Here is a 72,089-nt window from a genome sequence, read left to right as displayed (position 1 = left end):
TGTGTTCTTGGGTAGAATGCAGGTCTTCACGCTCCTCTTTTTAAACATAACTCCTGCAAAACACGTATAGTATCAACTCGACCAAGGCATTAACAGAATACCTAACGCATGACCTTATAGAGCTTGTCTATCTTAAGGTAAGTTTGATCATAGTCCGTAATACCCTTGAGGTAACTTGACTTAGGCACACTTCTCGCTAGCATAAACTATTCTATCAATAAGTAGATGTTCTATCAATGAGTAAATATTCTATCAAAGAGTAAACGTTTTATCAACGCGTAAGCTTTTCTACCAAAGAATGAACCTACTATCAATAAATAACTCTCGATCAAAGAATAAATTTTCTATCACTGAATAGTTTTCTATCAGTGGATCTTTTCTCTACTTCCTGGCATAGTGACACGGCCAAGGCGTTATCGGCCATCCGGCGCCCATTGGCAAAGTATGAGCTCATGCCCCCTCCAGCTAACCCTCTCGGGTCCTACCTTCGGGAAAAACCTAACACACTGGGGTACTAAACCAGTGAAGAGGCCACCATATTGGGGTTTGCAAGGCCCGCATGGTATCACCTCGGTCAAGGGGTGGTATCGGCCATCCGGCGCCCAGTGACCCAAGCATGCTCATACCCCCCTTACGGTGGTCCCGTCGAACCTCACCTAGGGGACTAATAAAACAACCGGACATAATCCAGTTAAGTCACGCCAGCTAATCATAATATAGTACCTTATCAGATGGGAATAACTTCCACTCTTAACTATTAATGAGCGCCCTGGGATAGCAGCGCGCCAAAACCCACTGAGCCACTCAATAGAATATGAAATTCACCTATAAAGGAGTCACTCTAACTCCAATTAGGCATAATCTAATTCTTAAATAAATAAGGGGGGTGGTCCCCGCCTCCTACTAACACTTTCGTTCTCTATAACTATTCTAAGCGCAAGAATTGCATAGTCGATGGCGTTTCGTATAAAGCGTACTCGCTAGTATCTCAGTTTTGATGCAGTGCATATTATTACAATGAACAATAATGTCTTAAATAAGAATTGCATGTAAGAGTTCGTTACTGCGTGTACGTACCTGTAAGCGTTACTGCACGATCAAAAGTCAAAAAATCACCCAACTAAGGCTCTACTTTCCTCTTACGAAATGGGCACCTATATAAGTTATGAGTAGAACTAATAAGTTCCCTTAACTACTTTGTCATACCAGCTAAAAGCCAAAGTAACCACAATCATCCATTCACGACAAGATTTCAATTACTTCTAACACGTACGCATCTCATTCAACACCAAGCATAATCGTCAATTCGACAATAACACAAGTTTTTCCATCGACAAAGAATAAAAGGATTATGTCAAGTGTTTCATTACACCAGCTAACTTTGAGTTATAACGATTCACATTATCTTGAAATAAAACGACGATTCAGACTTAAGTCTCACAATGTTAGTGTAGTGCTAATATGACGACAAGAACGAATCTTAAGGTTATCGCACAACAATATCATTTATTATATTCTCTAAGGTTGAGCTAAAATCATGACATCGTACAAGTAACTTCAATAATTCTTAACAGTTGATGCTATGTTCATGGCTCATTACAATTATGTGTTTATGATTTCAATAACAACCCAATGGGGTATTAGTAATTCTAACAATTAAGTCACTAACAATTAGCAACTACTACTCTCAATTAACAACCAAAACCATTTTTTATTGTCAACTATAATCAAAATCATTACTAATTACCACAACGATAATCAACCAAGTCTTAAAATAATTTATAAGGCTATTCGATTAATCACCACACCACCAAAGTAGCATACACCACACACACTACTAGAAATCTCATTTCTAAATCAACTCTAATTATTTCATGTCCAAAGATAACACTATGTCCATTACCTATGATAGGATTAAACCAAACTAATATACAATCAACACAAATCCCATAATTTCTAATCACACTTCAAACCTTAAATCATGAATATGTTCAATTCATCAATTAAACTCTTAACCACAAAAGAATTCAATGAAAAATAACACAAAATTCAACACTTTCCATCCACATTTCAAAAACCCAATTCGTAAGTACATTCAAATCATCAATCCAATTCTCACTCATAACAAGATTCAATAACAATCATACAAATTTCAATACTTTCCTCATAAACTTTATAAATTTTAATTGGAACAAAGATGAAATCAAATAAGAGCAAGGAGATGGCTCACAAAATAAAACTAGCAAGAGGATGAAGAGGTGAGAGGAGGTCGCGGAGGCGGTGGCGCAGGGCCAAAACCGGCTGCCTAGCAGCCAGTTGCTGGCGGCACAAGAAAAAAAAAAGCTACACGATTGTTTGTGCAGCCCAGCTGCTGTTGGTGGGGAAGAACACAACCATGACTGCTTCTGTGAGGAGGCAAACGCCACCTATTGGCGGCTGCTGGCAGCTACGGCAAAGGAAATGTGGCCGGTGGTGGTGTGCCGCCACTGCTGGTGTGGGAAAGGGAAAGGGTGCGGGAGTGAGGGAGGAAGGAAGAAGAAGAGAAAGAAGGAGGAGAAGGGGGAGGGAGTGACGGCTCTCCCATGAGCATTAGGGTTTCACGGTTTTTATACTCATTATTATTATTATTATTATTTTTTTTTTATTTTCTTGCGAGACCAACTAAGAAACTCACCTTCGTGGGCTCACACATTTTAATAAATAATCATTTTGATTCGAACCTCTTTATTTAAGATATCGTAACTATATTTTTAATATATGTATAAGTTAACATTTACATTCATGTATGCAAGAAATTTATTAAACTAATTCAGAAATAATTTAATATAATTGTAAAATCTTTAAAAGTTATTAGAATATTAAATAATTTCATTATTAAAATCTCGGGGTGTTACAGACTAACTCCCTTGCATCTAAACACACATTCATTCTAGCTCCATATTGGGAAGAGTAAGTTTTATTATTGAAATTGAACTTATCTTTTGATTTTTAAAGTCACCTAATCTCTAATTTGTTGATTTTAAATTTGTGTTTGTAGTTTGCATTGGATACTTTTGATCATTTGTCCTTTAACGAACACTGTGCACGTCTTCGACTCATTACAAAAACCTCAAAGCCCACCTCGCAACACAAGATTCAAATCGTTGTTGAATACGTACGTAATATTAATTATTTTACCAATTTGATTTAATTAAGTGTTATATATATATATAAATAGTATTACTTTTCCCATGCGTTTCAGCGCAATGAAAAGAGTGCGTGGACAAATGAGATCTACATCTAGAGCCACATTTCCGAAATGGATAGCAAGAAAGGTACACAAATTCGATTTTAAGTTGCGATTTTAAGGGTTTTTAAGCGTTTTTGTCAATTTCGCGCGTAACGTAGGTCAAACATGGTTTGTTATGCACGAAACTTGGCACACAACACTATTTGGCATATATTATTGTGTTGAAATGGTTAGAATTGAAAATAATATTCATATGCTAGAAATTAGGTGTTAAGTTGCGATTTTAAGTGTTTTTAAGCGTTTTTGTCAATTTTGCGCGTAAAGTAGGTCAAACATGGTTTGTTATGCACGAAACTTGGCACACAACACTATTTGGCATATATTATTGTGTTGAAATGGTTAGAATTGAAAATAATAGTCATATGATAGAAATTAGAAGTTAAGTTGCGATTTTAAGGGTTTTTAAACGTTTTTGTCAATTTCGCGCGTAAAGTACTCAAACTTGGTTTTGATGCGAAACCGGGGCTGATTAAGGCCTTGGTTATGCAAGGATTAATGTTGTGCATAAGCTTTGATTAATGACACAGTCAAAAACTGCAAATGATCATGAAAAGAACACGAAACAACCAAAAACACTTAAACAAAATTCTGATCTAGCAAACTGTCGAGCAGACCTCCTTCAGCTCAGCTTCTAGGAGTCCACGGGGATTGTTAGAATGGTTTTAGGACCTTGATAGCTAGATCCAAGTACCAAGATTCCATTTCCACTTTAGCCTAGGTCCTGGATGCATAGGTTTGGTCTCCACGTGTCGTGCAAGGTGGTCTGGTCACTAGTTTGCTTCTGTGTCAATTTCGCGCGTAAAGTAGGTCAAACATGGTTTGTTATGCACGAAACTTGGCACACAACACTATTTGGCATATATTATTGTGTTGAAATGGTTAGAATTGAAAATAATTGTCATATGCTAGAAATTAGAAGTTAAGTTGCGATTTTAAGGGTTTTTAAGCGTTTTTGTCAATTTCGCGCGTAAAGTAGGTCAAACATGGTTTGTTATGCACGAAACTTGGCACACAACACTATTTGGCATATATTATTGTTTTGAAATGTTTAGAATTGAAAATAATAGTCATATGCTAGAAATTAGAAGTTAAGTTGCGATTTTAAGGGTTTTTAAGCGTTTTTGTCAATTTCGCGCGTAAAGTAGGTCAAACATGGTTTGTTATGCACGAAACTTGGCACACAACACTATTTGGCATATATTATTGTGTTGAAATGGTTAGAATTGAAAATAATAGTCATATGCTAAAAATTAGAAGTTAAGTTGCGATTTTAAGGGTTTTTAAGCGTTTTTGTCAATTTCGCGCGTAAAGTAGGTCAAACATGGTTTGTTATGCACAAAACTTGGCACACAACACTATTTGGCATATATTATTGTTTTGAAATGGTTATAATTGAAAATAATAGTCATATGATAGAAATTAGGTGTTAAGTTGCGATTTTAAGGGTTTTTAAGCGTTTTTGTCAATTTCGCGCGTAAAGTAGCTCAAACTTTGTTTGTTTTGCACGAAACTTGGCACACAACACTATTTGGTATATATTATTGTGTAGAAGTTGTTAGAATTTAAAATCATAGTCATATTCTAGAATTTACGTGTTAAGTTGCGATTTTATGTGTTTTTAACCGTTTTTGACACTAACATCTATTTTCTCTTAGTGCTTTCAACAACCTTCTTCTTCCGTTGACTGCGGCTACTACGCGCTGAAGTTTATGGACGATATTATAAATTCCGTGAAGGACTTTGGAGTCGAAAATATAGATGCCGTAAGTATTTGTTACGTTCTTAATTAAATATATTATTGGTAAAATCTAATGTTAATATTAATCTTTTATTTTAATATTATATATAGGTTTTAAACGACATTCCGAGGGAAACACGCCCTTTGAGAAGTGAAGAGATGCGCGAATTAAAAGACAAGATTGCCGTGCATCTTGCTAATATTTGTCCTTGATAAATTGTAATTATAGTAGATTATTTTTTATACTTTAATGTATATATATATATATATATATATATATATATATATATATATATATATATATATATATATATATATATATATATATATATATATATATATATATATATATATATATATATATATATATATATATATATATATATATATATATATATATATATATATATATATATATATATATATATATGTACGTAATATTATATTATATATACGAGCGAGAGTTTAGTATTACTATTGCATTATTATAATGTTGATTAATGTGATTATCATTGGATTTATCACTGTTATTACATTGTATTATTATTGCATTATTATAAAGATAAAACAGAAAAAGAAAAAAAAAAGAGGTAGTTGCTGCGGTTTTTGCCCATGACCGCAGCAAATAAAGAGTGTTATTTGCTGCGATTTTAGCCCATGACCGCAGCAAATAACACTCTTTATTTGCTGCGGTTTTTGCCAATGACCGCAGCAAATAAGTCCCATATTTGCTGCGGATTTGAACCGCAGCAATTAAAGTACGACATTTGCTGCTATCACAATTGCTGGGCCCAAAACCGCAGCAAATAATGGCAAAAAACCGCAGCAAATGATGTTTTTTCCACTAGTGTTTGATCAGAGGCTGCTGTACTGTTGCTTTGAGCTTCTGTTCTTCCTCTTTTGTTGCTGAATCTGTATCATTACTTAAATATGACTCATTGCCTTGCTTTGCATCCTTGCTTCTTATAATAGTCATCCTTGAACCATCCCAATATGGTTCACATGCTATGAACAAACTGTAGTCATAGTTGAGATTATTAAAAAATAAGTGATAGTTGAAATTATTTTCGGCCAATGACTGATATTTGGAATTATTTTGAGCAAATTTTCTAAAAAAATTATAAAAAGTTAATATTAATAATTATTTCACTAAGTCAAATCAAAAAGATACCACATAACTATATTTTAATTTATAAATCAAAAACAAAATATAAATTAAAACCGAATAATAAACATTGTAAAAAACAATTATTGCAAAATGACAAGAAAATAGGAAAGTAGGAAAGTATTAGCTTCGTAGTGACTAGGGCTGAACAAAGTCTGTAAATCAAAATGGACCAAACTATTATTTTAATATTTGGTCTGGTCTACAGTCTGCCTGTTTTTTTAACAAAATAATTATGCTTTCCAGTCTGATCGCGATTTTTGATTTTTTAGACTAGACCAAACCGCAAATCGTACTATGAACGAAAACCATAATTTAAAACAAAGGTTTCCAACTAGATATTTTGAGATGTGTTTATTTTTAGGGATATTCTATATGGTAAGCACCAACTATGGCAAAAGGCAAGTGGTAGTAATTCTTAAAAAATTTTTCATAAAAAAGCACTCAACTCTTTGAAAATTAAATACAGTAACATTATGGAGGTAAAAACGTTTAGTTTCTGTTAAGATTTGGTAAAAGTCATAAATGCCCCTAATAAATCCCAAATTTTTTTCCCACAAAATAGCACTTAACTTTTGGAAAATTAACTACAGTAACATTTGCGTTAAGTTTTAATTTCCGTTAAGTTGGGCTTTACAATTGGGATTTATTAGGGGCATTTATGACTTTTACCAAAACTTAACGAAAATTAAACTTTTTACCTCCATAATGTTACTGCAGTTAATTTTCCAAGAGTTGAGTGCTATTTTGTGGAAAAAAAATTTAAAAATTGCTATCACTCGCCTTTTGCAATAATTGGTGCTTAACATATAGAATATCCCTTATTTTTATATTGTAATATATACTTAAATGATGTGGATGCAATCAACTAATTAAAATCTATTATATTTGGTGATTGTAAGTGTCAAATATTTGCATAAACACATATATTAATTTGAATAAAATATAAAAATAAAAATCATTGTAAAGTGATTTGATTCGGTCCGATCTAAAAAACTTCCAATCAATGTTTTTAGTTTGGTTTGATTTTAGCATCAAAACATATCAAATCGGATTGTATATACCTCTTGTATACGAGAAAAAGTCATATCATAACAAAAAATCTAGCGAGTCCAACGTGGTAACTGTAGAGTAATAAGATAGGAAGTAGGAAGCTACGACGCGGATAAATAGTGGGCAGAGCAACCGAGCAGGATGAGTTTGACACAGAATGTAGTCTTAATTTCAGCCGTCCCACCTTCTTACATCATATACTGATCATCTGATCTCATTTACGCTATTCTTGACAATATCTTGTTCTGCTCTTCTTTTCTGACATATTACTCTAACCGGTATTTTTTATTTTGTTACGACAACGTGTATCACGTATTCCATGTTAAACTTGGCACGACCTGATTTGCTAAGACAATCTTATATTTCCTCTGTTTCAAAAAAGTTAACACTAAACACATTTTTGAGTAATTTAATGCGTTTGTTAGATCGTTTATGTCAGGAGTTATGCATAACTAAAAATTACAAAAAAATTGATCTATAAAAATATGCAACGAGACGAATAAAACAAGATCCCACATGACTATATTTTTTTTCTCGTACATATAATAATGAATAGTGCAATAGTTGATTTGCGGCAAATAATATGAAGCGAAGGTAGTATATGGGTTTGAGTTGAGTTTATAAATTCAATTTAAGAAATAACTTAATTAATTTGATCTATTAATTAAATGAATTAGACATAAATATGGTCAAAATTTATAAACCTGAAAATTATGTAATAATTTTTAATTGAAAAGGTTAATTTCGAATAAAGTTTTTGGTTAACACACTTAACTCTTTCCTAATAATTAGTATTCTATGTACATAACTCAAACTTAAAGTATGAAACATAGTCAAAAAACACATGTTGTCCATGTTAAAGGTTGATCCGGAAAAAAACCTAAAATGAGAAACCAAAAAATCTTATTAATGTAAAAAATTAGACTATGTACTGTAAATTGATCGACTTTTCATTTTCATTTTCATTTTAGGAGTCCTCTATCAGTCTTATCATTCTTTCCTAATGCACGTGAGAGATATACACCTTGCTGCTCCCCCGAGAAGAAGGAAGAATTGATGAAGATTTCCTCAAAGGTCTCAACTCTCCTTAAGAAAGACACTATAATCTTACTGAAGGTTGGACCAATAAGACCAAAGTCCTCAGGGTCATTAAACCTCCAATAGTGGCAGGCTACAATTGGCAGGAAGACAGATAAAAGCAAAGGTATTTACATCCTGCGAAGGTTACAACGGTCATGATGACATGTCCAATGACAATTGTAATCATGTGATAAGAGCTGCTATACTTGTATAAGCCAAGACACACTACCTACCTCATACTATACTACTACTTTCAACACTCAATGACAAAAAGACAGCTGTAAAGTTAGAATCAGCCAATCAATGAGCTCCATGCAAAATCTCTTGAACATTCTATTGATCTCCTACACCTTTTCAAGATCCCATGAAAGATTCTCTCAGAGTAAAATCATTTGATATTTAATTAGGCTAGAATTGATTTATGGGACGCCCGTGATCTCATGCATACTGTCATTTCACCGGGTGATACAACTCAAACAACGTGGGTAAAGATTCTTTATATTTTTCAAGATAACAAGGTAACCTGGGCAATTTATCTTGAAGATCAATTTTCCCATGCTGATATGCAAACTTTACCGATGTGAATTCATATTGTCTTCATCTTAAGAATTCAGCGGATCAACTTGCTAATGTTGAGTCCAAAGTATCGGATAATCGGTTAGTTTTACAACTCATTAAAGGTCTTACACATGAATTTAATGAAGTCACCACTTATCTTGAACAATTGGATCCCCTTCCATCTTTTTATCAAGCCCAGTCTCGATTGATTATCCATGAAACAAGGCGCAATCACCAAGATTCTCGTGAGGCATACGTTGAAGCTACGACATTGGTTTCGTCTCAAAATTTTGTTGAAGATGGTGTTTTTGGTTCTAATCGTGGATCTCAACAGTCTTCTCAACGTGGTTGTGGTCGTCGGGGTGGTCTTCGTGGCAAGAGTAATGGCAAACACAGAGGGTCTTTTAATACCCGCAACCCCACACGACAAATTACTGGACCTGCTTCATGGGATACCTGCAGTCATGTTCGTAATACTACCGGACCGGTTTCTTGGTCTCCCACAGAGCAGCAATGGTCTCAATGGTCTCAATGGTACTATCCCCCTCCGTGTCCATATCCCACCGGACCTTCTCAGTGGCCTAGATCATCTCAACCGCCTCCTGCTGGCATTCTTGGGCCACAACCACAGTCGTTTGTCACTCAAGTCACTCGGGTGTTGCTCCATCTCATGGTATATGGATACTGGTGCTACTATAACATGACTCATTTGTTAGGTACTCTTTATCTGTATTTTAATATGAGTAATCATAATTCTATAATTGTTGGGAGTGGTGATCAAATTTCCGTTCTTGGTTATGGTGATTCTATTCTTTCTCCTCTCCATCCTCCTCATGTTAAAAAATGTTATACATGCCCCACGTCGTATTAAAAATCTTGTCTCAGTGTCCAATCACCTCCCACTTCGATTGAGGGGGTGTATTAGGTGTGTTATATGGTCCAAAGGTTTAGAAATGTGATGTGAGCGTATTCAGGTCATTGTATTGTACTTTAGAGTTTGATACATTTGTATATATATTCATCTTACATTGAATGAATGAATCAAGAATCAAATTATCCTACACTTTCAATGCAAAGCAAGCTTCAGTGGATATATATTTTCATTGAACAATTATGATTATGTATTTTGATCAACAATTATGCTTGGTGTCTTTGTGAGCGATTATGTTTTCAAATTAGAATGATATGTACTATGATATGATAATACATACCCATGATGTTTCATCTCTTCTATTCTTTTTAGTTGAATATCATCATCATCATACCCAGTGTATCCTGATCATAGAAAATTATGGTCAGGATCTGGAGAGGGAAGGACGGCGGCAACTCATACCTATAAAGGAGAGCGCAGTCAAGAGAACCCGACTTGAGAAAGAATAAGAGGGGTTTTTGCAACGTCTAAGGCCGAGTGAGGCTAAAGGTAACTCCCATGCATGCATCGTATCATTCAAGCGTGACCCTTAAACATAAAATGAAGGTAATACAATGCAAATACAAATAAAATAAAGTAAAAATAACAATTAAAAAAGAAAATAACAATAATAATAATAGAACGAGCAAAAGCCATAGAGCAAGAACACCAAATTATAAGTGAAGAGGAAATCAGTAGTCTAAAGCATAAAATTACTCAAAATATTTAGTTGAATATATTAATGAGAAATGTCTAGCTTCTAACATTGAATTAGTCAAAATATTTAGTTTGATGGCAACCAAATGAAGAAAAAAAAAGGAATGAAGTTTATGGAGGAATTAAAAAAGATGTTGGATGGCAACAACAATAGAGATAATTGGATTGATTTGGGTACAAAATATTTGGTTGGAAAGTTATATTCATTTGGTCAAAATAGATAAAAAGCTATAAAAGCTAAGTTTTTAAGTGTAATTAACCTAACAATTAAAAAGTAGTAATTAACAGAGAATTCGAGGAAAAATGTAAGGTTGACTTGACAGTAAAAATGTTGGCTTTTAAAATTTATTGCTGTACGTTGTAAGTTGCAAAATAAAAAGTTTGCACGCGAGTAAATAATTAAAAACCACTATAATTTGATGGCAATTAACTACTACTCTATCGGTTTTTTATTATTTCCGTTTAAAATATTTTATTTTAGAGAGGGAAATTTATTTAAGATTTTTAACACATATATAGATTATAAAATATATTCATGTAAGATTTTCGTTAGATTCTTCTTAATGTATACTTTTTTATTATATATTTTTTGTAATTTTATGATGCGTATTTAAAGATATTAAGGCTCAAAATTTACTTTGAAAATTGTGCAAAAAGTAAATGAGAAGAACAAAAATGAACGGAAGGAGTAATTCTTAAATTAAAAAAACATTAAAATTTTTTTTTTTGTTAATGTCTTAGCTGTCTCACTCCGGATCCACTAAAAATAAATAATTTTTTTATAAATTATGTTTTAGTATTTAAATAAATTATACTCCATTTTATCAATTGTTTAATTTTCTTTTTGTTAAGATTTTGATTATAAAAATAATATATTTGTACTAATAAATAGAGATGTGCTTAAAGTTAAAATTCGATCTAGAAATCTACTTTCTATTCAAAAAAAATCTTAATCCATTTTTTATATCCAAATATTTCAAATTCATGATAAAAAATTTAATCCTATAAATTATGCTTGCATTTTATGTGGCCAATAAATCCACTTGGTTTTTATATTGATCACCCATTTTCAAAATATATATGTTATATTATAATGCAATATATAATCAAAAAACGCTTAGATTATAGTGCATTATAGGACCTATCATCTATTTTATGTTTTATATACTAGATGGAATGTAGGATTTTATTAAATTTTTTGACATATTTATATAAATAAGAAATTAAAATTTTAAGAAATAAATTTTATATTATAATTATATTTAATTTCACTCTAAATAATTGTAAACATTACATACATTATATGATTTGTATCATATTTTGTATGATGCCCCATATGATTGTGAAACTTTAGTTAATGGCAATGACATAGTTAAAAAGTAATAAAGTCAAAGAGATATAAATACTAATCATTATAACAATGACATCATTATTGAGTTTTGGAGGAAAATTTTTTGTTGAGGCTGTGATATGAAAGTAATTTTAAAAAGTGATTATGTCAATAGTGTTTTGTTTTAATAATAATTATAGATAAATCTAATATATTATGGTATTACTAAACAATTATGCATTATACTACTGAAAATTAAAATATATTATCTTTTGCAGTGTATTACTATACGTTACGAATATAGAAAAAAAAAATAATTCAATGTCTCTTATTTTGATAATAAAAACGACTAGCATATTTATTCAAATTATAATTATGTTGATTTTTTCCTAATTTGTTTTTGCTCATGTATTTTTTATTTGGTTTTATATTAAATTTATTCATTCTTATCATTATATATACTATTTAGTTTAAGATTTAAATTACTTTACGTTTCTATTGTAGTTTACTAGTTAATTTATTGTAAATCACTTTTTATAAAAAATAAATCATAGATAAAACTCAAATATAAATAAGATTGTGGCTTCTGTCTCAAGAATTTATCACGTATAAACTATAGATGAAATTCTTAAATAAAACGATTTTATAATAAGACCATCTCTATTGAAATAATTTTAACTTTAAAACAAATTATTATACAGGAAGTGAAATTTATCTAAAATAAAGTAAAATAGGTAAAATTTAAATTCTCAAGCAAGAATAAAAGATTTTTAATATTGCCATATTGGACCATGCGAAGATAGTATTATTTATTTTTAATATTTTCCAATAAAATGTACGATCACAAATCTCGAAAGGAAAAAAGTAGCGTTCATTTTCTAGCAACCCACTACTCACAAAATTACAATTTAATACAGTCGGATTTGAGACAGACTAATGCAAACATATCTTAGTGCACAAGATCGATCAATAAATTATGGACAATAGCAAGGCTCAACCCTGAACCATATGGTGGATTTCATATCTACATGATTGAGGCTATTCCTACATTATAATGCGAGTATTAAGTTTTTATAATATGGTATAATTAATAATAAACATATTAAAATGTAAATATCAATCCATGAAAAAAAACAAGTGATGTCGATAATAAAAAAATTACATTTGACGTTTGATTAAGACATACAACAATGGTTCTTGCGTGTCGAGATTTTATGAGGTAAAATCCGCGCATTTATGTCATCATTTGACAAATTTTAAAAATACAAAAATACCGTTAAAACACCTCTAATTCACCACCATCTAATTATGTCATCATTTAGTTTGAATAATATCAATAACAAAAATAATAATAATTTAAATGGTTAGTATTACTAGAAAGACTAGTAAAAACTAAAGTTAGAGGTAAAGGTCCGATTTATAAGGCCTGTATATAATGACCCAAAAAGAAGACCATTTTTTTTAAAAGCCCTATAAAGTTTAAGGTATATGAAATATCTCTTTCCTTTTTTCTTTCCCCACACCGCACACCTTCTTCTTTAAATCTATAGTTTACACACATTATCTGATGCGAAGAGCACGAATTCGCCATTAAATTCACCGATTCAACTCAAAATTATGGCAATATGATAGGAAAATAGGTATTTGAAATGTGATTTGCTTTTTACCTAAATCTTTAAAAATTTAAATTATAGCAAAAGGATTAGGGCTAAAACCACTATATCTAGTGTAGAATACTTACCTTCAACCAACTCATCTAGTAGCACTCTATTATTACTAGTTTTTTTTTCCAAAATTTAAGTGATGTCAATTGACATCAATGACCTACAACTGGATTTGCCCCTGTGTTTATTTTAAAGATATATATGTGATAGAGATCAACTCTACTCATATGCCAATTGTATACCACTTGTAGGGACAAAATATGTTGAAAACTATTGCTGACAAACAGGATCGATTATGTTGAATTAGAAGAACAAAATAAAAGGACAAAGCTGAAGAATACCTGATTCCATGGCGCAAGAGATAATCTTGGAAACAGAAGTGATTAGATCTTCTAGATTAACACGTATTTTCTAAAGTGACGACCCTTAATGTTATCACTCTTAATTCTCTCTGATAATGGGATGGTAGGAGAAAAGAAAATATGTATATCCTAGAGACCATAACTGCTCTCTATATATAATAACTTGTGACTAATATTTGACCCATCATAGAACCCAGTCATAAAACGAGTATGTACACATTTAAGGCCCACAATCTATTGATACATTTAAGCCCAAATCCTTTACCTTTAGTTAGATCACTTCAAAAGGGCATAAAGATAGTTTTAATTAATTATAATGACATATAAATATTTACATATAAGCCCAACATTGGACTTTGGTCCAACAGATCATACTCTCTTCCTTATCAATTCTAACAAATACTAAAAGTTCATTATTTGAAGATTGTAACTCTTTCCACATCTTAGAGAATTCTAACAGGGCTTATGATTTTTCATGCAAGAAAGCAATCCAAGTATATTATGAGAAATCATCAACAACTACTAGAATATTGTTCGCACAAATTTATTTCAACATGTGAGTTACCGCGTGCATGGTTTTTAGCACATACGGGTCGAACACAAGGAGCAAAGGTATGCAAATTTCTTTGCGTATTAGTCGGATAAAAAGGGATTGTTGAAAATAATAACAAAAAGATATGCAAAATAAAAAAGGGGTTAACAATCCATGATAAACAGGAGGTAGAGTTAATTCATTCATGACGACTTTTATGGCGATACACTAACTTCTTAACGGTCATTAAAGGGTAGCAAATCGCACTAAGAAAAACAATGCGATCCTTGATTGGGCTTGGGATTACCTTCAAGATATTCATCATGTTTGTGTTCAATCAAGAAACAAAACGTAAAAAGGAGAACTACAATCACGTCACCATGTTTGAATATATAATTGGTGACCAAAAATATGAACAATGATAACATCAAGAGAATATATGCCAAGTGTGTTAAGCTTATTTAACCAATGCAAATCATCAACCAAACCAACTTACATAACCAAAAAAGGGATATAGATGTAGTAGGAAGATGAAAAATGATGAGCGAATGAAAGGAATGGGGGAAAAGAGTGGGCTATGAAGGCAAGGTGGGGTAGGTGTCCATCACAATCCAAAGAATCCATACATTAGCCCAAGTCCCGAGAATCATGCCTAGTGCCTTACCTTTCCTTCTTCCCATCAAAACAATATAGCACAGTCGAGCAAAATTATACAACGTTCACTTTGCTCGCTAGGTTAGGGTGTCTGTTTGGCCACCAAGGCGGCGCCACTATCCCAAGCAAAGGATGGTCCCACAAGTTGTTACCTAGGAGTCCATTTGCTCCAAGTTAAGAGAATGGAGCCGCAAGTCATAGAGTGATACCATAGAGCCTCAAGAAATGAATGAACGTGGTGGGGGATAAGACACTTATACAAGTGACCATCGCAAAGTCATAGAGTGATACAATAGAGCCGCAAGTCATACAGTCTAGTCACTCATCGCAAAGAGCATATATAAGTGACCATCATCAACTGAGTCTAGACATGAGTATGCAAGGGGGTGGGGGATAAGACACTTATAGAAGTAAACCAGCTACAAGACTAGCAGGCTAAACCAACAAAATAAATCAACTACATGTAAAATCAACATACAAGAAAACAATTGACAAATATGCACAAAAGAGGAAGTGCACCCTCCCCCAAGCAAGATTAAGCATCATCCCAAATGCTTGAAGACTCGAAAGAAGGTGCGAAAGGAAAAGGTGGCACACCCAAGCCAACAAGGGTATAAAGGACCCTTGAAGGGTGAGTGGGTGGGTGGGATAAAAAAAATCTAACCATGTCATAACATATTGAGCCAACCATGCCTTCTAAACTTCCCAAACACACAACATATGCACAAAGATAAAAACAAACCCCACAAAAAATATAAAAACGAAAATCAAAAGCAATTAAAATGTACCTTGTTGGGTTGCCTCCCAACTAGCGATTCTTTAGGGTCACAAGCTTGACCATAGTTACTATAGGACTTCAAGGTGGTTTAAGCACGTCAGTGGCACCACCAACCTCAACAAGAGTGGATTGGAAAAGCGTCATGTCACCTTGCAAGCTATTCTCTTTGCATGAAGAAAGACAATATGGTATCACATCTCCAAAGATGGACAATGCTAAGGCACTTTTACCAACATTAAAGACCGCATTGGTAAGGAAGTTACAGTCAAAGGTCATAGGGTAAAAGTGATGCTTCTTTGGATTATAGATCACTCTTTTATATTCGCTTCCTCTCTTTTTTCTCTCTTCTTTCTCCTTTTCTAGATTAACATTCTTTTTCATCTTATTCTCATTCGCATCTTTCTTTTTCTCATCACTATCAATTTTCCATCTCTTCATATTTCAAATACTTCTTCTCACTCTTCCCTTCTTCACTTTCAATGTTTTCTTTACTCTCAAGTTCCACGATGTTTTTAAATTGGGATTTTTGTGGTGTGTGAGTAGTTTGTGGTAAAGGAAGTGGATTAAAGTGAGCTCTTTGGGGTTCAAAAAATGGGTTGTAATGAGAGTCTTAGAGTTCAAATAATGGATTATCAAGGAGGTAGGGATGTTGGGCATTGTAAGTGGCGTTGGCATATTCCAATGGCTTCTCAAGTAGTTTTGGCACACTTAAAGGTTAAGTGGCCTTGTTCTTCATAGACTTCGCATGCCTTAAGGGGTGCAACAACACTAAGTTTTTCAACCTTTTTGGCAAGAGATAGGATAGTTGATTGAAGTGTAGAAAAACTGTCCATACTATCATGTTCTTCTCTAAAACGGCTACCTCCTTTTCTCCTTAGGGAACTTGAGGCCATTTCTTTGATTACATGATTGGCTGTTTCAAGAGTCATACTCATAAAAAACCACCGGAGCCGACATTTAAAGCAATTTGGTTATCCTCTTGCAACCCATTCTAGAATATATAACACATAAGCCATTCGGGTAATCCATGGTGTGGACACCTCCTTTGTAACTCTTTATATCGAACCCAAGCCTCATATAAGGTGTTTCTCTCTTCTTGATGAAATTGAAGGATTGCATTTTGGAGTTTTGCAACCTTGGCCGGTGGGAGGAAGTGAAATGTAAAGTCTTGAACCAAGGCTTCCCATGTAGCATACTTTCCTTTGTCCTCGACCCTTAACCAATCCCTTGCTTCACCTTGAAGTGAGTAAGGGAAGCAAATCATCCTTAGTTGTTCATCTGTTATGCCAATATCCATTGTGGTAGCACATTTCCCCATGAACTCTTCAAGATGAGTGAGAGGGCATTCCAAGTCAGTGCTTGAGAATTGATCTTGAGAAATGAAGTTGAGAAATAAGGGTTTGATCTTATAATGTGTGGCGGTGATAGTTGGCCATACAATGCTAGAACCAAGTGAAGTAATGTCCGGAAGAGCATATTCCCGCATAGATTTTTGACTTGTCACAGCTCCCAAATCACTTTGTTTTCTCCTCCTTTGCACTAGGTTAACTAGAAAAATCAAAGAAACACAACGTAAAATCCAAGGGAGGGGGAATAACAATGAAGAAACTAACAACAAGTCTAAAGTAATTGCAAAAGAAAAATGAAAAGTATCCTTGCTCCTCGACAATGGCGCCAAAAACATGTTCACACAAATTTATCTCAACATGTGAGTTATTGCAAGTGCACGGGTCGTTGCACCAACCAAGTGATCATGTTCACAGAGAAACAAGGTTATGCATATATATACTTACGTATTCGTCGGATAAAAAGGAGTTGTTGAAAATAATAACAAATAGATATGCAAAATAAAAAATGGGTTAACAATCCATGATAAAGAGAGGGTAGGGTTAACTCATTCATGATGACTTTTCGATGGCAAAACACTAGCTAGCTTCTTAAGTTTCATTAAAGGGTAGCGAATCGCACTACGAAGAGCAATCTGATCCTTGATCGAGCTTGGGATTGCCTCTAAGCTCTTCACCATCCTCACTCTCGTGAGTGAAGATGAAGGGCTTAGGCTATAAATCGTTCGCTACTTTCTTATCCTTCCCAACTCTCGTAGATGAAGGATAAAGCCCTTAGTTGAGAGGGTGGATGCAAGGTTCAATCCTCATTGATCCCTCACACCCGATTCCATCCATTGATCAAAGATTAGATTACTCAAAATCCAACCCTCGTTGGTATATTGGAAGCAATTATAACAATATTTAGCCAATGGGTGGAATAACCTCATATCTAAGCCTTTAATAAACCCAAAATCAACTACAATTTCATCATCATCAAATCAGCACAAGGGTTAAGTTAACCCCAACCCTAAAAACTACTCGCTACTCATTCTATTACTTAAAGACATCATAATGAATAATATAATAAGATATTGAATGATCAACAAACACAAGAATTCAAATAATAAAGCTATTGGGCAACAATGGTGAAAACCACAAACAAGCATAAAAACAAAAATAAACTATCAATAATAACTAAGAAGTATTATAAGATACCTACAAAAGATGAGAACAATTGGAGAACAAAGATAAAAAAAACCCACAAAAATATTGAAGCTTAAACATTTAATAGTGGAGGTTGATGAAGAACAGAAGCCCTAACTTGGAATAAACCAGTAGGTCGAACAACTATATAACTAAAATAAACTTTGATTGCAGTATTTTTGTGATTTTTAATGTTGATTGTAGAAGAGAAAAACCTAGGGTTTAAGAACAAAGATAAAGAAAGAAGCTAAAAAGCATAAGATGATTCTTCCAAATAAGCTAGAACAAGTAGTGAAAGGTAATGTAAAAGGTAAGGTGTTCTCATATTACAAATTCTTCCCTTTATAATGTAACTCAAGGATGAGGTAACCTAGGTCTTCCTAACAGAGGAATAATCCTTCAAAAATGACGTAAAAGGGCCGTCAAGAGAGCAGTTAAGCCAAAAATCCAATCTTCGAAGAGGGAACGAACGGGTTGTTCCCATGAGAACGATCGTTTATTCCACTTTCTGGTCTATGTTGGCTTCATGGCGCTGATGAAGTTAAGGGAACGAGTGGTCATTCAACATTCTAATCTCCATCCTTCGAATTGTTGTTCAAGGTTGAGGGAACGAGTGGTCATTCCACTTTCTGATCTTCATTCTACAACTTGTGGCTCAGATTGAGGGAATGTGTCCCTTGGGAACAGGTGGTCGTTCCACAATCTAATCTTCATTTTACAACTTGTGGCTCAGGATTGAGGGAACGAGTGAGATCGTTCCCTTGGGAACGGGTGATCGTTCCACTTTCTGATCTTGCACAATAGAGAACAAGTGGTTGCTCTATTAGGAATGGGTGGTCGTTCTCTTCCTGAAACCCTTCTGTCTTCCTAGTTTAGGAACCACCGGCAGCATGCTTTGGCTCGAAAATATGTGGAAACCTGGAAAGACATGAGCAAACACATGCTACCCTCGAAGAGGGTGTGAATCCAACAAAAAGACATACATATGAATGAAATTCGAGTGTAAACAAGCCATAGTAAGCTACAAGGCAAGGGAAAATTAAGGATTTATCAAATATATTGCTTACCATTAGACGTCCTGACACGCATAGGACCAAAAAGATCGATGTGTAAGAGTTTAATATTTATAATAGAACTTACAACCTTTTGGGTTTGAATGAATTTCTTGTTTGCTTACCAATTTTGTATGCTTTACTTACTTCATCCTGTTGATATATTAATGCTAGGAAGTTCTCAAACTAGTTCTTTTGAGGACAAATTTCTTTAAAGTGTGCATGTTTACATGTTTAAGCCTCCTGTGTCACAACTGAGATTCTACTTTCAACCCCTGGAGACTCTTAAGACTTGTTTTTTGCACTTGGTTAGAATACAAGGAATAAACATTATTTTTTGTAGAGCTTTAATGATGATGTTACCATATTTAAAGTTTTTAACATGACATTCATCTTTGTTGAAAATGACTTCATTACCTTTGTCATAGAATTGTATTGGTTGTGAATGCTCATCAATGGGTGTTGAAATACTTAACAAATGACTTCATTACCTCAGACCATAGGAAATTTAAGGAAACTTCAATTCCAGCTTGTACACCAAAAACAATATGGTTATTAGCTGAATCTAGAAATATCCATTTTAACTGCCATATAATATGACTTAGGGAAATTCTATACAGTAGCAACGAGGTTTGGCGAAACGCGAGTGGTAGCACTTTTTTCATGATTTTTCCACATGGTAGAAACAAGGTTTTAAGTTTATAATTATTAAAGCTATAGCAAATTCTGTCTATAACTTGAATAATCAGAATTATTCGTTTCTTTTTTGATTTTTGTGATTAATTTTTTATAAAAATAAAAACTCTCTTAAACTCATACCCTTTACTCAAGCCAAAACCCAATTAATCCTAATCCTAAGTGTTTATTTCTCTCCATTCGATTCGCGATGGTGGTGGGTTTACTTGACAAACATGAACATCTTTACCAAGAGTAGTCATGTTTTCCACTCGAGCCCACTATCCAATAGCCGAGTGCCATCCGATGATGTTGCTAGAGATGCAAGCGTATTTCTTGATCCTAACTCCACGCATAATTGTGCATCGAGAAAGTCTTAACGCCAGACTCAATCACACAGCCTAGCACTATGGCCACATCTGGTCCAATTAGACAACCTTCTTCGAATTTTGTACTATCATCGACTAGCACGTTTCCAATGATATGAGAGCCAATAGCAAGTTTTTGTGAGGAATTCTTCCTTAATGAATCTAGGTCTCAAGCCTGTGATGTAATCTCTTGGTTGTCTAATCGAAGGGAGAGAAATAAACATTGGGGATTGGGATTGAGATTAGGTTTTGGCCTGAATAAGGTGTATGAGTTCAAGATTCTATCCAAGTGGGTCGACCCATTTTCTAGGGTGGTGGTTGGTTAACCATCAACATTAACGCATTTTTGATGGTAGTGGTTGTTGGGTTAAGGTCAGGGTCGACACTAAGATTTCAGGGGCCCGGGGCAAAAATAAATTATGATCCCTAGTAGGGATGGTCATGGGTCCAGGACCCTGTAGGACTCGCCCCGGACCCGCCCCTTTTATAAGGGTCTGGGTCTTAATTTTTGAGACCCGTCGGATCTGGGTCCGGATCTGGATCCAAATTTTTTTTGACGGGTCCGGGTCCGGGTCCTAAGGTGAAGACCCGGACCCTAAACTTTTAAGTTTTAAATTTTATATTTTTGAATTATGATATTATGAATGGATGGGCGTGGGAGTGGGCCATTCTCATTCTCAATTATTTACTTTTATAAGCTTTGCGTTGCCTCCTCTTACTGAGATTACAGTGTTGGTCTTCCACTGACTGCTTTGCTCTATTTTCATATCCTTCTTGTTTAGAAATGTTCAAGATATGGTAAACTTTTCAAACAATTTTGTTGACGGGATATAATCTAATTATTTTGTAATACGATATATTTTGTATTTGAATTTCATGGACTCGAACAAGTATTAGTAATACGATAATAAGTTGCTTACAAAAATACAAAAAAACTCGAAAAAGGTTCAATTTTGACAAATCAAAGAGGCTTTGTATAAGACCCATTAAGGACCCTAGACCCTGTCAGACCCGTAGGGTCCGGGTCCGGGTCTGAAAATTTTGGACCCTTAGGGTTCGGATCCGGGTCTGGATCCAAAAAAAAAAAGGGTCCGGGTCCGGGTCCGGGTCTGGCCAGACCCGCCCCATGACCATCCCTAATCCCTAGTTATAAAATGTAGATTAATAAATAGAAAATTTATAATATCAAAAAATGTTACACACCAATAGCTCAATGTTATTCGCTTTTTGTTTGATAATTGTGCATTTATAATTCAATAACTAGTAAACCAAGTAAAAATTATCGTTTATAACACTTTAGCTTGGTGGTTAAAAATCCACAATTTAATTATACAAAGTCTTAAATTCGGTACATATGAAGGCAAAATCTATCGACTTTTTTTGTGAGGTTAAGATGATAGTGATGGTGGTAGATGTGTGAATTTTGAGTGGTATTTTGAGTGAGGTTTGTGGTTTGGGAGGTTTTTATTTTCATAGAAAAAAATTTAAATGACAAAAACCAAAAAAGAAAGAAATAATCTGAAAAATAATAAAAGTTAACGGATTATTCAAGCTCTAAATGGAATTTGCTAAGGTTATAATAAACTTGAAACCTTATTGCTACCATATTGAAAAATCACATATTGAAAAATCATAAAAAAAAAAAAAGAATACTACCACTCGCATTTCGCCAAACGTCATTGCTGCCATATAGAATTTTCCTAAACTTTAAACAAAGTTTAGACATTCTACTTCACATAAAATTACAAAACTCAACAAGCAATTAACTTATGAACTAACCAAAACTAATTAAAAGAAACAAAATGAAGAATTGACGAAGAACGCGCACAACTGACAATTGAAGAAGACCTAAATGATTGTAATTAACAATTCAAAAATCAAAGTTATGCCCGAATTTGTGTGAAACCAATGGAATGATTTTCACACAATTTCCCCTAAATTTGTTCAACTAATGACCCTAAAAAAATCTGATCAACTACACCTCATTTGAAAATTGAAATTTTCTAAATTTAATTGGAATTGAGCTGCATTTGAATAAAGCCCTAAGCTCTAATTTTTGAGAAGAAAACCCAATTGATTTGGGGAAAAAATTACTTAGATGATGAATAAACAAAAATACTACAAAAGATTATTTGAGTAGGCACGACTAACAATCAATTAAGCGTTTTTATTACAAAAACTTACGAAATACTATTTATGTAAAGCTTAGGGTCACCATTTTAATAAAAAAATCTAAAATAATTACCACATAAAATAGCCTAAAATATAGGGTTAACATCTAAAATTTCTCACACATATATTTTCAAAACAAATATTCATCATTACTCACTTAGTCACTTCGCATAGTTTCCCTCATCCTTATTCCCCATCCTCCTCTAATTAATCTCATCTCATTTGATCTAGGTTTTCATTCTTCATCTTATATTCCTTCCACTATGTACCACATGTTTGGCTTCCACTATTAAATAGTGTGAATGATCATAAAAAATTAGTTGTAATTTTAGTCAAAAATTTAATTGACAAATTCAACTATCACACTTGTTTTATTTCATTTATTTAAACATTCATTCAAACTTATTATCACATGTTCCATGTGATATTATGTAATGATGCAAAATTATGAACACAAAATTTATATGATTAAAATGTAATTAGTAACATTATACATTCATAAAAACATACACTAAAAAGCATTTTTATTATCACCATTTTAATACCAATATAATCAAATGGTGGATAGAGTTTGGTATTGCAATTTGCATATATTTATTAAGTACACTCTCTGTTTTATTTCAAATATCTCATTTGCTTTTTGCACATTTACCAATATACTAATTTAATATTTATTAGTGATAATTCTGCATAATAAAAATTATAAAAACTAGAATTTAATAAACCTTATGTTGAGATAAATGAAAATTTTTTTTATTAAACTATATTTTAATACATAAATTAAAAATAAAATATAAATTAAAAGTGATCAATTAATATTAAATCAAAAGCAAATGAAACATTTGAATTGAAATGGGAAGAGTAGATGTGTACAATGAATTATGACTCCATCTTTGAGGGCACAACACTTTGCAGAAACATAATGGCTGAGATACATAAACATACTCCACAGATAACACTCTGAAGATACCAATACAATTACACAATGGCTTTTCAAATCACACCTTCCAAAATATCTCCAATCATCCATAACCCCATCATCAACATCACTCTAATTGTTCTTCTCCTCCCTCTTTTCTACCTTTTTGGCTCCTTCTCCACCATTGCCATCACCTCCACCACCGTCTCCACCTCAACAACAACCAATACCACACCCAATTGTACTTCAACTCAACGTATTTCAAAGGACGCAAAAACAGAACCCATTGATTCTCAAAACCTCGACTTTTCAACCCATCATCATTCTTCTAAATCCATAATCGTGCACAGAACCCATCACGAATCCATCGAATTTTGCCCCAAGAACTTCACTAACTATTGCCCATGTCAAGATATTAACAGGGTCAAGTACATTTCAAAGGAGAGATTCTTCCATAGAGAAAGACATTGTCCTCTAAGTGATAATGAGAAACTTCGGTGTTTGGTTCCTCAACCAAAGCGATACCGAAACCCGTTTCCATGGCCCAAGAGTAGGGATATGGCTTGGTATCATAATGTACCGTCGAAAAAGCTTACTGTTGTTAAGAAATCTCAGAATTGGGTTCGGTTGGAAGGTGATTACTTGATATTTCCCGGAGGTGGGACTTCTTTTCCTAAGGGAGTTCAGGCTTATTTAAAGTTCATTAATAAAGTTTTGCCTCTGAAATCTGGGCGTATTCGAACTGCTCTCGACATTGGGTGTGGGGTAAGTTTAAATTTTGTTTGTTATGTTTGAGTTTTAGATTCATGGAATTCATTGAGGGGTTTAATTTGTACTTCCATCAACATCACAATTTTTGTTTTTTTTTGTAATTCTATTTGAATTTTGTTCAAACAAAACAAAATGGAGGAAGTTTTAGATGTAATTCAGTGTTGTTTGGTTTTATTTACTTGTTTGAGTGATGGGGTTATTTGTTTTTGGTTAATATGGTTGCTTACATTAGTTCAAATAAGTATTTCTTGGGGATTCAGTCATGAGAAATTCATTGTTTATTTTTTGGAATGAAGTAAAATAAATAAGGGATTTGAATTTCATTTAAGATTCTAGTTTAAGCATTGGTGGTTGAGGAAAATTCTAAGTACAATAACAACATTTTAGTATTCCAATGCATTGAATAACTTGTTAGGCTCCTTAAGCAAGGTTTGGGAGTCATATATACACAGAAAATATCATCAACAACTTCACTTAATAAAAGAGCTAAAAATTCCAACTTAATTATTCATGATAAATCTTAGCAAATGACTAGCTGAAGAGTGGTGGTATCGACTATAGCAGTGGAGAAAATGATCAATGTGCTAACAAGCTTTTTCTGATTCAAAGCATGTAGGAACTATTAAAGACTTTAGACTTATATTAATAGTGGCTGTTTTCAGGTTGCTAGTTTTGGGGCGGCTTTGTTGGATTACAAAATCATAACAATGTCGGTAGCACCAATGGATATACATGAAGCTCAAGTGCAGTTTGCATTAGAAAGAGGACTTCCCGCTATGCTTGGTATTCTTAGTACCTACAGATTGCCTTATCCATCAAGGTCTTTTGACCTAGCTCATTGTTCTAGATGTCTTGTGAAATGGGCTCATCATGGTACTCAATTGTCAAGTGTTTTGTTTGGTTGATTAATCATTCTACATCTAAGCACTCTTGTGGAAGAACTTGTACTTTCTGATTAAAATTGAATTTCATGGAATCAAAATGAATTTAACTAATCCCTTGTTAATTTTCTTCTTTGGATTTAACTGCATTGATAATGGTGAATTTAGTATAGAATAATTTCAGCAAATGCTAAGCATGTAAGCTTGACCTAGTTTCTTTATCTCCATTTGCAGTTCTCATATTCTCATCCTACTATCTGACTTTTGATAACATCTCCTGCTAGATGGATTATATTTGTTGGAAATTGATCGTGTTCTGCGGCCTGGTGGTTATTGGGTATTATCGGGCCCACCCATTGGTTGGCGGATTAGCTACAAAAGCTGGGAGAGAACACCTGAGGACTTGGAAAATGAGCAAATGACTTTGGAAGACCTTGCAAGGAGAATGTGCTGGAAAAAGATTGCAGAGAAGGGACCAATTGCAGTGTGGCAGAAGCCAACTAATCATATTCATTGTAGACAAAATTTAAAGACTTGGAAATCTCTATATTTTTGCAAGGACAATGAACCCGACTATGCTTGGTAAGTTCGTCTCGCCAGCTTTAGTAGCTTGTTCTTTTTACTTGGTTTTTGACTGGATATTAGAATGCATTAGAAGATGTAGACAGAGCTCTCTTATTAGGAAGCAATTGTTCAGTTATAATCTCCTCTCCTACTCCCAAAATTCTATATATTGGGATGAAACTACTTGACAAAATGCAAGCAACATGCGAGAAATGAGAGATATACTAAGATTTGGGCATGTTACCAGAAAGTAAATATGCTTCAGGAGTACAAAATCTGCTCTAATTTACCAGTTCTACACATTATTCCATGTTGTGTTTGTTGTAAGTTTTAATTCGTTGAAGGAAAGGAGAGAAAGATCTAGTGGTGTAATCAACTTTCACTTGGCTTGTCTTGCTGGTCTATATTATCTATGCAGAAAACCTAGAACCTAGACAAATTGATGCTTTAGACTACACTGTTGGTAAAGATTCAGGTGTGGTATTTGGTATACATGATTTATGTGCCCTTGTCAAAACGTGCACAAGGGTATGTTAAGGTTATCCCAGACTCCTGTCTTGTCCCAAAGTGCTCGGTTTGGCTGATACTTGGCAGGGGTTGGTGATACACATTGAACGACCATCAATGTTATTAATAGCTCGCTGCAAAAATATTGCTAGGTTTAGTATATCTTTAATCTGTAAGCTGGAACTTCAGTTGCTGTTTTATGAAAGTGTTATGGTGGAACTGCAATAGTTTAGCAAAAGGATAATCATTACGGAAAAGAATGAGTAAATGAGAAATGCAGAAGAACTAAGGAATCAGAAAAGAACGTAGGAATTGGAATACTTGTATTAGGTAAGCAAGAGCAGATTCCCCCCCTGAGTTCTTAGATTGACTCAGTAACTCCAAGTGTACACCACACTTTATATTGTACTACAAGCATAGTAAACCATTACACTCCTAGCTGCTTATATAGCAAGAGTTTCATCTACTCTTGTAACAAACTTCCTACAACTAAGCAACTGATAGCATAACTAAATGAAATATTCTTTTCCTGACAGCTACTTACAAATTACATAACTAAATTTAGAGTCTAGATTTCCCTCTTTTTCCTTCTAGAATAAACGTTCTTGAGTGTGAGTACCTCTCCTTTCATGACAGAAAGTTCAGGATTATGCCAGAATTTTCTATGTATAGTTTGGACTTGTATATTATTCATAGAGTAGTGTTGAATTCTGGAACAATTTTGAGAACCTGCCTTTGGGGTTCGTCATAATGCAACTACGTAAAAACTTTTTCATGCTCTAAGACAAGAATTATGTATATCCGAATGCTGCAGATGTGGATAATGATGTAGCTCCTGAAAGTGTTTCTATAATTTTGTTGTCCATATAAGTGTATACACTTGCCCCTTATCGTTATCATGGATGCTTCGATGATATATGGCCCTCACTCCTTTATACGTCTCAAAGTAATCTATCATGTAAAATTTATTTGAAAATTAGGAAGATGTCCAAGATTGCTCCAAATATAAAGAAACAAAATTCACGAGCCCTAATATGAAGTTATGGGACAGATTAATAGATATGCATATGAGGAAATATACTAGCATATCAAAGAACCAATTTTGATTTATGAATATGCCACGAATATCTACAATGGGAGCAATTCATGTTATGAGATAAACGATGGAGTATTATAGGGATAGAAAAAGAGACTTGCATATGGTTTTTATTGACTTGGAAAAAGCATACATCAAGGTACCAAAAAATATTACTTTGGTAAACAATGACAAAGAAGGGTACTTCCAAGAAATATATTGATATAGTGCAAGATATGTATCGAGAACTGAAGATGAATGTTAGGACATTGGGAGCATAGAGTAAAAACAAGGTCGCATCATATTGCATCGGCCACGTAGTAAAAATAAACAAACCGATATTTCCTGCATTGTAAAGGTGTAAAAAATTGCATTTTAGGTCGTATCAACGGATATCTTATGGTTTTGACCGAAATTTAGATGCTACGATAACCGCATTATTCCCGTTATCGCATCACTACTCCGTTACCGCGAGTGCGAGCGTTACCGCATTCATATACTATGATTGGGAGGGACAACAAATTTTTTTCCGATCGCAATTGACCTTCATCAAGGCTCGACCCTAAGCCCTTTGTTTTTGCAGTGGTCTTAAGATGATATCACTTGACTATCTAAGGAGACGTTCCTTGGTACATGTTTGCGGATGATATTGTTTTGATAGATGAGACCAAGGAAGATGGTAAATGCTAAGTTAGAACGATAGTGACAAGTCTAGGAGTCTAGAGGGTTCAAATTAAGGCGGAGTGAGACTGTATGCATGAAGTGTAACTTTTGTATAAATGAGATAACGAGAAACACTATAAAGCTAAAAGAGAATGAAATTTCTCTAAGTGGATGTTTTAAACACCTTGAGTCCATCTTTGAGTGTTGTGGGGATATTTATAAGATGTAACCTACAGAATTAAGTGTGGGTGTCTATGATGGAGAGTGGCTACTAGAATATTTTGTGATCGAGGTGTACCCTTAAAACTAAAGGGGAAGTTCTATCAAACGACCATTACACCAGTTTAAATATATGGATCAGAACGTTAGACTTTTTAGAAAGGATCATAATAGGAAGATGACAGTAGCGGAAATGCAAATTCTTTGACGGATGAATTGGTATATCTTGGATAAAATTCGAAATGAAGAAATAAGCAGTGGTTTAGGAGTTGAAAATAACTAGAAAAAAATGAAAAAAGATATTTTAGTCATGTGCAATCATGGGTTATTAGCGAATCCGTAAGAAGATAGGAAGTTCGAGCTCGGGAGACTTGAAAAGAGGGCAGGGAGTCAGGGACGACCAAATATGACTTCTAGGATAGGGGTGAAAAGTAATATAAAGGATCAAAACTTATAGATTGAGGTTGTAGAAAATCAAATAAATGGAGAAAAAGTTTCCATGTGAACGACTATTGAAACTGATATATTGATTTATGTAGCCGACACCAATCTTTTGAGATTAAGGCTCTGACGTTGTTTTTGTATTAGAAAATTAGTCTCATTGTAGTGCATTATGCTTTGGGCGTTCCCTATATGGCTTCTTTCCCTTAGTCTTTGTAATTATATCATGTGTAAAAATCTGACTTGCTTTTTAAATGGTGGTGGAGATATTCAAATGATGATGGATCACTTTGGAAGAAAATCATAATGCCGGGTGTACAGAATCAAAGGAACTTAAGCATCCTCAAAGGCTTTTTCAATGTAAAAGAGGGCATGTACAAATGTTGAGGAAAGACAATAGGTCAGAATAATTAGAGACCTGGTGGAAAGTGGTATGCAGAATAGTGTGGAATTGGTGACTCCATCCTATTCTAGGACGATCCTTGGTGTTACCCTAGTCCACTGAAAAGCGTATTCCCTAGACTGTTCTCCATTTCATTACAGAGGGAACTATGTATTAACTAGATGTGTGAATGGCGTCATGGGTCATGGAATTGGAAGCTTTTGTGGAGAAGAAGATTATATGAATGGGAGGAAGGTTACTTACAAGATCTAATAGCATGTATTGAAAATGACATACCAGACAGAGGAAAAAGGGATAGAGATCATAGAGTTATATGGAAATGGTCAGGAGATGGTAATTTTTCATCCATGAGCCTAAAGTGTTATGAATCAGTTGAACTAATCCTTCCAAAATCTGTGACCGATATTATATGGAAGAATATTGCCCCGAGAGCCCAATTGACTCTATGGCTAGCATGTTTAGAGAAACTGAAAACAGGTGACTTTATATGGGAAAGGAATCATCGATCAAACACAAGCACTTTTCCTGTTCTGCGGTTCGGAAATGGAAACAAATGAACATCTTTTATTTACATGTAATTTCACATGGTCCATTTGGATGGGAATCCTAGATTGGTGGGGAATAAATGGTGTACTACAAAATCATTGTAGGAGTTTTATCTGAGATTGGAAAATTCTTTTGAAAAGGAAAAGAAAGTGAAACTGTGGAACATGATTCTATTTTGTGTAATCTGGAGTTTGTTGGTATGAAAGAAATAAGATTAAATTCGAAAATTGTACATCAAACCTTCATAAAATACTAAACCTCATCAAACTCAGGGTGGGACATGGGCAGAGGAGGTGTTAGGGCAAAAAGAATTAACTTACCATATCTTTTGCATAATTCAGTTGCAATCATACACTGATCTATGCTTTGCTTCTGTGGATCAACCTATGCTTTACACAGGAGATTTGAAGTTTTGGGTACTGGGGTGAAAGTGTTTGATTGGCAAACTACTGTTTGAAGCTGCGCAATGGAAGAATTATGGTGTTACTTGTGGTAAAAGATAACTTCCTCTGTACTGCAGAATGTTTTCACATCAATATAACTGATATGTATGAAAATTGTGCTGGTCTGAAAGTTTGGGGCAATTTTGCACGTTTGATGTTTAGAACTGATCAGCCTTTATCCGAACAAAAGTGGCATTATTCTACTACATTTTTTTCTGTTTCTGATATCCTTAAACCTTCTTTCAGAGGCCTTAAAGCAAATTGAATGTGGTGCCATGTGTTTACACCCAAAAGAGTAGGTGATATTTTTTTTGTTGTAGTTAAAGCTACTGGGACATGAAGCAAAAGTATGCCCTGATTGTTTTTCAGGAAGGACACTGCTGTTTTCTTGAGAGTCGAAGCTGGTGCATTGCTATTGTAGCTGCAACAGTTTAATCCAAAGAGTACAAATTGAAAACCTAGCCACTGTGTCAGCATCTTCAATATCTGTCTGGGCCTCCGGGGTACACTATCAAGCATAATAGTGGTTGAGGATGAAATCAACCTATAACAACCAGATATTGGAGGTTCCTGCCCATTCTACTTGCTGTGTGATGATGATTTTTTGTGGTGGTTAAGGAAGATACCTGTAGCAGATTGAAGTCGTGTGATGTGCAATTCACTGACACAGTAGCTGTGTGTATTCCTGAATTTTTTTCAGAACACATCTGAATTGATTGATTCATGAGGAATAAAACAGTAAGGAGTGTGCACACTCTGAAGTGTGGGTATGGACTGATGTACAGATGGTCTGAATGCGATTATAATCTGCTGTTTGGAGGTACAGTTTGTTTGAAAATCCAGGGCTTCTGTTTGAAGTTACGGTACTGATCTGACTGGAGACTGACAGAAGGGCCTTCACACTGCTGCTGATGATGCTGGAAACTTCAGATTATGTATTGACATGCTGCTGCTACACTCTGACTGAAGTGAATGCTAATGCCCAACGGTTTTTGTCATTATACAGCTGGTTGTGCGCTGTTGATCAATGGTGATATGTGAATGTATGGATGCAAATTTGGGGTTTCTCACATTAAGTTATTGCTGAATGCATCTTGAACCAACATGTTATGCTATATGTGTATGCAGTCGCTGGTGTGTGTAATCTTGCAGTGGTGGTAAGGTGATTTAGAAATATGTGGTGTGTAAGGTGTCTTTTAATTTCATTTTTCCTAGATTACTTGGTGCTGTATTGCATAATCCACTCCTATGCTTTCTTTGAGTGGTCTGTCACTTGGTCCCCTCTCCTAATGGCATTTTCCCTTCCCGGGGTTTTTGTGTTGGCGGTTTTGGGTCCCCCAAGTTTCAGTGTTTTATCAATAATATTTCCAATTTTCAAAATAAAAAATGAAAAAAACATAAATCTGGTTTAGGGTGTCTGTGGTATGACATAGGCATTTATGTACCTTGTTGTAGGTGCTTAGCGGTTTTGGGGCTATGTAATATACAAGGGGGAAATATGGATTAGAACTTATAAAGGCAGTGTAGTCTTTGTCTTATCTCTCACACTTTTTATCTTCTTTCCTTCTTTTCTTGTTCTTTTTTCTTCCTGTTGCCTATAATTTTCCATTCATGATGCATTTTAATAATTTGATTTCCAAATTTTAGTAGTTACATTGTGCTGTCTAGAAAGGCGACTTGTTCATGGCTCTCTTAAGACACACAAGTAGTTGACACTTGCTCTTTCTTTTTCCTATTTTTTTTGCCCCTTTTGGTACTGAATTTTTGTCTTCTTACTACGGTGTTTCTAGAAGTCATTGAGGCCTTTGGTATAAAGAGTATCTTACAGAGGCATTTACCTTATGGTACTTGTCTTTATGATCTATCTGTTGCTGTCATCACTGATTCAGTTACACATCCTTTTGAGAGCTGCTATATTTGCAAAATTTTCCTTTATTTTGTTAACCTCACACTTGAGACTTGATTGAAGCCGAACAGAAATATGTACCTTGATGATATAGATAGGCTATTTATAATTTTGTGTAGAAAATTCCTTTAACTCTTTTTGACTCTCTAACCTGAAAGGCAAGAGAAGGGCTTTTAATTCATATCAACCTCTAAGCTGACCTTGCGCTTTAGGACTCCACGATAACAGTATAATGTTATATATATGTAATTCCACGATTGTGAGTAATTGGCGAACGATGCACATTATTTACAATTGCCCCTTCTACATCTTCTTCTGTTCTTATTTTATGCTTCACTTTTCTGTGAGAAACAGAATTATTAAATTTGCAATAACCTCTATTTCTCCATTCTGCCTTCCCCGGACCTCAAGTGTCCATGTTGAAGAGTACAAATCTTAACATTTTGCAATTTTTGTATCAGGTATAGAAAGATGGAGCCATGCATAACTCCACTTCCTGATGTTACAAACATCAAACACACTGCTGGAGGAACCCTTGAAAAATGGCCTAAAAGGTTAAATGTCGTACCACCTAGAGTAACTAGTTCAAGCATTAAGGGAGTTACTTCAAGGACCTTCAATGAAGACAATCGCTTATGGAAAAGAAGAGTTCAGCATTATGGAAAAGTTCTTGTTTCTCTCTTCCATGGTGGATATCGGAATATCATGGATATGAATGCTTATTTTGGAGGGTTTGCTGCTGCACTATCTCCGTACCCTGTGTGGGTCATGAATGTGGTCCCTTATGATTCCATGAATAGCACCCTTGGGATCATCTATGAGCGCGGAATGATAGGCACGTACATGAACTGGTAAGATGAATAGTCTTTATGCTAACAATTTGAAATTTAGACGGTTAACTTTATGGTAAATTTGCACCATTCACTTTTCTTTGTTTGTGTTTGAAACAGAGAATGGAAATTGGAATTCATCATCTTTTCCCTTATGTAAATATACATAGTTTAGATACATCATCTCAGTTATAGTTGAAAATCGAGATTACATTCATTTCTTGAGTGTGTAGTACTTTTCTACTGTGAATCTCATGTAAAGCTTATATTATACATAATTTTCACAGGTGTGAGGCTTTCTCAACATATCCCCGGACATACGATCTGATACATGCACATGGGATTTTCAGTATGTACATGAACAAGTGAGTGTCTAAACTCTTCTGTTTGTTGGCTGCAAAATTTGATTGATGTTGATAGCGTATAACTGTTGCATGACTTGTTGATTCAATCTATTTCAATGATTCTATTGCGCGGCTTTTTATTTTCTTTTGTGAATTCGATGTAAAATATAAAGTAATGGTCTGTCTGCGTGGAATTGATCAGGTGTGAAATTGTTGATATACTGATCGAGATGTATAGAATTGTTCGACCAGATGGTGCTGTTATTGTGAGGGACAATGTAGATATCCTTGTTAAACTTAAAGATTTGATGGGAAATTTGGGATGGCAACCCAAACTATCCCATACTGAGCGTGGACCTCTGGACACTGAGAAAGTGCTCTTTGTTGACAACTCTCACACTACATCATGATATAATATTATATGCTTTTTAGTTATTGTAATATATTTGTAACATTAAATTATTTTCTTTTTAATAACATTATGGCCAAACTGTATTTAACCATACAAACTAGTGATCTAGAATTTGTGCTGTATTATATTCACTGGCAAAATAAACAAATGATTTAGATTTGTTATAGCAAATTTGGGACCCAAACGGGATGAAAGTGAATTTACGTAAATCCGAAGCATTCAACAGCTTTGTGACGGTAAATGAACTTTTATCCTTACATAAGGGGATTGATTTTTATTTTTTTTTTTTAATTTTTTTTTTTATTATTTTACAATTATTTCTTTTATCAAAAGATAAAATATTGGGAAACTCTATCTGAAAATACTGGTATTAAGAGTGAATATATATTGAAGAAATAAAAGTCATACTACGCAAATGAAGGTAAGTAAAAGTAAATTTAAAACGGGAGATAAAGGATTAAAATATAATGGTGTTAGCAAGATAATTAAAAAGAAATATTATCAATCTTATTTTGGAGAAACTAATTCTTGTGAGAGATTATCTTTTTAGAGACCATTTCTAATTGTGTGGACTAATCATTTTTTTTTAAAAAAAAGGTAAATGTAGAGTAAGTACTACACGCTTAATCGATGGGATTTTAGGATAATTTAAGTAGACATTTAAGATACGTCAGGCAGGGGTTCGCATTATGTCAAGTAGGCATTTAGTGTACCTTAAGTAGACATTTAGGATACCTCAAGTAGGCATTTAATATACCTTAAGTAGACATTTAGGATAGGGGTTTAAGATTTTTCAGGTGGACATTTTAGTATACCTCAATTAGTGTATTTTCAACATCATTTCTTGTGAATATAGTAAATAATTTTTTTAAAAAAATTGGGAAATGTTATAAATAGTAGAAGTCCCTAAGAAGAGACTAACAGCATTTAAAGGGACATCTAATGCACCTTTCCGGCATAAAAACGATGTAGGAAAAATGCCATTGAGGAAACAAAAGATGTAAGGTGCCCTTTAAAGAATAGTGGGCAAGCCATTATACACATCAAGACCATCAACCCAGGAATGGTGCAAAAACACCAAGACCAAAGAAGTCATACACTTAATCTGAAATACTTATTTTAGTGGCTAATTCTTAAATATAAAGTTATAATCTAAAATACGTTTTTTGAAAATGATCTTTTTTGTACTCAATCTGCTTCAGATGTTGGTTACATTTGACTTTGTAGCACAAATTTCATGTATAATTCAAACTTTGATGTCTATAAATATACATTATGAAAAATTTTTAAAATTTAAATTAAAACTATACATTAAGAGGTATCTATTAAAATTTCACATTGATATATTTTCACTTATGTATTTTCATGAAAAATTATAAAAACATAATAAATAAAATATTCCAAACGTAATCAATAATATGATATCTAACATACTTTATCTTTTGATATGGTCGAAGTAAATTGTCGAGCCCTTGTGATGCTGATGCATGCAGACTTGCATAGATTTGAAATAAGGCTTTTAATGAACAAGTCTGTGCCTTAAATATTGTTTGCAGGGTCCCAATAGCCAATAGGCATCCTGATCTTCGTAGTGTGCACGGTGGACTCTTGATTTCATGTTGTGCCCTAAATAGTTATCGTTCATGGTTGCAAAGATTAGTGGTTGAAGCATTTGAATTAGTGTGGATAATATGCATGATATTTAATTATATTGTTTCCAAATGTATAAATAATGGAATCCAAAAAAATAAAATGTCTGATATGGAGTTGTTGTGAAATTATTTAATAATTAAGTTAGAAATTTTTTACAAAAATTATGAACAAAAAAATAAAGAAATAGAAAAGTAAAAGATAAGATTTAATGGATATCAAATGATACCACCTTAGTCAGAAATGTTTGTATTTTTTATATGTAATCATACACAAACACATTTACGACTAAATACACTTTCAATTCAACCAAGCACAAATTTTTGCATAATGTTAAACCTTGCTCGTGTGGTAAAATTGCTACACTTCAAAGACTCATCATGCTTGGGTTGATTGCTAGACTGAGCAATTCAACACCCTAACTTTTGTCTATCTATGTTGCACCCGCAAGCCCACGTGGGCATCTTGTTGTCCAAGCACACCAAGAAGCTTCCTCGCACAATGCTTGTTGCACGTTCGAGCAAGAACCATATCCGAGCCTTGTTCTTCTCATTCGAGCACTCTTTGTAATGATTTTAGTACTTGGCAATTTATGGCATTGAGCTCAATTCATTCGTAATTTATATTGCAAAGATTAGTAATTAAAGCATTTGAAGTAGGATCATTAATTTTCTTCATAGATAGGAAAAAAAAAGTAAATGTCTCATATCAAGTAAGCATATTACGTGATTTCTCTTATAATAGTATAAAGAAATGGAGGGAAAAGACGGAGAGAAATTTGGAAGGATGGAAGATTCTTTTTTTGGATAACAAAAAGTCTGAGGAGAGAATTGGAGTGAAAACATGAATAAATTATGTTAAGAATATAATATTTCCCAAAGTTTAAAGATTTGGAGGGAAAATGTCAATTTCCTTTCTTTTTCCTTTCTTTTCCTTCTAAACAAATAAGGTGCACTCTCTCTCTACCCCTCTTCTTTCTATCCTTTCTTTCTTTTCTCTTTTAATTTGCTATTTAAACATAGTGTTAATGTGATAAACTATGTATATTGATCGTTGATGGTGCAGAGATTAGTGGTTGAAGCATTGAATCACTAAGGGGGTTAGCGGCTGTTGTTATGGAATAATGATGGCATAACTTATTTGGACATAGTTGACATAATAAGAGGTACCCACAATTACAAAGTATATCACTTTGGATAATCTATTATATCACTATCATTTCTTGCTATTATTAGACTTCAAAAGCTTTGTGGGTCATCCTTAATGGTTTATCCACAATATTTGTTTGACTTGCACTTTCATATACAAATGCATTTTCCCCTGTAAGAGGAAATGTTTCATTGAGCCAGGTCAAAGTTTTAATGGTGTTCATGATTGTGAAGAATTAAAGATGAAACATGGGGTAAAGGTGTGTTTGGATCAACTTGGTTAATAAATTATAGGGTGCAAAGATGTATACTTTAAATTTGTGTTGAAAAGTAGGCAGAGTTAAAAGTTTGAATTCTTAAGCTTTCAGTTAAAACGTTTAATTTGTCACTAAATTAATTATTAACAAAAAAAATTTTCGAAAATGTTATCATGTATATATTATATTTTGGAAAAAAGTTGAATTATGAGACATCCCCTTCCACTTTAACTATGTTCCTCCTCAACTTTGGTTAGCGTTTTTAGGAATAAAAGGAAAGGAAAAAGGGGAATAGAAGGAAGAAGATGGGAGGTAAATAAGTTTTCCTTACAAATCTTTTTAATGACGGAAGAATTTGTATACTATACACTTTAACCATCAAGATTTTTTATTGCCTGTTCTTTTATTGCCCATTCAAGCTGATTTTATTTAACTTTTAATATGTGTCAAGTTCAATTGAGTTCAAATCAGATTTAATGAATGTATTGATAAAGTTATGCTCTTTAATGTCAAAAATTTTTGTTTGCATAATTCTTTCGTCTTTCTCATAATTTAAAAAAAAAAGTAGAAGTAAGATTACAAACAAAGGCCAATTTTATGTTAAACAAATCAAAAAGTTTGTTCAAACTTGCTTGTTTATTATTGTTAACAAAAACATTACTTCCTCTATTCCTTTGAATTTGCATCTTAAAACTTTACAATCGTTCAAATAACATTTGATTTCCAATAACTTAGTTTTTTCCTCTTGTACTTTTGTTAGTTCAAATTAAGCGACATTTGATTTATATCTCCTTTCATATATTTATTTTTTACTTGCTAACAAATAATATATTGGTAAACTTTATTTTATATCAGAATCAATATTTAAATATCTTTTAGATTATTTGTTCTTGAGCATGAATTTCAAGCTTGTTTATTACTCAACCACGCTTGTACTATATTGCTAGTTGCTATATCATGTAGTATATATAACTTTGTTCTGTAAAATCATATTCAAACTTAAATAGCACCCATTTTATGATACAAAAATAGATGTATGAGATGGTTTTACTTATAAACATGTCTCATACATAGGTTAAATGACTTATCATCTCATACATATTATGAGAATATAAACTCTTTATTTAAGATCATCGTCTTTTAAGAGATAATTCCTCACAAGAATAGCTATTTGATAACCTTGAAGCAAAACTAGAAAAATATAATGAAATATGTTTTCTTCATTTCTTTATTCAATTTAATATTGCTTAGTAAATAAAAGAAATATAAAAAAATCTATGATTGAACGATATCAATAAAAGAAATAAAAAAAGAAAAAAAATATAGCAAACTCCTAGGCCTTATTAATCGGTAGGAACAGGGGAAAAACAGAAAATATAAATTTTTAATATAAAGATTATTGCTGGGATCTCCAATAATTAGCCATCTCAAAACCATTCTTGCCAAACTGATAATCCTCAAAAGTCTGCTCAATCTCTGCTTGTGTATTCATCACAAAAGGACCATACTGAACTACTGGCTCATTCAAAGGTTGTCCTCCAATCAGCACAAATCTTAGCTGCTTCGACGATACATTCCATACATATAAGCCATCTCCTGGTCCCAAAACCAGGCATTGATGTGCAGACATTGGTTTTGAATTCGATGACCCGAATACGCCTTCACCTTCGATGATGTAGATGAATGCGTTGTATGACTCTGGGATTGGTTGGGCAAAACTGGCTCCTGGTTGTAAGGTGAAATCCAAATACATGGTTGGTGTTCTTGTATAAACTGGTGAATAAATTCCCATTGATTCCCCGGCTATTACTCGTACTTCTACACCGTCTTTTTCTGCTCTTGGTATGTCATCACTTGGCAGTTCCTGATAGTTGGGTTCAATCCTGCATAAGATTATGATTTCAGGCATCAAACTTTCAGCTCGTCTTATATAAGACCGTCTAATCATAAAATGAGTCAATATAATTAGCTCATTCCTCTATTTAATCCCTTTAAAATTATTTTAGATCATTTAACAACTAAATGTACTTATGTTAGTCCAATATTAATGTTCTCGTTATAAGACTGTCTCATTTAAATATTTGTGTTAAATTTTAAGATATAATCTTAAAGGGATCGAAAAATACATAATAATACTTAAGCTATCATTTATTTTAAGTCTATTAGTAGTTTCGAACATGTTGTACATACCCAGAGTCACCATTTTCTTATACAAGGCTTATTATATGTACCAAAGTAAGGAAATATTTTCTTACATTTTGTCTTTGGATGACAAATTGATCCAAAGTTGCAAACCCTTGTTAACTCCATCCCCAACTGGCATCTCTGAATGGACTATACCTCTTCCAGCAGTCATCCACTGTATAGCAATCATAAATCTTTTTATTAATGGAAATTAATGATTTTGATACTAGGACTATGTATGAAAGCAATCAAGATAATGAGCATTGATAACATTAATTAACGTGTAATCGTGTCATAAATTTTAATATAATTCAATACCGTTTGTGTAAAATTAAATAACACAATAAATGTTACGTAAAGTATTAATAACATTGTGTACCATAATGCGGTATTCATGCTATATAATTACCCACTCTGTTTCATTTCAAATGTCTCATTTGCTTTTCACACGTTTGTCAATGTATTAATTTAATATTTTATGGCGATAATTGTGTATAATTAGAAATTATAAAAATTAGACATTAATAAACTTTATATTGAAACGATCTCATTTGACTATGTATTAATGTATGGATTAACAATAAAATACAAATTAAGAGTAATTAATGAATTATAGCCCAAAAGAAAATGAGACATTTGAAAAGAAACGGAAGAAGTTCTTTTTAATGGACATGGTAGGTTGAGAAAATAAAAAGATATATTAAGAATTTAATCTATTAAAAATTAATTGAGTGGTAGATGTTTCAACTGAAAGAGAATTATGTGTAAGCCCTATAAATTGAACAGAGTAGCATTCTTTTATACACTATATAAAAGGCATCATATAAAATGTTGTATTTAGAACTTTTCTAAAAGAAAAATTATGATGCATATCAATTTTGAGGAAGCTGGTCAACATTAATTGTGAACGTGGTTTTACCTGCACATCGCCAGTTCTAATTACCCCTTTGTGCCCAGCAAAATCCTGATGAGCAAAAGCACCCTGTTCAAACACACATCAACAATCAACAATTAATAATCAAGTATTGTATTATTAACTCACTCAAAAGAGTAAGTAACTAAAATAATATAAATAAATCTTAGAAAAGTCAACTTAAAAGATATAGAAATAGAAGTACCTCCAACATGTATGTAACTGTCTCAAATCCTAAAAAAAGATATAAAGAGCAAAAAGTCAATGAGTTGCATAAAGCATAATATAGTTGAATTCACCAAAGTAATTTTTTTTATCATTATTTATGTATAAATTATAAAAAAACGTATTATTGTTATCATAACCATTAAATCTCGCTAAATAGAAAGATGTGAATGTAGGTGACAATCAAATCCCTCTAAAGAGAAGGAGGAGAATTGCGGTTAAAAAGACAAAAAAAAAAAAAAACAAAAGAAAAGATGGGTGTGAACTGAAATTAAGAAAATATTGAAAAAATGAAAAAAATAATGAATAAAAAATGACTTTGATTGAATAATTAACAACCTCTATGTGGATGATCAGGAAATCCAGCTGGTGCAGAAACTGCGCAACACATACGTGATGTTCAAACACTATAATTAGAACCTCACAAATATAAAATAAGTAACAAAAACTAATAATCACCCGTTTGGTATATGGTATTAGAGGGCGGTAATGGTAATAAAATTAAGTAATAAAAAATTTGTTTATTTGAATGTCTTTAATGGTAATGGATGGTAATAAAATAAGGTAATGAAATTACCAAAAAGAGCTATTTTTATTACAATCAAACAACATGGTATTAGGCTGCAATGGTAATGAAGTATTACTGTGGTAATAAAATAAGGTAATATTGTCCAAAAAAAATAATGAAGAAAAAAAAGGTAATATATGTAATTATCCACAAAAATATTATTATTAAAAAAAGAATCATTAGATAGAATAATTTAGATACAATAATGCTTTTAGATACAAATATACAATAATGAAACTAAAAGTCGTTACCATTTTTTATTACTAACAACCAAATGCAATGAATTGAATATTATCTTCCATTACCATTCTTTAGTCATACGCACCAAACAAAAGAATCTTCATTACCAATTCTCATATCTATTCTTTCATTACTATTGCCATTACAACATTTCATTCCCATTACTTCATTACCATCGACCAAACGGGCCATAATAGTAATTAGAAATAATGAAAAATAAATAAGACAACAAAATACTAAACTAAACAGTTATTTAAAAAATTACTGAATGTGAAAATACCTGAAAATTCGTCCAACATCAAGAAAGGATCCAAAAACTTCAATCCCGGTCTGCAGGTTCAATACAAGATGAAAAAAATAAACCATTGAACATCACCATAAATACAAAACGTTGACTTTCAATAGCAATGCGATGCCATAACTAAATCTGGAATCAATTATGATTTTTCCCACAAATATTAAGATTAATTGATAAAATTTCTCCAATTTTATGTAATAATTTGTTTTTTTTTTTTTTTTATATAATTTTACTTTGCTTTTCTTTTTATTCATGATTCCCAAGAAAATCGATAACAGTCTACTTCAAAATGATAATGTACCAATGCAGAAGGTAAAGAAACATCTTTTTGAAATAATTAACTAAAAATTGATTTAATGATGGAAATAAACTATACTCCCTCCTATTTCGATCAAATATTTTTTTGCTTTTAGCAACTAATTTCAATCTATATATTATAATTAAGTGAAATCTTCTTTAATTCGTTTGAATTTAAATTTTATTAATACCAAAGTCTATACAATTTTTAATTTATAACGATTACAAAACTTAAAATTAAAATAGTACATAAATAAAGAAATGTGTGAAATCAAACCTGCCAATGCTGCGACGAACAGTAGCACCATCTCCTTCACGCCGAGATTCAGCCAAGACTTTCTTAATCACTAATCTTGGGTTGTTGATATCAGAATTTGTGTTTGATGATCCTGACATATTTTTAGCAATGACAATATTACAATTCTTTCTGGGTTTAGATGGCTTTACAAAATTAAAGACTTTGGAGTAATTTAATTTCAAGTTGTTTAAGGTATTAACTCTCATTAATAAGAGGTAGTTGGGCTTGTGTTATTTTACAAGTCATGTCTCAGCTTTATGTATTTATAGGGGAGAAGATTGTTGAAGAAACAAGAATGTGTCAATAAAAGAGGGGATTCTTTTTGGATTGTTTTTGGGGTTTCTAGAAGTTTTTTTATTGTGATTGCTTTGTTCATGCCTTGATGCTGATGTTTTGATATCGTCCTCTATTTCTAGTGTCTAATTTTTTTTGTTGGTGATGGTGAACTTAATCTATTCACCGTTAATGATTAAGGTTTTAATAAATTGGAAAAATTATATTGAATAATTTAATATTTTTTTGATTTTTTTTAATAATTTTATTTATTGATTTATCATGAACAATCCCAATTTTAAGGGTGTTTTTCTAAAATAAATTTGATAACAGGATAATTTGTTATATTAAAATTTTGAAATATAATATATATAGTCTTAATGATTATGAAAATACTAAGAGTATAAAAATTGAATCAAACAAATGTTAATCATATCAGTTTGTCTTGATTGAGATGTTCTTATTATTAGACAAAGTCATATAATTATCTTATTTCCCTAATTGATCACTTTATAATAAAAATTATAAATAATTATTTTAGTAAACTAAATTTATATGGGTTAGTCTAATAGAAATAATATTAGTATAAGACAATTTCATTAAAGAATTTGTGTTATTATATTAATTGATTTTGATTTTATTATGAATTCACAGCTTAATATCACTTTTATAAAATTAATAAAGATTTTTATTTAAATCCTAGCTACATATAATATCATAACCCCAAAATTTAATGGTAATAAATTTAAATTTGACTAATTATCTTATTTGACGATGAATTAAAAAATGCACTTCAACACAAAAAAGTTAAATAAACTACTTATAAGAAGATTTTGAGTAGACTTGCTAATTAAAAGTTTTTTAATCCTTATAATATTAGTTTAATTTATATTGATAATATAATTAATAAGTAATATTTAAAAAATCACATTTATATGAAACGATCTTTCATCTTATCATAAAACATGGTGTATACTTCTATTAAATAATGTATCAACCAATATCAAAATCGGGAAAGCAAAGAAGATGAAAAAAAAGGTCGTAAATATGAGGTGGAATAGAATGCTAAAAATAACATGGTGTAGTTGGGAATGAGCGTATATTTAGTGTGCGTGTTGTGGGCGAAATATTGGGTGGGATCATGAATTACGACGTTGCCTTTCTCCACTTTATCTCCAACTCACCAATTTAGATGATGATTCTATACATACATCAGCGTGACCAAAGCCTTTTTTTTATCTTTTTGTTTTTCAATTCGTGTGTAATAGTTGCGTCAACGTATTAATTCTTAATTCACCTCAATTCTCTCATTTAGTTTTGACACATATTTAATTTTAAATATTTATATCTACACATTTAAAAATTATAAAAATTTAATATTAATAAAATTACATAGACACGAATCAAATAAGATTTTATTAATTTATTAGTTAGTTGGCTCTTATTTGTCTTGGCCTTAGTTCTGTTTCTTGATTCTAGTTTTCTTATTTTTTGTCCTCTTGTTCTCTTTAGCCTCTCTATATAAGAGGTATTCCCTTGTTATTCATTTATTCATTCAATAACAATGCATACACAGTCTGCATCCCATTATTGCTGTGTGTTCCAATTCAAGGCTCATTTTACCTTCACTTAAAACTTCATATTGTATCACACTTGACTATAGTTTAACGTTTATATTAAAAGTAAAGTACAAATTAAAATAATCAATGAATAATGTCAAAAAACTAAATGGGATAATTAATGTAAATTAGAGGGAGTATTCTAAATAAATCAGATAATAATAATAATAATAATAATAATAATAATAATAATAATAATAACTTTATGAAACCAAATAAGATTAAATCAGATTAAATCAGATCAAATCAGACTAGACTAGATCAAACCAGATTAGATCAAATCTAATCTGACTAGATCAGACCAAATTAGATCAAACCTTAGTAAATTGAGATCACATTCAATTAGATCTAACGAAGAGAACAAAGCCTTACTAGCACAACATACTATCTAAACCGGACTCAAGATCTTGCAAAAATTAATATAGAAATACTAAAGCAATCGAAGGTAAACCTCAAAATATAATATTGAAAAGTGATTGATCGTGGTAACTTTAAAAATAAAATTCCATCATCTATGCCTTGAATTATATTATATCTCTACAAATGAATAACAAAATTAGAGGTATAGAGTTATAGACTCGATATAACATGATTTTAAATAATTAAACCCTCTTGTAGTTTCCTCACTAAGTGAATATCAAGCTTGAAGGTGAAAATAGTTGTTGTATGTCTCTGATCTGTTGCATTGTTGCTGAAACAAATAAAAGACTTCTGGGTGAACACATTGATAATCCACTTTCTCACAAAAATACATGTAGGTAGGAAATATAAAAATCTGATTTTTTTAGGTCATGTCTTTTATGTAGTATGATTCTTTGTGATGTTTATTGAAGAAATTGGTTGATTATTACTATGACTATGACTATGACTATTATAAAAGAGAAGCAAATATGTGTAAAATAAAAGGTTATGTATTAGTAGGATTGAAGTTATTAATATCATCAGTTGGTTTTGTATGACACTGTTTCACTTAAAAACTTGTACATGGATCAGTCTAATAGAGATAGTATCACATTAAAACCGTCTCATTTAAAAATTCGTGAAATACAATACACTTAACATTTAGTTTGTTATAAAATGGAAGTACTAGTTTTAAATTGAAAATTTGAAAAAAATAAGATTATTTAACAACTTAATTCCAAAAATAAGCTCCGTGAAAACTTATTTCCCAAAATAAGCGTCCGTACATCCAAATTTAGCCTCGAGAAGAGTCGCTGTTAGTAACAGCGAAAGTGAAAAAAAAAAAATTTAAAGCCCAAAGTCGCTGTTACTAACAGCGACTTAACAAAAAAAAATAAATTTTTTTTTTTAAAAGTCGCTGTTAGTAACAGCGACTTAATGCGTTTTATGTTTTTTTGTACAATTGATTTAATCTTAGTAAACAGTATTTGTGAATCGAAATCCCAAGATCATGATCGGTACAAATGCAATTTATTGCCATAATTGTCATCCTTTTTGCACATATGGCTACCAAATTAAAGATCAAGCTTTCCTCTTAATTCGTTTATTAAGGAAATCTCCTACCTAGAACACAACCATAACCCATACCAAGAATACCATCCAACATTGCTTCCCTAATAAACACGAACTTATACGTACCTAATGCCCCATACTGGTTTGGCATATATATTAAGAAAGAGTAGGGACCACTCTAAATAAGTAGGTGGCATGTGATTTTAAGGGTAAATATATTGGTAAAAAAAATGAATACTATAAATAGAAATTAGACATTTAAGGTGTACTTACCCAAAAAGAAATAAAAACATTTCTCTGAATCGGAGGGAGTACTACTCTTGTAACATTACTAGTAGTATACAATTAAAATAATTGTAGGAGCCAAAAACTAAAATTTAAGCCAAAATAGTGAACCACGAGAGTGGGCAACAAGGATGGGCCGCATTGTAAGTTCGCCATTAAATCAATTGTGCAAAAAAATATAAAACGCATTAAGTCGCTGTTACTAACAGCGACTTTAAAAAAAAAAATTTTTTTTTTTTTGTTTTTTAAGTCGCTATTAGTAACAGCGACTTTGGGCTTTTTAATTTTTTTTTAAGTCGCTGTTACTAACAGCGACTTTAGGCTTTTAATTTTCTTTTTTTCACTTTCGCTGTTACTAACAGCGACTCTTCTCGAGGCTAGGCTTAGATGTACGGACACTTATTTTGAGAAATAAGTTTTCACGGAGCTTATTTTTAGAATTAAGTTGTTAAATAATCTTATTTTTTTCACTTTCTCTTTTAAATTTTAATTTTATCTTAATTCATAATAGAAAATGGGCAATTGACTCTAGGTATGTAGCCCAATAAATAAGGTTAATAATAGTACTAGGTTTGCTAGGCAAGTATTTATTGGTTTATGAATTTAATGATTTGGTTTTTCTTTTTTTGTTTTGATTATTCTATTAGTTTTTTTTTTTGTCTTTCTATAGTGATTTATAAATAACCGTGATTAACTTAAATTTTCGAATAGTACTCCTTTAAAGGAAAGAAAAAGTAGCAAGTTAGAACTAGCAGCAAACCTTCATCTTCAACCTCAAGACACATAGACATAGTAAGCCTTATCAATGGAAGACTTAAAAACTGAGTTTTTTATTTTCAAATTTGAAGGGTAGCACGTGCTACCCTAGGTTACTCTATAAATCCGCCCATAACACACATTTTTCTAAGTGTATATATGTTTTTGCATAGATGTACTTCAACATGTTACTAAGAAATTAGGGTTTTTTTTGGGTATTATATTGTACTTATTAATTTATAATTGATGTCAATTTGAAAAGAAACCTTGTTGATGCATAGATAATTTACAATGTTGCATTACTAGAAATTAATTAGTTTTCAAACATTCATTGTTAACTAAAATTAGTACTAAATTTTTTAAAATTTTCATTACATTTAATAGTAGTTTGATGAATTAAAATTAATTATAATTTAATCTTTGAGGTTGGCTTGTATTTAGTTCCCGTTTACAACAGCTTGATAAATAATCAGTTTAGATTAACAACTAAACAGTTAAACGTCTAGCAAAGTTAAGTCAGCTACCACTTAATTTGATCATTATTACGTTCGGATAATCTCAATTAACAGTTATATGATGATTATAAAAATCGGCTAAGATTCGATTTTGATGAGAACCAATTTCGGTTTTCAAATGATTCTATGAAGTTGGGTTCGGATCGTCGGTTTGATAATCATTTAAAAAACCATTTTTAACCGGGTAACTTCGCTTCTGATTCGGGTTTTTACTAACTCAAATCAAATCTATTTGCATACATCTAGATTTGACAATCTCGATCTGCATTAAATGATACTAGCTATTTAACTTGGGATCTAAATCAAACTATAAATGAAAGCCAAATTTTACTTAAGATAACGTGATTAAAAAACATTTTATTTGATTTGATTTACCCAAGACATAAAATGATTCTGTCAAATTGATTTCATTTGATTTGATTTGGCTTAGTTTAACTTAATTATATTTGATTTACCTAAAATTTAAATGTAAGGACAATAGAGAAAGGCAAGCTTCTGTTTGTGGTTGCATTGAGAGCAGATGAGGGAATGCATTGCTCCGCTTCATGGATAATATTGTTTACTTCGTGGACTGAGTTGAAAATCTAATTTGTGTTAGTAATTTTACTCATGATAATATAGTCTTTGTTGAATTTGATTCCTTTTTGATTTTTCTGTGAAGGACTTGGGAACGGAAAACATACTTCAACGATGTAATAGCCATAATGATCTTTACCCTTTCACATCATCAACTGGCACCTTTATCTCATCATTTACTCCATCGACTTTCTCTACTTTATTTTCGATTAATTGGCATTCCTAATTAGGTCACTCGGGCAATGTTAATTTAGATTCTCTTCGTACTTCTAAGTTCATTGAATTGCCTTTTGTCATTCATGTTCTTGGGCAAACATGTAAATTTCCTTTTGTTAATTTTATATCTCTGTGTTTTTGTTCGTTTGAAATAATATATAGTGATTTATGGACATCTCATATTTCAATTCATTTAGAAAATAAATATTATGTCCTTTTTCTAGACATGTATACAAATTCTTTGTGGACATTTTTGTTAATGCAATTATGGGGTGAATTCGATAATGGCCCTTTGAGCTTGACATTAGATCTTTTCAATGCGATCATGGGGTGAATTCGATAATGGCCCTTTTTATGAATTTTGTGTCCAACATGGAATTGTTTCTCACTTCTCGTGTCCACATACTTCTTCCCAAATGGAAAATTCAAGAGAAAAAAAATTCATTCCATTAATGACATTGTTCACACTCTACTTTGTCATGATTCTCTCTCCCTCTTTTTGGCCTCACGCCTTACATACTGCTTTACCCTCTAAACTTCTTGGCAATTTAACTCCTACTTGATCATATTCTTTATCAAAGAGCTCCTTCCTACTCAGTACTAAAATCTTCACATTTTTAATTGTTTATGCTTTCCTCTAATTCCCATCGCCATGATTCATAAACTTAAAAATCTCGCTCTTCTCATAAGGATAACAAATGCTATAACCCATCGTCTCACAAAATTATCATTTCTCCCGTATATGTTATTTTTAATGAGTCTACTTTTCCTTTTTCTCGATCTTCTCCACATTCTAAAAATAATTACACATTCTTAGATGATCCTTTACCTATTTCTATTACCCAAATACTCCAATCTCTTCCTTTTGGGCCTGCATGGCCTAGAACCTAATGCTCTAAGGCAAGCTCCCTCTCCTTTCTCTTTTGAGCCTTCCTAACGTAGCCTAGATCCAATTAACTATTCCCCTTCGAACTTTCCCTAGCAGCCCACAAATGTTCACCCCTTCCTCTCCTGATTCTGGGCCTGCCTCACGCATCCAGATCTTCCTCCTCTTAATTCGCCTATCTTTCATCCCCTCTCTAATACTAGTATGACTACTCACGGCAAGCATGAGATTTTAAAACCCTATTCAGGCTTTTTTATTTCCTTTTCTCCTATTCCTAAAAACCTGACTACTATTCTCTGTGACCCAAACTAGAAAAATGCCATGCAAGAGGAATAATACTTCAATTAAAAATCATACATGAGATCTTGTTCATTGTGATAATGTGAGTGTCGTTTACCTCTCTGATAATCTTGTTCATCATCAACATACTAAACATATTGAAATGGATATTCACTTCGTCCATACAAAAGTAAAATGTGGTGATGTTCGTTAACCTTGAGAAAAGCAAACAAATTATCCTAATCATTAACATTTTGTTTTCCTGCATTTTGTCAAGGAATGTATGACATGATCGCATACTCTTTAACTTATAATCAATGAGCAATTAGGTGATAAAAACTCCTTTCAAATAAACAAATCCTAATTTTTAAAAAAAACTGCACACGGAGAATCAAAATTTTAGCTTACAAACAAGAACATGCTACTGAAGAACACAAAGAAATACCATTATTTATTGATGTTACATCACCTCAATTTACCTCACTATAAATTAAGAATTCCTCAACGCGCATTGTTAGGTAAGTTTTATTACTCCCTCATATTCTCCCTACTTCCCCTATTTACTTTTCAAAAAAACTTATATGCAACTGCTTCATGCGTGCCACCGAAAAATTTTTATACTTTGTCAAATTCAAGTATTAAAACATCTATTACAAAACTTAAAAAGTCAAATCTAACACTTAAAGCCCCTATTCCAAACCTCAATATTCCTTCTTCAGAGGCTTAATTTAATTTTTTAACTATCGATTTCTACTCTTAAAACACTTATTCTACCACTTAAAATGCCAATTCTAACTTTTAAAACTCATACTCCAACCTGTAATTTTATATTTTACTTACCTATTCCAACTATAAAATATCTATTTCAAGACTTAGACTGTCTACTCTATTCTAATAATTTAAAGTTTGTCAAATTCAAGACTTAAAATGTGTATTTCAAAGTTCAAAATGTCTAATTTAAGCTTTAAAATTATAGGTTGAACAATGGTCGCACATATGCGGCCGTCTCACAGAAGATTTGTTGTTCACTCTTAATTTATATTTTATTCTTAATCTATAAGTTAAAATTTGGTCAAGTGAGATCTTGTTTCATTCGTCTCAATGTAACAATTATTAATATCAATTTTTAATTTTTAATTTTTAATTTTTAATTTTGTACTATTCGATATATTAAGAATCAAAATATTACCTCCGCAAATGTGAAAAAGATAAATAGGACAAGTATGACGACAAATAAAAGAGAGTACGTAAAATAATACCATTTGTTTAACAATAGCAAAACATTAATGTTTGTGAATAAAATTAAATATATGTCCACTTTTATTAAGGGCAAAAATTCACGTATTAAATAAGCCCACTAATTTGTCTCTATAAATATACCTCTTAGGAGGAAAGTTAAGAAGGATGAGGACATTTTTATTAAGCAAAACTAAACATTATCCCTCTAAAAAGACTACTCTGCATCATATAGCTTATATGTGGGCACTAACTTGGGCGTTGGAGGCACCGTCCCCGGGGCTCGGGGGACAACCCGAGGTTGTTGGTGTTTATTTTTAGGTATTCAATGGTTTTCCATTAACCAGTATTTGATCACCACATCCACCCGAAGGTATCCATGTATTTGATTGTTTCCAATTTTTAACCGGAACAATAAATAATAATATTCATATTTCATTCACGAGAATCAAAATAAATAAAATCTGAAATTTCATAAATAACAACAATCGTAATAAACATGAATCAACTACAATCCTTTAAAACAAAACAAAAACAAATTTAAGAATAAATCACACAGCTGAAGGGCAGAAAGTGATGAGATAATCAGAGCCAACACAAGTACAAGTGCTGGAAGCATCATCATATGCATAACTATACGCACTTGGACACGCATTCTTAAACAACTCCGAATACTCCGTTGGTGAGCACGTTTCAGGTGTTGCATGATCCTCGGAACAACAATACTCTGGTCTATTAAACGCAGCGCATGCACTCTTACACGCCACTACTACACCTTCTTGGGCCGGGTCTATCACTTGTAGTTCGGGTGGGCATGACCCGTTTAGATCCTCCACGCATCCAGCATACTCACAATTACCCGTTCCACCATTTATGGGCTTTACACCAATCCCGACATTGTAACCGTCTACTAAGCTTACGTCATAGAAGTCCATTCTGCCGGCGCCGTTTAAAGTGAATTCTACGAGTGAGACTGGAGGGAGTCCACCTCCTGTGCAACTTAGCCCGCCACAGTCGCCTGTCGAGCAGTTTCCTTGACCGTTTGTGTTAAAGTTGCAGCCTGTTCGGGCCCAGAATCGGCCTGACCAACCTGCTGGTGGATTCAGTGTGATTGAGTCTCCGGGTGGGAGTATGGAGTTTGATTGTAGGAGGAGTGGTTCTCCGTTTGCTGTTAATGAACCAGGCCAGACTGTGTAAGGACAGTTGTTGTGGAGATTGAACACGGTTGCTGAAGCTGTCTTAGTTGAAAAACCTGTACAAAAAAAAAGCATATGCATCGTAACGTATTTGATAAAGAAATTATAAGTAAATGGCGACAAAGGGTTTTTGTTTGTCAAATCTGTAGCCAACAGTTTTTAACGACAATTTTAGTGACAATATAAACTCTTTTAAATTAAAAGTGTGCATAATAGACACGACTGTTGAATACGTACCTAACAAGAGGGAGGAGACGACGAGGAAGAATCTGCAGTGGATGGTTGTCATTGTTGGTGAGAGGGAAAGCAGACAGATGATCAATCAACAATATTAGTATGAAAGTTTTGTGTGTATAAATAGAAACGAAATAGCAATTGAAAGTCAAGTCAGAGTGGTTAAATGTTGAGGGGATAATGGGAAGTTAAAGCAAAAAGGTGGAGTATTTGTAGTCTAACTGTTTAAGGGATCCTTATTTATCAGGGAATTTAATAATTAAATTTGATTTTAGGAATTATTCATAAAGATTGTGATATATCTTGGTCCCTTTTTAACAATTTATTAGCTCTTCATTCGCATGAATTTTTTTAATTAAAGGGTCGGGTTATGGGAATTGGGAGACAGATATTGGGGAATCATTTTGATGGTACCAAAACAAATATGTAGAAATATATATAATGTATGTATTAAATTTAAAAGTTTTGGGCAATATCTTTACCTTTTCTAAATCAAAAATTTAATAAATATATGTATAGATTGTGATATGTTAAAAATAAAGACAGATTAACATTATTATTTATTGATCACTTATTGTATATCCTAGGATTAGACCCGGACAGATTGAATTGAATCATTTTCGATAGGTTATGTTAGTATTAGGTCCAGTCTTATATTAGGTCCAGTCTTATTGAGTGTCAGGTTTGGATTCGAGTCTCAAACTAATACGTCAATATTACAAAAAGCATGAAGCTTTTAAACGGAAAAACAATAACCTTTTCATAGCCAAAAAAGTCAAAAAAGAAAAAAAAAAATTGGCCAGTTAGGATAGATCATCTTCATATGCCATATTTTCATTACTAGAGTTCTCAAAGTTTTTTGTTGCAAAAGAAATTCAAAATTTTGATGGAGTAGATTATGTAGAGATATTTTTTTGCTATTGAAAAAAAAAGAGTTGTTTATTTTGAGATAATTGGAAATGAAAATGTTGCAGCCGAAAAAGGAAAACATTGCAAAGTCTTAGAGGTAAAAAAAATAGAAGATACAACGCTGCTTTGTTGGAGTTAAGATCCTCTCTATTACTTAAAACGTAAAGGAGGGTCCATTACTCAAATCTAATTGTTAGAATTATTTGATAGAGAAAAATAGGAGGAATTTTGAGATTTTATTTTTTTATTCTAAAATAGGTGTCAAAATCATTAATGGAAAGGATCCTAATACGCTTTGTTGAGGGGTTGAATTGAACTGAAAAGAAGTTTTAATATTTAGATCATAATTTAAAAATTGAGGAAAGTATTGATCCCAGTGATTCATTTGAGAGTTTGAATTTACTTGTTTTTTTCTCTTTGCTTGAGATTTTTTTTTCCCAAAATTTTACATAATCTTTACATTTGACAAAAAAATAATTGGATAGATAGCACATAATCTTATTTAATTCATAGTTATTGTTGTTTATTGATATGCATTATTGTTGATATTAATTGTGGGTTTAATGGTGAATTATGTGTGGTTTTAGAATGATGTACACCTTCATCTATAGAAGAGTACATCATTCATAGAACAAAATCACCACAAACACACGAACTTATGAGAGTGCTAATTCTTTGTTGAAACTTGATAGTGTTTATAGAATTTGCATCTGTGATCTTGAGAAAATTGTTTTCATGATAAGGGAGGTTCATTTACATTGTATTGTTGAATCAAATCTAAATAAAACTATTGTTTGTTAATTCTCATCTTGTTTTTCATAAAAATAACCTCTTCTAGCTTGAATTACAATAAAAATTCAAATATCACAAATCCAAACTAAAAACAGGAATAAATTATTTTAGGTGTTCTAGAAAATAAAGTTCTCTTATTTTCATAATAACTTACAGTTGCATCTAAAAGAAATCTTTCTTTAAAATCTTCTAATATATTTTCAATTTCTCAACACAAGAGACGTTCTTTCGTAAGAATTGAAGTGATAAGCATTACATAAATTCTTAAATGAGATAGTGTTCATTGGACAAACCAATTTAAATTTAGTTTATTAATTAGTGTCTCAAGCTGTTTTTCTAGCCTTTAACTAACCCCGGTTCCTGTTTTATTCTTTATAATTTGAATTTAAATCTTAGCAAAGAGATGTTGCAAACTTTTTAGAATTATTTTTGTTTCTCTTAATTTTTCAAAAAAAGTTTTTCCATATAAATATAGTCCAAACTTTTAAATTAATCATTGCTTGCTCTCCCATTTAATCCTACACAGAGTCAGAGCCCAGAAAAATAGAGACGTTGCCCACTGATATTTTGGAGAATCATTCTTACATCCTATCATTGTAAGTTTTCATCAAATTTTCTCTTCTTTAATTGAAGTACTTGTGAATTGGATTTTCATTAATGGTTTGTACTGAAATGTTGTTCTGTTGGTTAATTTACTGAATTTGTGGTAATGGTGGGAGATGGGTTTTTGTTGATCGTGTGATTTGTGAATGGGTAACTAGTTTAATCATAAATTTAACTTAAAATTCTGGGTATGAGAAAATGTAGTGGCTATTTCAGTTAGTAAAATGTGCCCAATTTTGTTACCATTAGGTTATTGTTTGCTTTATTGTAAAGGTAAAATTGATTTTCATTTCCAAATTATGCGCCTGTATATGTGGGTGTTTACTGTTTAAAAGAAAATTTGCAGAAATGGGTAGTTGAAAAAATGATTAGATCATATTTAAATTAGTAATTAGTATGTCAATTAGTATTAAAAAAAGGAATGAAGTATGATTAGGGATCAAAGCTTTGCAGTCTTGTTGTTCTGTTATGGCTAAATTGGTTGCAATGTGTTTTCGAAAGGGGTTTTTGGAAGGGATGGTGATGGGTGAGGAAACAAGAAAAGTGTGGGTTCCAGTTTTTGTTGTTAGATATGACATTGAATCCAATAATTTCTTTCCCTTTATTCTGATTTTGATCTCTACTCTATTTGATCAATACAAGCTTGATTTTGATCCCTAAATTAACAACTAAGATATCATCATCAGAGGCATTCAATATTTGTAAAAAGGGGTGTCGAGAAATATGGAGATTCACCTGCCAATGCACATCAATTGGTTGCTTCACTGATTTGCTTTGTACAACCTACAATACATCATAAATGATCTGATCTTAGGATCTCAAATCACCACCAAAACCGAACCTAAATATTAACATTCTTTGCTTATATTTTTTCAGCCACCCTTAGATGTCCATTGTCATGGTAACATTTATTCACTCATTTATTTATTTAATTATTAATGTTATATTACTTTAATACTTTTTGATTTTTTTGGGTTGACCTTGACTTTCGGTCAAGGGGCTTTTTCTGAATTTCTCAACCACCTTGCTTGATCCTTAAGTTAATAACTTCCAGGAACCCTAACTACTATTATGTAACTGCCTATTACTCTTCATTCACCATCATGATTCCCCTTCTTTTATGCTAATAACTACCTACTACCATCCATGATGATCTACTTTCCCCCAGAAATAACTCCCTCTTCACCATTATAAATAGAGGCAGCCAGCCTCAAGTGGAAGGCAGTGAAAAAACACCACACAAGCCCTCCTAAAATCCTTGCTCACAATCCTCTTCATTAGCCTAACAAATCCAAGTAACCTCTGCCCCGACATCCACATTCCTGCGTTCAATCTATAATCATTTGTTCATTAATCTCTCATTTCCGTTCTAACTTGAGCGTCGGAGGGGTTTTCCGGGAGATCACCTCCCGGGCAAGACTAACGTGTTGTGTTGCAGGGATTCAGGTCACTTCCACTACATTGATTGCTGATCTCGATAACACTTCCTTTTCAAGCATTTAAAGTGTCTTGCACTTCCACGTTTCATTACCGAAACAATTTGACGCCGTCTGTGGGGAATTGAACAAAAAGTCATGGCTCCCAAGAGAAATCCAACTCAAACCGCTACCGTGCACAACACAGATACAGACAATTTAGCGGGTCACGCTAACAATCAAGCCGTGACTCGCCGTGATCTGGACATGCTAGCACGCAACCTCACTACTGCCTTTTCCGAACAACTCTGCGCCGTCATAAATAATAATAACCCTGCTCAACAACGAGTACTGGAAGACATGGCAGACCGAATAAAGAATCTACAAGAACGAATCGAACCCCGCAATGAGATACCAAAGTCCCACGAATCTCAGGATGGGAACTCAAGAATGTCACGTTCCAGCAGAAGAAATAAGAAGAGACGGGAGAGATCAAGGATCCATGCAAGCCTCAACCGAAGTGACTCCCAAGATGGTGAATTAGCCTCTCGAGATGCCCGTACTTACCTGAAAAGCAAGAAGCAGAGGGCGTCCGAAGGTGTTCAATCACTGGTGGACAAAAGGAGGGAAGAAGGGAAGAAAGCGCAACTCACGGGATCTAGTCATCCCACCAGTCTCGTAATAATGCCGTGGAATAAAATTGGCAGAGGTTATCTTCCCGAAGACCCCATGCCAATAAACTCCCCGTTGGCTCCGGAAGTACTAAATACTCCCAACCTCGCGAAAATAAAGATCTCAAATATGACGGCCTTCGATGGAACATCCTGCCCGGAGGAACACTTGATGGCATACAAAAACTTGATGTTGCTGTACACCACCAACCCAGTATTGTGGTGCAAATTCTTCCTAACTACTCTCATAGAAGTAGCCTTGACGTGGTATACCTCCCTTCCAGGGGGAAGTATCCACATTTTTGCCCAATTAGAAAGCAAATTCCTAGGTCACTTCGTAGCGTCCAGGAGGTAAAAGAAATCAAACTTCCACTTGCTCAGTATAACGCAATTGAAAGGAAAATCTATATCATCATATTTGAAGAAATTCCATGAGGCAGTGTTAAAAGTAACTTATTTGGAAGAATCAGTCGCCTTAAACGACCTGATCAACGGAATGAAGGCTTAAAGGCTGAAGTTCCAGTTGGTCGAGAGTCAAGTGAAGACATACGCGGAGGCCATGAAGCAGTGTCAAAGCTACGTCACGGCCTCTGAGATATGTCAGGTACATGACCCCAAAAAGCGAAAGTCAGAGAAGAAGGACCCAATATCCTCCCATCAATCCTCAAGGAACAGAGAGGAACATTCATCAAAGAGAGATAGAAACTACATGCCGCATTGTCCGGAATCACCATCAAATATGGGACTTCCATCAAATATGGGACCTCCACGATCCAGACATGTATATGCCACGGAAGGGGAAGCTAGGACACGGAACTTACTCGATGGAGGTAATGATCCGATGTTCAACGGAAACAGGAAAAACATTTTCTTCGCCATCCCGGATGAGTTGCCAACTCCACCTCCTACTACCACCCCCTCTGATGGTCGCCACTACAATTTGTGGTGTGATTACCACAAAGAACATGGCTATACCTTGGCCTAATGTTGCAAACTCAAGCGTATCCTGCATCAGTTGGCCGACGAGGGGAAATTAACAAGATCAAAGCCGCAATCTTTCCTCATCAACTCTTGTTGCAATTCGAGCAGGATGACGAACAATTTGGTGTCCTTAAGGGAGATCAAGTAACAGCACGTCAATGCCTCTGAAATGAGGAACTTCCGTCATCCCCTCTAAAAGAGAGAAGGAAGAAAACTCTTCATCCGTCATGAGTGTGTATATGGATCACCCCCAATACACACGAAAGGCCTCGTCCGGTGGAACGACATGAGGAGGTAGAGATATTCAAGGAAAAATCAATCAAGGTAGGAAAAGATCTTCCAGATACAATCAAGCAGGACATCTTGGCAACCATCGCTGAGTTCCGTGACATTTTCGCTTTTTCCACGGAAGAAATGCCTGGCATACCACCAAGCGTTATGTGCCACAAACTCGACATAAAACCAGGCTACAAACCCGTGAAACAAAAGGTGCGACATCAGGGAAAAAAGAGAATTAAGGCCGCCAAAGAAGAAGTGGGAAAACTGCTGCATGCAGGATTCATTTGGGAATGCAAATACTCTGACTGGCTGTCCAATGTTGTCCTCGTCAAAAAATCAAATGGGAAATGGAGGATGTGCGTTGACTTCATAGACCTAAACAAAGCATGTCCGAAAGACGATTATCCTCTCCCCAAGATAGATCGCTTGGTGGATTCCACGGCAGGTCACGCCCTATTGAGTTTCATGGATGCTTAACGCAGGTTACCATCAAATCCCTTTAGCCACAAAAGACCAGCCGCATACAACATTCATTACAAACGTCTGTGTATACTGTTACAAAGTCATGCCCTTCGGGTTAAAAAACGCTAGAGCCACTTATCAGAGAATGGTCAACAAGGTCTTCCAGTCCCAGATAAGCCGGAACCTTGAGGTGTACGTGGACGACATGATCACCAAAAGCAAGCAGGCGTCTGAACACACCACGGACCTTCGCGAAACATTCACAACCCTCCGAAGACACCAAATGCGACTCAATCCTGACAAGTGCGTGTTTGGGGTCACAGGATGGAAGTGTCTTGGCTTTCTTGTGGACGAGAGAGGAATAGAAGCAAACTCGGACAAGATCCGAGCAATTCAAGATATGAAATCCCTTACATCCGTGAAAGAAGTTCAAAAGCTGACAGGGTGCGTGGTCACCTTAGGGAGATTTCTATCTAAGTCTGCGGACAAATGTTCGCCTTTCTTTAAGACCCTCAAACAAAGCAAGTTTGAATGGACAAGCGAAGCCGAGGAATCAACCGGTTGAAAGAGCATCTATCTAGCCCCTAATGGGCATCCTAGCAGATAATACACACACATTTGATTAGGTCTACTCACCAGCTAACTTACTCATGCTCATGAGGCAATTAAATGCCACTGGTTCTCAAATTAAGAGTGTCTGCGGTTTGCCTCTGACATCCAAATAACAGTATCACATGCCAAAATACTAGTCAAAACATTTTGCAAAATTCATTTTAGGGGAAAGGACAGTGTAACTCATATACAGAAGATTCCAACAATTCTCAACAAGACAACACTTTTTTTTCTTTTTTTTTTTTTGTTTTGCATGCGAGAAATAAAACCTAACTCTCTATGCTGAAATTGATAAAACTATACAGATGCATGAGTGAGTGAGTGAATGAGAAGTGATTATCCCCCCCAAGCCAGTCCAAGCACGGTCCTCAGTGTTTGGCACAAGATCAAATAAATGGTCACTGGCCTGAATCACCACCTCCAGAACCAGAAGGACCGCCCCATCTAGTGGGGTCAAACCAAGAAGGGTGTTCAGAAAACCCTTAAGGAAATACACCGGTTTGATAGAATTGGCCGTAAATAGGTTCAAGAGCTCGACGCTGGTCAAGCTCTAACTGAGCCATATGCTGAGAAACGTCATCTAGCCGGGTGTTTATGTGAGAAAATTGGGTCATGACAGCGCGTTGGAAGTGGTTGTAAGAATGAGGGATAGGAGGAATAATCGGATTGAGTGGAGGGTCGTGAGGTGGATGGAAGTCATTAATGTCTTCCTCTTCCTCATGATCTTCTTGTGCTAAATGATCATATTCCTCCTAAACCACAAAACTAGCAGGAGGGAATAACAAGTAGTGAGGCAAATCAGGGGAAAGTGGGGGAAGGTTCCGTGATGGTAAAACAATTATTCTCCTCCCAACATGCCAAAGAAAAGGACCAGTTTGGTCTGTAATATAGTTGGCATGCTTGAGGAAGCCAGTTTTGAGCAAGGCATCAGGGTGCCTCTCATTAGAGTCTACAAAACCAAAATGGACAGCAATGCAAGTGACAATACCACCAATTAAAAGTTTCGACTTAATAGGCCTTAAGTTCAATCTGGTCAAATGTTTCACCATTCGCATAGGAAGTGCATGGTGAGGATTGACGTTGCTCCTAACAGCGTGAGCCAAGAATGCAACATGATTTAGCCTAGATGCACTATGATCATGCCGGGCAAACAAAGTTGTAGATAGAAATTTCAGGAAAATTCTTAACACCGGATGTTGTACATTGCAATTGTTAGATGCTTTGGGTCAAATTCCTGCTTTCCGGTTATTTTTCTCCAAATTCCATAAGTAGATTGACCCGAAGCACCCTTCAAAAGTCCCCAATCGGGATCTAGCCCAAAGAGTTGTCCAAGTTCAGCACAAGACAAAAATCGATCAACATTGAGCAAACGGAAGGACATGCCATGCACACCATTTAGTACTGCTTCCTCACAAGAACTTAAGAATTCAAAAACTAATGCAGGATGAGAATTATAATACATGTTGAACATAGTAGTGAAATTCAGTGCACTACATAGATTTGACATAGCATTGTAAATTCCAAGTTCTCTTAAAGATTCATGACAGAAAAAACGTGAGGAAAGAATAACCTTACCTTAACCTGAAGAAACTTTTTATGTTGATGCTCATCTCGAAAGATGATGTCGGGGTACTCCGGGTTGGAAGGAATTGGTGTTTGACGGCTTCCTCCGCGAGAACATGATGCTCCACGAGTTGTAGACCTTTGCCTCTTTGACATCCTTGAATTTGAAAGAAAATGGAGCCCTTTTTGAGGAGAGAAAAAGTTAGGGTTTTGAGTGAAAATTGAAGGATAGATGTTGAAGAAGAGAGGAAGGGGAAGAGAATGGTGTGATTTTGATGGAGTTTTTATGTGTTTTGATGGAGTTTTGAAGAGAGGAAAGATGGTGAAAATTTAGAGAGAGAAAGCTTTGAGAATGGTTATGGAGGAAAGTGGAGGAGAAGAGAAGGGAAAAGGAAAATTTAAAAACGGCTGTTTGAAGACCCGACCGAGTTTCCCTCTAAACCCGACCGAGTTTACTAACATTCAGAACCTCTGTTTTCTGCTTCCTCACGGACCCGACCTGGTTTGCCCTAAACCCGACCGGTTTCTAGTCGACCTAGCTTTATGAAAATGCATCGTGCGCGGGCCCGACCGGGTCTTCAAGGAAACCCGACCAGGTTTTGATAACTTCCAGAATTTTTTCTAATATATCCTTTCGGACCTGACCTGGTTTACGTAAACCAGATCGGGTATCAATCTATGTCATTTCAACATTTGCAAATCATCTCAAATTCAAAAGAGCATCAGTCTCTCCCTCACAATACTCATGTACAAACATTAATAGGATCTCAAACAGATTTTTAACTAAGCATACAAATCACAAAGAATCTAAATTAGAACAACTCACAAACTTGGGTTGCCTCCCAAGAAGCGCTTTATTTATAGTCTATAGCTAGACTTCCTTCAACAACTCAGTAGGAAGAAGGAAGGGAAATGTTATAAACCTGATTCCCTTGAATGGATATTCCAGCTCGGTAATGTTTTAACCTTTGCCCATTCACCTTGAATGTACCGCTCCCCTCGCTCCAAACTTCTATAGAACCATAGGGGAAGACCTTGGTGACGTGGAATGGTCCAGACCACCTGGATTTGAGTTTTCCCGGAAATAGCTTGAGACGGGAGTTGAACAATACGACTAATTCTCCTTCCTTGAATTCACGCCTTTGGATGTGCTTGTCATGCCACCTCTTGGTTCTCTCCTTGTATAACTTAGAACTTTCGTACGCATCAAGGCGAAGCTCATCTAACTCTGCAAGTTGTAACATTCTATTCTCTCCCGAAGCATGCAAATCGAAGTTGAGGGCCTTGACAGCCCAATAAGCACGATGCTCAAGTTCAACGGGGAGATGGCAAGCTTTTCCGTACACCAATCTATAGGGAGTGGTACCAATGAGAGTCTTGAAAGCAGTCCGGTACGCCCATAAAGCATCATCCAACTTGTTAGCCCAATCTTTCCTTGATCTTGCAACCGTTTTCTCTAAGATGGACTTGATTTAACGGTTAGAGATCTCTACTTGCCCACTAGTTTGGGGGTGATATGACAAACCTACACGATGATGCGCACCATAATTTTTCAACATAGACTCGAACTTCTCTTCTATAAAATATGACCCTTCATCGCTATTCAACACACGGGGTTTCCCAAAACGAGGGAAAATAACTCTCTTGAAGAACCGAGCTACTACTCTTGCATTATTAGTGGGGGTGGCAATGGCTTCCACCCACTTGGAGACATAGTCTACGGCGACCAAGATGTACTTGTTCCCGTAAGAAGAAGGAAACGGTCCCATAAAATCGACACCCCAAACATCAAACAACTCCACCTTAAGAATGTTATTCAAAGGCATTTCAGACCGCCTAGTGAGGTTTCCAGTACGTTGACAACGATCACACGATTGCACATACTCATGAACATCTTTGAACAATGTAGGCCAATAGAAACCACAGTGAAGGATTTTTGCAGCAGTCTTAGTGGCACCGGCATGGCCTCCTGTAGGTAAATCATGATAATGAGCAATCATCGATGCTACCTCATCTTCCGGAATACACCTCCTAATGACCGTATCGGCACAAAGCTTATACAGATTAGGGTCATCTCAATAATGCTTCCTTGCTTCATGGAGAAATTTCTTCTTTTGCTGGTAAGTGAGATCATGAGGTAGAATTTGATTAGCCAAAAAGTTGGCTATGTCGGCGTACCACGGTGCTTTGCTAAGTGAGATGGCAAAGAGATGATCATCAGGAAATGAGTCATCTATCGCAGGACCGTCATCAACATTGTCAAGAAGAAGGCGAGACAAATGATCAGCTACTACATTTTCGGCCCCCTTTTTATCCTTAACTTCCGAATCGAACTCTTGAAGTAGTAATACCCAACGAATCAGTCGAGGTTTGGCATCTCTTTGTCATCAAATACCTCAATGCTGCATGGTCCGTATGCACAATCACTCTCGACCCAAGAAGGTAGGATCGAAATTTCTCCACCACAAACACCACCGCCAACAACTCTTTTTCAGTGGTAGCATAATTGAGTTGGGCGGCTTCAAGTGTCTTACTGGCATAATAAATGGCATGGAGTTTTCCGTCTTTCCTTTGGCCTAACACTGCCCCAACTGCAAAATCACTTGCATCACACATTATCTCGAACGGCAGGTTCCAATCCGGTGGTTGTCTGAATTGACTGGCTCATCCTTCTTTTCTTCAGAAACATCATCATTAGTTCCTGAATCTGGAACAACAATAGGTGAAGTCTTTACTTTAGGGGCTGGATCATGAGGTGTCCTACCGCTCCTCGTAGTTACTGCATTGAGTTGTTGATGGGGAAATGTGGTTGGGTTCTTTTTTGTGTTTCCCGGAAATTGCCCCATTTGCATGGACAAGTTACTCAATTGCTGTGCCATTTGAGCCATCTGAGTATCGGTCATTCATTTTGTTGTGAGCCAAAATCTGATTAATGGAGGTGCTGAAGTGTTCATTTTGCTTGCTTTGGGTAGCAATGAAGTTCTCCATTAAGCTCTCAAGGTTGGACTTCGGTGGATGTCTTTGTTGGAAACCCGATGGTATGTTGTACGAGGATGAGGGATTCTGGGCATTGTTGTTTCTGTAGGAAAAATTTGGATGATCCCTCCATCCTGGGTTGAAGGTGTTGGAATAGGGGTTGTATTGTTGTCTGGCATTCTGATTTTGGATGGCGTTGACTTGTTCCACAGCAGCAACTCCTTCGGCTTGAAGTTGGCAATCAACACTAGAATGCCCATTTAAGCCACAAGCACCACAGACTTTATTTACTGCAGCTACATCCAATTGCTCAACCTTCCTTGTCAAAGCCTGCACATTATTAGTCAAAGCAACAATAGCATCCACTTCATACCAACCACCTCGCTTTGGAGTTGATTGTTCTTGCCAGTGGTAATTTGAGGCCATGTCATCAAGAATTTTCTTGGCCTAGGTCAGTGTTTTAATCATGAAGTTACCCCTAGCAGCAGCATCCAAAGAAGTCTGGATTTCATGCCTCAAAGCATTGTAGACTGTCTTAATAACCATCCAATCTGGTAATCCGTGATGTGGGCACTTTCTGATTAGACTTTTGAATCTCTCCCATGCATCATAGAGTGATTCCTCGTCTTTTTGCTTGAAAGTAGAGATTTCATTTCGGTACTTTGAAGTTTTTCCGGGTGGGTAGTATCGATGCAAGAATGTCTTTTTCAGAGCCTCCCAAGAAGCAATGGAGTTGGGTTCTTCTTTACGAAGACACTGCTTAGCCGCCCCCGCAAGAGAAAAAGAGAAAGCTATCAACATTAATTGATCGGAAGTGATGTTGTTGTACTTGTGTGTCATGCACTTGTCGATGAACAAATTAATTTGGTCGGTTGGGCTCTCATTCTCAATACCATGAAATTGGTCCTGAGCGATCCAGTTGAAAAATGCTGACCGGATCTCATACTTGTTCCCGGAAATCTCTGGCTTCACAATGCTGGTAGTGACAATGCTAGCATAGAGAGTGATGTAATCCAGGAGGGGTTTCTCAGGTGTTTCAGCCATGGTTAAATCTTCCCTTCTCTTGTTTCTTCACCTTCTTTGGCTAGAGTTGAGTCTTCTTGCTGTTGCTTCGATTTCAGGGTCAAAATGTACTAATTCGTGTCCCTGTCATCTGGTTTGAATGCAACAAAAGAAATTAAAAGCAAAAGGTTAAATAGATAGGGGAGGGGGGACATAACCGAAGTGAAATCAGAGAAAAAGGATCAATTTAAACTCAGAAAATAAACACTAAACTAATCCGTTGTTGCCCGGCAACGGCGCCGAAATTTGATAGGTCGTTTATGTACTACCAAACAAATCCTAATATGCAACTAGTATAGTAGCAGTTAGGGTTGAATCCACAGGGAACAACGTAGTAAATGATTATTTTCCGGCTACCAATTGATCCTAAGTAACACACAATTTTAGAGAATATATGTCTAAACTAACTAAATGACTAGAGTACAAACAATTAAATTAGAAAGGTAAATCAATGATATTATAACATCTAGGGATAAACTTCCCCACTAGCATGATATGATGACAATGAGATCCTACTACCACTACAACAATCATAACCAAGTTCAATAGGATGAATACACCATTAAAGATACTAATAACTCCTTTCAAAGACTATTAGCTTCACTACCATACTATCAAACCTATTTTCATGGAATCAAGTATAGCAATGACATTGAACATAGTATTCTATAAAATCCAACAATCAAATCAATCTATTTTCATGAAGATTATCAAGCCCTTGATCTAAAAGTCAATTCATTCAACTCTAACTTTCGTTAACGATTGAATGAATTGTTAACCACAATTTCCAAAATTTCTATTGAAAAACATGAGTTAACTAGCATAAGAAACCAAGCATGAACAAGGATTATGCATAACAAAAAGGGATTGGGATTCAACAATTCATCATCAACATTATGGCTAGGGTTCCATCTAACCCTAGATTAAGAAACTACTCACACATATCAAATGTAACGAAACAAGAATTAATTAAAGGAAACATGATTAAAAGTAATAACAAGGAAGGGATAAAAAAATAATACTTGAAGTTGAATACCAAATGATGAACGAAAGTAATTGAAAGTTACAAAGTTTTTCTCCCAAAGTGAAGAATTGAAATTTTCTCAGAAAAACGTCTCTACGTATTACGTTCCCTAATGATAAAATATAAACTGTGCGGAAAACGGTTATTAAAGCAGGACCGGACCGGGTTTTAGGCAAGACCGGACCGGGTCCGTATGTTGAGAGTTTCCAAAGAGCAAAAATCGCAGGACCCGACCGGGTTTAAGCAAGACCGGACCGGGTCCGTAAGCTGAATACTTATGCAAATGATTATTGACAGACCCGACCGGGTTTAGAGTATACCCGACCGGGTCCTGGGCTTAGAGGCTTACATTCCTATTTCTTACTTGAAATCGCCCGAGTATGAAAATACCCGCCCTAGCTCATCATCTTGTGCTTACTCTTCTTCATTAGAACTCGGCAAAAGTACAGACGAGATCCAACGGGACTAAAAGCATATTCGAATGGACCCGTGAGCTCACAAAAGTGTTGTAGTGCGGTCTCGAACTCTGCCAAATCTCGAAACACGCATCCTAATGCTCAGATATGATCCGCTTCCAATACAAGAGTGGAGTAAAATGGCCTGAAATAATCAAAGACACTCAAAAACTCCAACCAAGCGTAAAACCACATGGAAAATGCGAAATCACACATCAAAATGCCATAAAATTCAAGGGAAAGGAGCATAAAAATATATTACAAAGTGCATACGTCACGTACCGGACTGCTTTCAAGACTCCCATTGGTACCACTCCCTATAGATTGGTGTACGGAAAAGCTTGCCATCTCGACGTTGAACTTGAGCATCGCGCTTATTAGGCTATCAAGGCCCTCAACTTTGATTTGCATCCTTGGGGAGAAAATAGAATGTTACAACTTGTAGAGTTAGATGAGCTTTGCCTTGATGCGTACAAAATTTCTAAGTTATACAAGGAGAGAACCAAAAGGTGGCATGACAAGCACATCCAAAGGCGTGAATTCAAGGAAGGAGAATTAGTCCTATTGTTCAACTCCCGTCTCAAGCTATTTCCAGGAAAACTCAAATCCAGGTGGTCTGGACCATTCCACGTCACCAAGGTCTTCCCCTATGGTTCTGTAGAAGTTTGGAGCGAGGGGAGCGGTACATTCAAGGTGAATAGGCAAAGGTTGAAACATTACCGAACTGGAATAACCGTTCAAGGGAATCAGGTTTATAACATTTCCCTTCCTTCTTCCTATTGAGTTGTTGAAGGAAGTCTAGCTATAGACTATAAATAAAGCGCTTCTTGGGAGGCAAGCAAAGCTTATGATTTGCAGATGTTGAAATGACATAGAACTGATACCCGATCTGGTTTACGTAAACCAGGTCGGGTCCGAAAGGATTAAAAAAAAAAAATAAAATAAAATAAAATAAAAATTCTAAAAGTTAACAAAACCAGGTCGGGTTTACTTAAAGACCCGGTCAGGCCCGCGCACGATGCATTTTCATAAAGCTAGGTCGACTACAAACCCAGTCGGGTTTAGAGAAAACCAGGTCGGGTCCGTGAGGAAGCAAAAAACAGAGGTTCTGAATGTTGGTAAACCTGGTCGGGTTTAGAGGGAAACCTGGTCGGGTCTTCAAACAGCTGCTTTTAAAATTCCCTTTTCCCCTCTCTTCTCCTACACTTTCCTCCATAACCATTCTCAAAGCTTTCTCTCTCTAAATTCTCACTATCTTTCCTCTCTTCAAAACTCCATCAAAACACACAAAAACTCCATCAAAATCACACCATTCTCTTCCCCTTCCTCTATTCTTCAACATCCATCCTTCAATTTTCACTCAAAACCCTAACTATTTCTCTCCTCAAAAAGGGCTCCATTTCTTTCAAATTCAAGGATGTCAAAGAGGCAAAGGTCTACAACTCGTGGAGCATCATCTTCTCGCGGAGGAAGCCATCAAACACCAATTCCTTTCGACCCGGAGTACCATGACATCATCTTTCGAGATGAGCATCAACATAAAAAGTTTCTTTAGGTTAAGGTACGACTTATTCTTCCCTCACGTTTTTTCTGTCATGAATCTTTAAGAGAATTTGGAATTTACAATGCTATGTCAAATCTGTGTGCTGCACTGAATTTCAATACTATGTTCAACATGTATTACAATCCTCATCCTGCATTAGTCTATGAATTCTTAAGTTCTTGTGAGGAAGTAGTATTAAATGGTGTGCATGGCATGTCCTTCCGTTTGCTCAATGTTGATCGATTTCTGTCTTGTGCTGAACTTGGAAAACTCTTTGGACTAGATCCCGATTGGGGAATTTTGATGGGTGCTTCGGGTCAATCTGCCTTTGTAAAACCGGAAAGCAGGATTTTGACCCAAAGCATCTAACAATTGTGAATGTGCAACATCCGGTGTTAAGAATTTTCATGAAATTTCTATCTACAACTTTGTTTATCCGGCATGATCATAGTGCGTCTAGGTTAAATCATGTCGCATTTTTTGCTCACGCTCTTAGGAGCAACGCCGATCCTCACCATACAGTTCCTATGAGAATGGTGAAACATTTGACCAGATTGAACTCAAGGTCTATTAAGTCAAAACTTTTAATTGGTGGTATTGTCACTTGCATTGCTGTCCATTTTGGTTTTGTAGACTCTGTTGAGAGGCACCCTGATGCCTTGCTCACAACTGGCTTCCTCAAGCATGCCAACTATATTACGGACCAAACCTGTCCTTTTCTTTGGCATGTTGGGAGGAGAACAATTGTTTTACCATCAAGGAACCTTCCCCCACTTTCCCTTGATTTGCCTCACTACTTGTTATTCCCTCCTGCTAGTTTTGTGGTTGAGGAGGAATATGATCATTTAGCACAGGAAGTTCATGAGGAAGAGGAAGACATTAATGACTTCCATCCACCTCACGACCCTCCACTCAATCCGAGTATTCCTCCTATCCCCCATTCTTACAACCACTTCCAACGCGCTGTCATGACCCAATTTTCTCACATGAACACCCGGCTAGATGACGTTTCTCAGCATATGGCTCAGTTAGAGCTTGACTAGCGTCGAGCTCTTGAACCTATTTACGGCCAATTCTATCAAAATGGTGTATTTCCTTAAGGGTTTTCTGAACACCCTTCTTGGTTTGACCCCACTAGATGGGGCGGTCCTTCTGGTTCTGGAGGTGGTGGTTCGGGCCAGTGACCATTTATTTTATCTTGTGCCAAACACTGAGGACCGTGCTTGGACTGGCTTGGGGGGATAATCACATCTCATTCACTCACTTACTCATGCATCTGTATAGTTTTATCATTTTCAGCATAGAGAGTTAGGTTTTATTTCTCGCATGCAAAAAAAAAAAAAAAAAAAAAAAAGTGTTATGGCTTGATGAGAACTGTTGGAATCTCCTGTATATGAGTAACACTGTCCTTTCCCCTAAAATGAATTTTGCAAAATGTTTTGACTAGTATTTTGGCATGTGATACTATTATTTGGATGTCAGAGGCAAACCGTAGACACTCTTAATTTGAGAACCAGTTAAGTGGCATTTAATTGCCTCATGAGCATGAGTAAGTTAGCTGGTTGGTAGACCTAATCAAATGTGTGTGCATTATCTGCTAGGATGCCCATTAGGGGCTAAATTGATCTTGACTTTGCTTTACTCCTCCTAGAATTTGACTAGATGTACCTTGTTGAAAATGAATTTTCAAGCTTAGATGTTATTTGAAACCACTTGGACTAAAAAGCCACCTTGCACTACTTAACTTTAGGTTTTGCCCTCTTGAGCTTGAGCCTATTTTCTTTCAACCTGCATTACTAAAGCTCCACAATCCCAAAATTTTCCCCTCTACACCTTAGGGAGTGAATTGGTTATTTGAGTTTGATGTTGGTTGTTGGTGTCGTTACGGTCGATAATTGTAAAATCTCGAGTTTCTTTTAAATTCCTTTGTATATAGATACCCCCAAGTATTATATTTCTTTTTTTTTTTTAAAAAAAAAAAACCAAAACAAACAACAAAAAGAATGTGATTTATGTTTGTAGTTATAAATTCAAATAAAAGGGGTTATATCTTATTCTTCTAGAAGCTCGACATTTCATTGGTTAAGTTCATTTACGATCGGATTGACTGTATGATGTTCATGCTCGAAGTGTGTGTAGTTGCGGGAAAAGAGTCTTCACTCCCTATTGTCCCTACTAGGTCTCATATTTTTAGCATGACCAATAACCTTAGCCAACGTTACTCCCATTATTAGCCTGATTTGATTCTCTTGGTAGTTGAAGTCTATTTCGAAGGAGAAGGATAGCAAGGTTAAAGTGAAAGTCTTTAGAATGTTGTTTGCATTGGAGAGATCCTTTTGTCCTTCTAAACACGTGAGTGTGAGAGTTGGGAGGGAAACACTGCTGGGGAATGGAAGTAGTCATTTTTACTACTTCGGTGTGTGTAATGAGTCCTAAACTCATCGACGATGGAGTGGTGAGTTGCCCCGTGAGTACCTCCTCATTTGATTTATGATGTGTTTACGATGGCCTTAACTGGTTACCTTTTGGATGAATCGTGAAAGCCTGATTGCGCTATGATATTCCGGATTGATGTTGAGTGCGCCTAAATGCCGAGTCGTTTGAAGTTGCTTTTAAATGAATTTCGAAAACTTTTGGGGAAGAACTTTGTTGACCTATATGATCTCCACTTTTCTTTGAAGGTCCATTTGCTTGGGGACAAGTAAGGGTTTGGCTTGGGGGAGTTTGATGTATGCACTTTATACTATATTTTTATGCACCTTTCCCTTGCATTTTATAAAAGTGCATACATCAAACTCCCCCAAGCCAAATAAGTGTTTTCGATTTTGGACGGAAAGAATCCGCAGTCTATAAGCAGAATATTAAAAGATTCACAATAATCAAAGCCATCTGAATAGATCCACGGCATAACAAGATGATCCGACATAAATACGTAAAACACCATTTAAATTACAATTCTGAACTCAAACCCTAAAAATATTCGCCATACACAGGCCATTACAACAAATTCAAGTTACAATCAAATGTTCAAACATCATTCAAAAAGGCGTCGACATCCCCCTCAAGATCGTGATGCAGCGGCTGCGGAGACCCGACCATTCCCTCGTCGAGACTCAGAGTGAAGCTTACAAAATCTTCAATGTTGAACAGCTCCACTTCGATCTCAAACAGTTCCTTGGACAAACTCTGAAGGTTTTTCCCTTCATCAATTATCAAATTTGACAAGTCTAAGCACAAACTCTTCAGCTTAGAGAGCGCCAAACTCTCAGGAAGATCTGAGGCCGAAGGAGGGGATAGGGCTAGCTTGTGTAAGTCAAGGCTCAAAGCCTCTTTTTCAGCCTCCTCATCCATTTTTTTCGACCAAGCCTTCTTCTCCTCCTCGACCCAACTCGGATCAATTAATACCGCTGACTCCCGTTCCAAAGCGGAATATACTATATTTATGCTCCTTTCCCTTGCATTTTATGGCATTGTGATGTGTGATTTCGCATTTTCCATGTGGTTTTACGCTTGGTTGGAGTTTTTGTGTGTCCTTGATTATTTCAGGCCATTCTACTCCACTCTTGTATTGGAAGCGGATCACTTCTGAGCATTAGAATACGTGCTTCGAGATTTGGCAGAGTTCGAGATCGCACTACGGCACTGTTGTGAGCTCACGGGTCCATTCGGATATGCTTTTAGTCCCGTTGGGTCTCGTATGTATTTTTGCCGCGTTCTAATGAAGAAAAGTAAGCATAAGATGATGGGCCCGGGCGTGTATTTTCATACCCGGGCAATTTCAAGCAAGAAACAGGAATGTAAGCCTCCAAGCCCAGGACCCGGTCGGGTATACTCTAAACCCTGTCGGGTCTGTCAATAAACATTTGCATAAGTATTCAGCATACGGACCCGGTCCGGTCTTGTCTAAACCCGGTTGGGTCCTGCAATTTCTGCCCTCTGGAAACTCCCAGCATACGGACCCGGTACGATCTTGCCTAAACCCGGTCCGGTCCTGCTTTAATAACCGTTTTCCGCACAGTTTATATTTTAATTTTGAGGGAATGTTTAAGACGAGTAAGGTTTTTTCGAGAGGGAGAATTTTAATTCTTCATTTTGGGAGAAAAACTTTGTAACTTTCAATTACTTTCGTTCATCCTTTGGTATTCAACTTCAAGTATTATTTCTTTATCCCTTCCTTGTTATTACTTTTAATCATGTTTTCTTTAATTAATTCTTGTTTTGTTGCATTTGATATGTGTGAGTAGTTTCTTAATCTAGGGTTAGATGGAACCCTAGCCATGATGTTGATGATGAATTATTGAATCCCAATCCCTTTTTGTTATGCATAATCCTTGTTCATGCTTGGTTTCTTATGCTAGTTAACTCATGTTTTTTCAATAAAAATTTTGGAAATCGTGGTTAACAATTCATTCAATCGTGAACGAAAGTTGGAGTTGAATGAATTGCCTTTTAGATCAAGGGCTTGATAATCTTCATGAAAATAGATTGATTTGATTGTTGGATCTTATAGAATACTATGTTCAATGTCATTGCTATACTTGATTCCATGAAAATAGGTTTGATTGTATGATAGTGAAGCTAATAGTCTTTGAAAGAAGTTATTAGTATCTTTAATGGTGTATTCGTCCCGTTGAACTTGGTTATGATTGTTGTAGGGGTAGTAGGATCACATTGTCATCATATCATGCTAGCGGGGAAATTTATCCCTAGATGTTTTAGTATCATTGATTTACCTTTCCAATTTAATTGCTTGTATTCTAGTCATTTAGTTAATTTATACATATATTCTCTAAAATTGTGTGTTACTTAGGATCAATTGGTAGCCGGAAAATAATCAATTACTACGTTGTTCCCTGTGGATTCGACCGTAACTGCCGCTATACTAGTTGCATATTAGGATTTGTTTGGTAGTACATGAACGACATATCAAGCCAGGTTGCTCAAAGCATCGTCCCCCTTTTGATAAGCCGTTTGTTGGAGAGAATCGAAGTTGATACCTATTCGCGGCAGCCAGATGGTATTTCTCATTGCTAATCATGGAGCTGGCGCCCATCATCTCCGCTGTAAGATCCCCCAAAAAGCTTGACACCTCAGGCTCATCCGATGTCAACCAATCCCTAGCTATCCGGGCCCGTCTCTCTCACCAGAGCTTGTACATTTTAGCCGCAGATAACAAGGTCTTGAACTTAGCCTGATCGTCCGACACCAGATTCATAAGAGACTGGTTTTGATAAACCAGCCTGGCGTGTATATCCATTAGGCGCCCCGCCTCATGGCCAAGGGTGGCAGACATACCAGAGGCCGCATCCAGGTTTCCAATAGTCCTCTCCAACTGCTTCTTGGCCTTCTCCTGCCATTATTCAGTTCTGACTAAGGGCTCCTTCAGTTCAGCGCACTTAGCCAGTCTTTCCTTTAAGCACGGCAACTCACCGAGATCCCCCGTAAGCCTCTTGAGCTCTTCATCTTGTTCCTCACAGCGGGAGGTTAGGGCCGCCAGGGTCTCCCTATCTGCGGCACTCTGATGGCTCAAATTCAGTTCAAAGGATAACCTCAAGAAAGTCTGTAAAA

At 34.8% G+C, this 72,089-nt stretch overlaps 5 protein-coding genes and 2 non-coding genes across 8 annotated transcripts; 5 read left to right on the top strand and 2 right to left on the bottom strand.

The window, feature by feature from the left end:
* The first annotated feature begins 8,488 nt into the window (after nucleotides 1-8,488).
* LOC130809942 (uncharacterized) lies at nucleotides 8,489-9,754 on the top strand. The gene is made up of 3 exons (XM_057675817.1): nucleotides 8,489-8,533; nucleotides 8,733-8,843; nucleotides 8,933-9,754. Exons 1-3 carry the CDS (start codon nucleotides 8,489-8,491, stop codon nucleotides 9,752-9,754), a joined length of 978 nt encoding a protein of 325 aa, XP_057531800.1.
* Nucleotides 9,755-16,852: 7,098 nt separating this feature from the next.
* Nucleotides 16,853-16,959, top strand: LOC130801510 (small nucleolar RNA R71). Its single transcript, XR_009039631.1, has one exon. It is a non-coding gene; the product is annotated as a small nucleolar RNA R71 (small nucleolar RNA).
* Nucleotides 16,960-23,360: 6,401 nt separating this feature from the next.
* On the top strand, nucleotides 23,361-33,817 carry LOC130814736 (probable methyltransferase PMT19). Of its 2 annotated transcripts, none has more exons than XM_057680915.1 (6): nucleotides 23,361-24,312; nucleotides 24,981-25,191; nucleotides 25,484-25,781; nucleotides 32,428-32,817; nucleotides 33,084-33,161; nucleotides 33,343-33,812. In XM_057680915.1, the coding sequence occupies exons 1-6, from the start codon at nucleotides 23,614-23,616 to the stop codon at nucleotides 33,548-33,550; spliced, it is 1,884 nt and encodes a 627-aa protein (XP_057536898.1). In that variant the 5' UTR covers nucleotides 23,361-23,613; the 3' UTR covers nucleotides 33,551-33,812. The 2 variants fall into 2 exon arrangements, with proteins under 2 accessions (XP_057536898.1, XP_057536905.1); XM_057680922.1 differs by having other exon boundaries at nucleotides 23,511-24,312; nucleotides 24,981-25,101; nucleotides 33,343-33,817.
* A 3,982-nt stretch (nucleotides 33,818-37,799) lies between these two features.
* LOC130814750 (pirin-like protein) lies at nucleotides 37,800-41,981 on the bottom strand. Its single transcript, XM_057680935.1, has 7 exons — nucleotides 41,610-41,981; nucleotides 41,018-41,067; nucleotides 40,269-40,307; nucleotides 39,910-39,938; nucleotides 39,711-39,773; nucleotides 38,863-38,966; nucleotides 37,800-38,490 (listed from the first exon to the last, which is right to left on the bottom strand). Exons 1-7 carry the CDS (start codon nucleotides 41,834-41,836, stop codon nucleotides 38,004-38,006), a joined length of 999 nt encoding a protein of 332 aa, XP_057536918.1. The 5' UTR covers nucleotides 41,837-41,981; the 3' UTR covers nucleotides 37,800-38,003.
* An 8,285-nt stretch (nucleotides 41,982-50,266) lies between these two features.
* Nucleotides 50,267-51,375, bottom strand: LOC130821660 (pathogenesis-related protein 5-like). Its single transcript, XM_057687450.1, has 2 exons — nucleotides 51,178-51,375; nucleotides 50,267-50,996 (listed from the first exon to the last, which is right to left on the bottom strand). Exons 1-2 carry the CDS (start codon nucleotides 51,227-51,229, stop codon nucleotides 50,296-50,298), a joined length of 753 nt encoding a protein of 250 aa, XP_057543433.1. The 5' UTR covers nucleotides 51,230-51,375; the 3' UTR covers nucleotides 50,267-50,295.
* An 11,618-nt stretch (nucleotides 51,376-62,993) lies between these two features.
* Nucleotides 62,994-63,099, top strand: LOC130801459 (small nucleolar RNA R71). Its single transcript, XR_009039617.1, has one exon. It is a non-coding gene; the product is annotated as a small nucleolar RNA R71 (small nucleolar RNA).
* Nucleotides 63,100-63,479: 380 nt separating this feature from the next.
* Nucleotides 63,480-65,761, top strand: LOC130809931 (uncharacterized). The gene is made up of 2 exons (XM_057675800.1): nucleotides 63,480-63,593; nucleotides 65,360-65,761. Exons 1-2 carry the CDS (start codon nucleotides 63,480-63,482, stop codon nucleotides 65,759-65,761), a joined length of 516 nt encoding a protein of 171 aa, XP_057531783.1.
* Nucleotides 65,762-72,089: the final 6,328 nt, after the last annotated feature.

This window comes from Amaranthus tricolor, chromosome 1 (assembly GCF_026212465.1).
Source record: "Amaranthus tricolor cultivar Red isolate AtriRed21 chromosome 1, ASM2621246v1, whole genome shotgun sequence".
NCBI lineage: Eukaryota > Viridiplantae > Streptophyta > Magnoliopsida > Caryophyllales > Amaranthaceae > Amaranthus > Amaranthus tricolor.
This window is presented reverse-complemented; position numbering and strand designations above follow the sequence as displayed.

Coding starts and splice junctions, on each gene's coding strand:
- LOC130809942 (XM_057675817.1), top strand. CDS start 8,489: ATGTCCAATGACAATTGTAATCATGTGATAAGAGCTGCTATACTT. Junction 8,534..8,732: donor TGATAAGAGCTGCTATACTT/GTATAAGCCAAG, acceptor ATATTTAATTAG/GCTAGAATTGATTTATGGGA. Junction 8,844..8,932: donor ATATTTTTCAAGATAACAAG/GTAACCTGGGCA, acceptor CTTCATCTTAAG/AATTCAGCGGATCAACTTGC.
- LOC130814736 (XM_057680915.1), top strand. CDS start 23,614: ATGGCTTTTCAAATCACACCTTCCAAAATATCTCCAATCATCCATAAC. Junction 24,313..24,980: donor CTCTCGACATTGGGTGTGGG/GTAAGTTTAAAT, acceptor GGCTGTTTTCAG/GTTGCTAGTTTTGGGGCGGC. Junction 32,818..33,083: donor ATAGGCACGTACATGAACTG/GTAAGATGAATA, acceptor TAATTTTCACAG/GTGTGAGGCTTTCTCAACAT.
- LOC130814750 (XM_057680935.1), bottom strand. CDS start 41,836: ATGAGAGTTAATACCTTAAACAACTTGAAATTAAATTACTCCAAAGTC. Junction 39,939..40,268: donor TCCTGATCATCCACATAGAG/GTTGTTAATTAT, acceptor ATCTTTTTTTAG/GATTTGAGACAGTTACATAC. Junction 38,491..38,862: donor TTGTCATCCAAAGACAAAAT/GTAAGAAAATAT, acceptor AATCTTATGCAG/GATTGAACCCAACTATCAGG.
- LOC130821660 (XM_057687450.1), bottom strand. CDS start 51,229: ATGACAACCATCCACTGCAGATTCTTCCTCGTCGTCTCCTCCCTCTTG. Junction 50,997..51,177: donor CGTCTCCTCCCTCTTGTTAG/GTACGTATTCAA, acceptor TTTTTTGTACAG/GTTTTTCAACTAAGACAGCT.
- LOC130809931 (XM_057675800.1), top strand. CDS start 63,480: ATGGTTAAATCTTCCCTTCTCTTGTTTCTTCACCTTCTTTGGCTAGAG. Junction 63,594..65,359: donor ATTCGTGTCCCTGTCATCTG/GTTTGAATGCAA, acceptor CGCGCTTATTAG/GCTATCAAGGCCCTCAACTT.